Source organism: Gobius niger (assembly GCF_951799975.1).
Source record: "Gobius niger genome assembly, chromosome: 12".
In the NCBI taxonomy this organism is placed as follows: Eukaryota; Metazoa; Chordata; class Actinopteri; order Gobiiformes; family Gobiidae; genus Gobius; species Gobius niger.
Window position 1 is genome coordinate 5,302,924 of NC_136863.1, and position 72,089 is coordinate 5,375,012.

At 41.6% G+C, this 72,089-nt stretch overlaps 3 protein-coding genes and 1 long non-coding RNA gene across 5 annotated transcripts in view; 2 read left to right on the top strand and 2 right to left on the bottom strand.

Annotated features, from left to right (window-relative positions):
• Positions 1-174, top strand: part of LOC306971006 (cadherin-1-like) — a gene marked incomplete at its 3' end in the record, with an annotated part of 7,672 nt that extends 7,498 nt beyond the window's left edge. Inside the window, exon 9 of the mRNA XM_079567132.1 lies at positions 52-174. Within this exon, the coding sequence (XP_079423258.1) occupies positions 52-174 (123 nt within the window). The remainder of the gene's footprint in view (positions 1-51) is intronic.
• Positions 175-19,067: 18,893 nt separating this feature from the next.
• Positions 19,068-53,107, top strand: LOC306971990 (B-cadherin-like). Its single transcript, XM_079568433.1, has 19 exons — positions 19,068-19,443; positions 24,114-24,222; positions 35,276-35,364; positions 35,465-35,896; positions 37,512-37,565; positions 37,640-37,774; positions 38,652-38,807; positions 38,956-39,100; positions 41,177-41,349; positions 41,446-41,574; positions 42,016-42,201; positions 42,291-42,535; positions 42,793-42,935; positions 43,044-43,135; positions 43,410-43,542; positions 48,222-48,440; positions 49,476-49,606; positions 51,266-51,412; positions 52,654-53,107. The coding sequence occupies exons 1-19, from the start codon at positions 19,393-19,395 to the stop codon at positions 52,867-52,869; spliced, it is 2,985 nt and encodes a 994-aa protein (XP_079424559.1). The 5' UTR covers positions 19,068-19,392; the 3' UTR covers positions 52,870-53,107.
• On the bottom strand, positions 32,011-32,500 carry LOC306971041. The gene is made up of 3 exons (XR_013793430.1): positions 32,373-32,500; positions 32,174-32,249; positions 32,011-32,097 (listed from the first exon to the last, which is right to left on the bottom strand). It is a non-coding gene; the product is annotated as an uncharacterized lncRNA (long non-coding RNA).
• A 6,257-nt stretch (positions 53,108-59,364) lies between the features above and the next one.
• Positions 59,365-72,089, bottom strand: part of rasgrp3 (RAS guanyl releasing protein 3 (calcium and DAG-regulated)) — a 24,271-nt gene continuing 11,546 nt past the window's right edge. For both annotated transcript variants that reach the window (XM_079567097.1, XM_079567098.1), the window contains exons 7-17: positions 69,747-69,920; positions 68,723-68,839; positions 68,078-68,356; positions 66,814-66,894; positions 66,636-66,740; positions 66,432-66,547; positions 65,568-65,715; positions 65,385-65,421; positions 65,157-65,312; positions 60,640-60,917; positions 59,365-59,595 (exon numbers count right to left, since the gene is read on the bottom strand). In XM_079567097.1, the coding sequence (XP_079423223.1) occupies positions 59,587-59,595; positions 60,640-60,917; positions 65,157-65,312; positions 65,385-65,421; positions 65,568-65,715; positions 66,432-66,547; positions 66,636-66,740; positions 66,814-66,894; positions 68,078-68,356; positions 68,723-68,839; positions 69,747-69,920 (1,500 nt within the window). In that variant the 3' untranslated portion in view covers positions 59,365-59,586. The remainder of the gene's footprint in view (positions 59,596-60,639; positions 60,918-65,156; positions 65,313-65,384; positions 65,422-65,567; positions 65,716-66,431; positions 66,548-66,635; positions 66,741-66,813; positions 66,895-68,077; positions 68,357-68,722; positions 68,840-69,746; positions 69,921-72,089) is intronic.

Consider the following 72,089-nt stretch of genomic DNA (forward strand, 5'->3'; position numbering starts at 1 on the left):
CACTACAAGCAGATCATTTTCATATTGAACACTTCTCCCTGTCGCCTTTAGGGCCTGGACTTCGAGAAGATCCCCGTCCACACTCTGCTGGTGGCTGTAGAAAACGAGGTCCCCTTCGCCGTGGACCTCCCCACCGCCACCGCCACGGTCAAGGTCACTGTGCGTGACATTTAACTGTTGTCATCAATGTTGGGGAACTTGTAGGCACCATACAAGCCGGTATAATTATTCTTTAATTCTGTATTTTAGTGTGGAGGTTCTTTATCACTGTGGTAAAGGGAAAAGGTTAAATGCATAGGGATCACTGCGGGCGGGGAGTGAGAGCTTCTGTGGTCAGTGCAGAAACATGGTGACGCCTACAGGTGAAGTGAACCAGAAGAAGAGAGCTGAGAAAGAGCTGAGTCTGGCAAAAAACAATAAAATTTGCTCCATCAAATAAAGGGGAATTGAAGAATGCACTAGGTGATATGTAATGAATTATGTTTTTGACAAATAAAGGATTATGCATTGGATTTCTTTGACTGGACTGCTGTGTTTCTTCTGATTTCTTCTGATTCTATCCATTGGATAAGTTTTTTACACAACACCGTCAAACTGCACTGAGAAAAATAAAACATTGGCTTAATCTGAAAAATGTATAGTATAATTTACATCTGCATTTTACTAGTTGTTCATAATGATAACAAAAATAAAAGTTTTTTTTTAATTTACTCTCATTCTAAAAAAGAAAATCCAAACAAACCCTAACCATTTGTAGGTCATGTGTGTCCCAGTTCCTCTGAGTCGTGGTGGGTCATGATGGACCATGACAGATGTGGACAGGACTGTGGTAGATCTACTTTTACTTTGGAGAAAATAGTTACTATAGTAACTGTTGAAGAAATGAACCTCATGAGCTTCTTCTGTGACATCTGTCCACATCAGTCCTGCTGCACCATGACTCAGAGGAACTGGGACAAACATGACCTACAGCAGATACAAATCAACTGTTTGTTTTTGTTTTTTTTAGAATGAGAGTAAACAAATGTTTTTTGATTAGACACAGGATTTTCAAATATTTTTCTTTTTGTAACTTTTTGGTAATTTTCCATATGTTTTTACTACAGATTTGAGTTTCATTATATGATATGACTCTTACAATCAGCAGAAGTCTGAAGTTCTGTCTAAAGCAGAAGCTCCACGACTTCACTTCTCAGTCTGTGACTGAAGAGCAATGAGGCCTCAGCCTTTTTACTGGAAACAAAGAGCTCACTGTATTTAGCCTCATGTTACTGTCACTCATGGTGTCTGACCTAAAGTCTCACTCTGAAGAAAGTCAACTCACATTTACAATGAGAAGGTTGGAAGAGCGCCCCCTTGTGTCACCTTGCATCCAAATGCCCGGACCAAAACAGCGGGTCAAAATGACCCGCGAAGGCGACACGAGGGCTAAAAGTACATTTTTAAATGGGCTCATATCTGCTAATGAAGAGTTTTAAATTGACTCAATGAACCTTTGAACATTCAATTTCAAATTCAATTTTTTTTTGTTGAACCAATTTAAAATGTTCACAGTTACAGATGAAACATTTATAGTTGGACTAATGAATACATATCATTATGAACAACTAGTAAAATGCAGATGTAAATGTTTTCTATACATTTTTCAGATTAAGCTAATGTTTTATTTTTCTCAGTGTGATCTCTGAGGGCCTCACCGTGGAGTTGGTACGACACGACCGGTTAATGCTAAAGTTGAGCTTGATAATCAGGCTGATTCCTACGACTCAAAAACTTAGAAAAAAGGCAACAAGATCATGACTTGAATTACCCTTATACTGCTGTTTTGTGTGTGATTTCCCTCGTCCAGTCTTTGGCTCGCCACTCAGTTTGTTCTTGTGCTTTGGTTCAGCCATGTACGCCATCATAAGTGCACAATGATAATGGCTGACTTCTGTTTGGAGCCAGTGGACCAGTATCTTACTTTGAAACAGCCTAACAGCTCAGCTCATTGGTCAAATCCAGTGAACGACTGTAATAATGACCCCCTGATGCTATGATGCACTATGAACCAACCTGACTTCCTCCATGTATGACTTCCCGTCAGGTTGCTGATGGATAATGCCCCTGCTTTTGTTGGAATTACACCTGTCACTACTCATTCCTTTTCAAATTAAAGCAGTATGTAATGTCTGTCTGTAGAGAAAAAAACAGTTATCCTTTGATTTATTGGATACAATGTGCAAGGCCGCATTTATGCAGAGGCTTACAGGGGCTAAGCCCAGGGGCCCAGCAGGTTGAAGGGCCCTTGATGAGGAACCACTCTTCTCAGTCCTCTCCACGCTGCCAGATAATTCCGTCTAAGTAGAAGCCTGACCTACTTTTTGTCCTGTAGTATTTTTTGAGATACTTACATGTTTCCTCCTTTGTCCAAGGTTGCTGACACGCTATGGGCCAGATCTTGTGGTTCATAGCGCAGGCTGTAGAGAAGACGAGTGCGCAGACGGGTGGCGCTCCTTGCAATCTTCAGTGTCATACCTGGCGCAAAAAGTGGGCAGGACAGGAGGGGGGGACAGACTCGCATTGCCATGTTGTGGTGCCGCCCCCTCCCCATGCTTTCCCCAGACCTGCGGGAGGCGGTGGTTTGCGAGAGGGGGGGGGGGTCTCCTGTAAACGCGTAACATGCATGATGCAATGTTTAATAAAGATAAAAGAAATAAAAGTGTCCCTCCGCTGCTGCAGCCACTCGCTGCAGATCCAAGGTGAGCGGGCGGGGAAAGAGAGGCAGCAGCCTTGGACACCGTTCGAATGCGCAAAGTTACGAAATGTACTGGATTTAATTGATCAGAAACTGTCATATCGGCTGCGGAGGAGTTACAGAGTTATGCAGCAGTTGCAAGAAAACTGTAGCGTATTGGAACATTTGCGCTCCAGCTGCAGGATTCTTGGAGCGGCTGAAAAAAAAAGTTGCTCTGCACCCTGTAAAATGTCTTTCTTTTGGACTGAGCTGTGGCTGCACAAGGAGCATCATCAGGAGGTAAAGACTGACACACGATGGAAATGTCTCCTTAAAACTCAGATTAGACCTGGTGTTGTGGCATTTGAAGGCATGTGTGGTTTATTTATGGAAAACTGCTGTTGTTTTGGTGTTAGGGGTGTGCGCGTTGATCTACAGTATCAACGTAAACCCGTGCTTAACCTACGCTCAAACAGACTTTTCAAGGCAATTTCGCTTTTGTTTTCAATTTGACGTCGATTATAAGGAAGAAGACGAGGTAAGGGATGTAAAGAGGAACATAATGTGAAGGTTGCTATAGAAGAGTAGCGCGAGTGCTGCTTGTAATGAACCACTTGGCCTCTTTTTCTTAAAAAATGCCCCATGCGCCACATGCAAGATCTCGCGTGTATTATGTTGCGTTTAGAGTTGCGCACGGACTGCGCCAGTTACAAGATCTGGCCCTATGTGTTTCTGAGTGTCTCTGGCCAGAAAACCATGTTTGCAACTTGACTGCCACCGGACCGGAGCAAGCAATACACACTAATGGAATCATGAAGAAGAAGCTAACATGCTAACGGGCAAAGCTAGCTACGGGCTAACGTCACTTTAAACAGTATTTAAAGCCAAGTTTGAGTGAAAAAAATTATTTCCATTGTATAATTGGATGTACAACATCCCTCTCTCCCTTCGACTTTCCTGTCAGCGTAGTACATACTCTCCAAGACAATTAATAAGTTAAAAACTCGTAACTTGCTACGACACCTGCAGTTGCGCTTATGGCCTCAAGGGGCAAGAGTTACTTAGTACTGCTTTAAATAAGACTACAGTCCTGTCAGGCTTATTGTTATCCATCCATTTTGGTTCCTCAATAGCATTTTCCCTAATTAAAACATATTTTACTGGAGTTCTTACACTCCTGTTATGTTTTGGCCCCCAGAGAAATTTACATGGAGACCCCTGGCTTATCACAATATGGCTATTGCGTCACCCAAAGTCGCATTAACGATAATTTAGCTCCTTATTGTGCACATCTGAGTTTATATCTACAAAACACCCATCCTCACTATGAAATAAGAGCACATGGGCTTAAGTGTTTGTAACATGACTCCCCTTCACTCCCGCTCTGTTTTAATGCTCGCTTCACATATTGAGATGGAGTGCAGCTTTGCGCTAAGTGCTTCTTTTAGCCTTAACCGCTCCATCCGGCCGCCGCCGCTTCGCTGTGATGAGTAACGCGGAGGAAGAGGAGATATCATCACTCCCTTCACCCCCACGCCGGGGTCCGGAGGAGGAGGAGGAGGACAGCTCCAGACAAAGACGGGGTTTGTCCACAATCTGAAGTCTGTCAGCGATGAGTGAAAGATGGAGGACGACACAAATGGGTTTCCGGGGAAAGAGAGAGAAAATAAAGAACAGTCTGATAATGGGCTGGAAATGGGACAAAAAGTGTTTAAATGAACCTCTTAACCCCCACCTGAACCTAAAAAGTCATGAGAAGGCCACAAAAAAGCAACAAAAGAGTGTCAAAAACGTGCCGGAAAAGCAACCGTAACATATTAAAAGAGCGACAAAGATACAACAAAAAAGTGACGAAAAAATGTGTCCAAAACACAACAAAAAAACAAAAAAAAAGAGACAAAAAAGTGACAAATAAGTGTAATAAATCGCAAAAAAGAGCGACAAAAGAGGATGCAAAATGTGCTGGAAAAAAACCACGATAAGTAAACGGGAAGAAAAGCAATGAAAAGGCAACAAAAAAACGACAAAAATCGGACAAAAAAAACTGAAAACATGTCAAAAACACTTCAGAAATGTGACATAAATGCGGCAATAGCGCGACAAAAAAGTTACGGTCAGTTTGGTAGGTCTTAGCTTTCAAATGAGGCGGCTTTAAGCTCCAGTCGAGAAGCTTTAAGATTTGGGTAAAGCCGAACTGGAGAAATTGCGCTCAGTTAAAGGTTAGGAGGTTTAAACAGAGCATTACTTTGAAAGCATTTCACTCAAGTCGTGATGTGACGTTCGTGACCGAGCGGCCGGATCTATTTCTTTCAGCTTTTTGCACTGAGCATGGTTCATCAGACAGTTGCAGCCTGTTGGAGCGGCTGCACTTCAGGCAGACAGTTCATCCATCCTCAGAGTTGTGAGTTTGAGTCTCAGCTTGAGTTATTTACCACATTTATTTTGTCGCTAAATTTAGATCCCTTAGATCCTAGAAAAGTTAAAGCGCAGGTTGAACTATTTGTATTCAACTTGGATCACTATCACATCAGTAAGACGAAGGAGATGGTGATCGACTTCACGAGGAAGCCACTACCGCACACACTGCTGAACATCCAGGGGGAGGACATTGAGGAGGTGGACAGTTTCAAGTACCTGGGTGTTCACCTCAACAATAAACTGGACTGGTCCCACAACACCAACGCCCTAGAAGGGTACAAGAAGAGCCAACGTGGCCTTCACCTTCTGAGGAGACTGAGGTCCTTCGGAGTGAGCAGGCCTCTGCTCAGGACTTTTTATGACTCTGTGGTCGCCTCTGCTCTCCACTACGCTGCCGTGTGCTGGGCCCCGGGCAGCACAGAGCGGGACAAGAACAGACTGAACAAGCTGGTCAGGAGGGCCAGCTCCGTCCTGGGCTACCCCCTGGACTCTGTGGAGGAGGTGAGGGACAGGAAGGTGTTAGCCAAGCTCACCTCCATCATGGACAACACCTCCCACCCACTGCGCGGGACTGTAGAAGAGCTGAGCAGCTCTCTCAGTGGCAGACTGAGACACCCTCAGTGCAGGACGGAGCGCTACCGCAAAGCCTTCATCCCCACTGCTGTCAGACTGTACAATAAGACTGTGAAGTAACGCCGACTGTAACAAGTGAATTTCTCCTTTGTGAGATTAATAAAGGTTTATCTTATCTTATCTATTATTACGAATTAAGAAGAAAAAGTAGTGCACAGTGGACGAGGTTTGAATGACAATGACAAAAAAACAATTTTGATTCCGAAAAGCTTTGTAGATGTTTCAGACATGATCAGAAAAATGCTTTAATAGTGTGCAGCTATGATGAACTGTTACCTCACATTTCATTGCCTTATATAATTGGTTTTACTCACAAACACGTTTTTTTAAAGCGTGAAAATCTGTCCCAATGTAATTTTAGATGATTTGAATAAAAAAGTGGACTTGGAGGAAATGCTATTAGTCTGAAGAGAAAATCCTGTTATTTCAAAAGAAAAGGCCATAATACTATAGGAGTCGACCACCCTCCTCATGCTTAGAGGCAGGACACAGGATAACCACTCTGCCCCAGTTTGCTTTGGACAAATGAAAATAGGAACAGCGTCTTATACGTTGCTTTATTTTGGAGAACCCCTTTGTCTAAACCGTTTCTCAATCATTCTAAAAATACCGTTGTTTTACCACATTTGTGTTATTTGACTTCCCATTTTCTGTCTGATGTTTAATGGATCAGACGTCACGGGGTCTGAGTTTCACAATAGTGTTCGGTCGTGATGGTGTTTTCTCGCAGCAATTGAGCAATTTACTGATATTTTGAAATCTTCCCTTTTCTATTATTTGAATTACTACTGTATTGACTTACTGGCAGTGTGCCCAGTCTGTGGTTAACATTCCAAAATGGCCCGAGTCTCTATATAAAATTCACCGTCTACATACAAGGCTCGAAATCAGGGGTCACATGAGCTTAAGCATTAAAGCAGAACTATGTAACTTTTGCCCTTACTGCAGCTGTCATGGCATGATGCGTTTTTTTTTTCTCAGTAATTGTCCGTGAGAGTAAATTCCCAAAAACTCAATTAAACAATGGAAATATTTTTATATAGATAGATGTTATTCTGCTCAAACTTCGCTGTAAATACTGCTAATGTGGCGCTAGCCTGCTGTTAGCTTTGCCCGTTAGCCTGTTAGCTTCTTCTGATCGTCATAAACCAGACAAAAACGTTTTGCAAAATGTTTGCCAACAACAAGCCAAAAGCTGTAGGCAGAATACAGTCAAGACTTACCTGCACCATGTCATAAACCTCACTGTAAATACTGCTAATGTGGCGCTAGCCTGCTGTTAGCTTTGCCCGTTAGCCTGTTAGCTTCTTCTGATCGTCATAAACCAGACAAAAACGTTTTGCAAAATGTTTGCCAACAACAAGCCAAAAGCTGTAGGCAGAATACAGTCAAGACTTACCTGCACCATGTCATAAACCTCACTGTAAATACTGCTAATGTGGCGCTAGCCTGCTGTTAGCTTTGCCCGTTAGCCTGTTAGCTTCTTCTGATCGTCATAAACCAGACAAAAACGTTTTGCAAAATGTTTGCCAACAACAAGCCAAAAGCTGTAGGCAGAATACTGTCAAGACTTACCTGTACCATGTCATAAACCTCACCTTAAATACTGCTAAAGTGGCGCTAGCCTGCTGTTAGCTTTGCCCGTTAGCCTGTTAGCTTCTTCTGATCGTTATAAACCAGACAAAAACGTTTTGCAAAATGTTCGCCAACAACAAGCCAAAAGCTGTAGGCAGAATACAGTCAAGACTTACCTGCACCATGTCATAAACCTCACTGTAAATACTGCTAAAGTGGCGCTAGCCTGCTGTTAGCTTTGCCCGTTAGCCTGTTAGCTTCTTCTGATCGTTATAAACCAGACAAAAACGTTTTGCAAAATGTTCGCCAACAACAAGCCAAAAGCTTTAGACAGAATACAGTCAAGACTTACCTGTACCATGTCATAAACCTCACAGTAAATACTGCTAATGTGGCGCTAGCCTGCTGTTAGCTTTGCCCGTTAGCCTGTTAGCTTCTTCTGATCGTTATAAATCAGACAAAAACGTTTTGCAAAATGTTCGCCAACAACAAGACTGTAGGCAGAATACGGTCAAGACTTACCTGTACCATGTCATAAACATCACTGTAAATACTGCTAAAGTGGCGCTAGCCTGCTGTTAGCATTGCCCGTTAGCCTGTTAGCTTCTTCTGATCGTTATAAACCAGACAAAAACGTTTTGCAAAATGTTCGCCAACAACAAGCCAAAAGCTGTAGGCAGAATACAGTCAAGACTTACCTGTACCATGTCATAAACCTCACTGTAAATAATGCTAAAGTGGCGCTAGCCTGCTGTTAGCTTTGCCCGTTAGCCTGTTAGCTTCTTCTGATCGTCATAAACCAGACAAAAACGTTTTGCAAAATGTTCGCCAACAACAAGACTGTAGGCAGAATACGGTCAAGACTTACCTGTGCCATGTCATAAACCTCACCTTAAATACTGCTAAAGTGGCGCTAGCCTGCTGTTAGCATTGCCCGTTAGCCTGTTAGCTTCTTCTGATCGTTATAAACCAGACAAAAACGTTTTGCAAAATGTTCGCCAACAACAAGCCAAAAGCTGTAGGCAGAATACAGTCAAGACTTACCTGTACCATGTCATAAACCTCACTGTAAATAATGCTAAAGTGGCGCTAGCCTGCTGTTAGCTTTGCCCGTTAGCCTGTTAGCTTCTTCTGATCGTCATAAACCAGACAAAAACGTTTTGCAAAATGTTCGCCAACAACAAGCCAAAAGCTGTAGGCAGAATACAGTCAAGACTTACCGGCACCATGTCATAAACCCCAGAAAGGTGAGCCAAAAGGGATTTTGTGGACAACTGAGAGCAGCGCGGGAGATGGAAAACATCTCCCTCGCATTAGTGTGCCGGGTCGGTGCAGGGAAAGTTGCAAGTGTAGATTTCTGGCCAGAGACACCAGGGGGAGATGAAAGACCCCCCCCCCAATCATACCTTTAACACTTGCATTATCCTAAGAGCGACTATAGGATTTATTAAGGTAAAAAAAAACGTATTTAGTTCTTATTCTGCTCAATCATCACCCTTTGCCAAATGCACGTGTAACAGGTTTGAAAGGCTTTAAATCTCCCCCGCGCCTGGCACTCACTCTCGACTGCTGCTGGCTGGTGACAGGTGCGTTTTTAACTTCTCCCCTCGGTTTTAGTATTTTAATGTTCATATATCTTTCTGGTTTTAGAGCTTTTTAACGTACTCCGGTGGCGGCTATTTTCCCCCATTTTTAGAGCAGTTTTAAGGTGGGACAAGCGTTTAATATTTTGTTTACATTCATTATACTTCGGTTTTAACGTTTGTTTCCGTTATAATTGCAGATTTACGCCTGCTACTGTTTTCTTTAGAGTTCGTTTTAGGTTTTTAAACCCTTTTAGCTCTGCACCAGTTTTGCAGTCCCTGGGTCTTTTCAGTCTTTAGATTTCAGTTCCCTTGGATGTGCTTGAGTGGGGGATCCGGCCCGTTTTCTCTGTTTTGCAATTGGGATTTTTGTTATTTAATGTGTGTGTGTTTGTGGGTAGCACGTTCCGTTTTGTTTGGGGTGAGGCTACCCCCTCTCAAGCCATTCATGTTTGGTTATTTATGTATTTTGGTTCTGGCCCAGGGGCTGCAAGGTTTTATTTGTGATTTGCACTTTTAACACTGGCCATTTTTAATATAAATTTTAATCATAGTAATAAATACTTTTTAACATCGAACTCCTCGTCCTTTTAAATAAACTTTTAATTAAATATTTTAAAAGCACTGTCTCTGCCTCTGTTTTTACAAATCCTTATTGCGTGTCCTTTGGTTTTATCCTGGTTTTATCTTTGAGTTAATTATTTTAAAGTACCTCAGGTCACATTATGTTCCTTCCCTTATTTGCAGTGTGGTGTTTCTTTTTGACTAGTGGGCAGCTGGGACTTCAGTTTAAGGGGAGACACTACAGGCAAAACTCAATTTTTTCAGTTTTCAGGTTTTGGGCCAAATTGGTCTCTGAACATACAAGCTTTCACCCGGAAACAGAAAATATACCTAATCTTCACAAGAACATGTTTAAATATTGCGCTGATTCAATGTTCCCCCATAGACTTACATGGGAGAACACAATTTCAAGGGCCTTTTTCTCAAAACACATTTTCCTGTCATTGTGGCGACACTATGTCCACGTTTGTCGGACCTAAAGACTTCACATTATCCAGCCTTGGACTGAACAATATTTGTATTATTTTTTCAGAGGGATTTTTTAATATCTAATCCCTAAGCCCCATTTATTGAGTTTTGAATGTCAAAAATAAGGCGAAAATTATTTTTTTTTACAAATTTTTCCACTAAAAAACAGCTTATTTTAAAACTAAACAAGAAATCCAAAATCCGCTCTGAAAAAGTCTTGGCAACTCATTTATCAATAAAATGTAACCATACATTTGAATGTAGCTCTATCCATTATTCAGATTTCGTCGCCGAAAAGATGGGAAATTTGGGGCATTTTTAGGCATAAAACACCTTGTTCTTATATGAAAAGATAAAATGACTTGCAATATATTTTTTTCTCACCTTTATGTCAGTGATCTACAGCAAAAGTTTCAAATTGATATCTGTAAATATACATTTTTCCCCCATTCACCTGCAGTGTCTCGCCTTAAAAAAAAACAAAAAAACATTGTGTCACCTTCACCCATGCTAACACATTATATAAATGTAGCTATTTGCATTCATTTTGTATTTTGCTGATTGTAAATTGCAACGCTCTCATCCCAGGGGCCCAGGCTAGTCTGAAGGCAAGTCGGTTGCCAGGAGCCATGTTGCGGAGGAGGCCGACCAATCCAGCCTGGACCCCTGGGAAACAGCCCCGCCGCTGCCTCGCCGCTACCTGCCCCAAGCCCCAGAGACTTGAAATATTTCTGTAATAAATCAATCTGTTCTAATTTTCGTAATCTCCATGCGCCATTTCACCGAAATAAATAAATATACAATCATTTATAGTAATTGCAATTGCATTAACACATCGAGTGCCATCGTTTTTTTTTGTTTTTTTTTCATTGTTGTGAAACTAGACTCTCTAATACACCTTATGTGTGATTTTGGTAGCTCTGTGATGAACAGAAGTGAAATAGTTGACGATCAACTACAATGTATTCTAATGGTGAGAAACTCTATTTGCACCCAGTTTGCTCTGGAGCCGGCGCTGGCCTCTTCCCATAACGTTAGTGCCACAGGAGAGAGGAGTTAAATCAGGAGAGTGTTTGCTAAATAAAAAAAAAAAAACAACAACAGTGAATTTGATCCAAACTAGCCTCTGTTTAGCTTTGGATTTCTCAGGAACCGAGGCACGTAGAATGAAACTGTTTCACAGAGAGAGCGTAGAGAGTCTCACCTTTCAAACCAGCCACAGCCTGTGTCCATAGCTATAACATAGAACATGCTGTTGTGCTACAAATATCATAAAACGTGGTCTGGATTGTTGGCACTCAATGTGTTAATTAGGTGCATGGTTTGTATTTTGGACTAGACAACAGTTTAGTCCAAAATGTTACGCAGTGTGCCTTTAAGTCAGCTCCGGTCCGCTGCTCGTGACAGGTTTAACCCCGGAGACGTTTGGGGAAGTCTAGTCAGTGTCCCCTGATCGTAAACCACACCAAAGCTCAGCAGAAACAGCAGAGATCTGTCCACGGCGGTGTTAAATGTCTGCGGTGCGTTCACAGGAGCGTCACTCCGCACTGCGCTGACACAGACGGAACAACAGCTTCATTTCACAGCTTTAGTTATCAGGCTGTTTTAGTCTAAACACTATTACTGCGTTTACACCCAACGACTCGGGGTCAGACCTGTCACAGCGTGTGTCAGCAGTGTTTTTAGAGTCGTGACAGCAGCAGAAGAAGAAGGAAGTTGGCCTAATAAGAGTATTTTGTTTATCACTGCATTTATTTGAGTGCTGTACAAAAAGCTTAAAGGGATGTTTCAGGGTTTTTGACATAGGGCCTCATGTCCTAGTTATCCAGAGTATTGTTGATTTCTGGAGATATATATATTTTTTATTCATGCAGTGTGGTGCTAGGCTAGTGCATGTCTATGGTAACTAGTAGCCTGCATTAGTAATAGCCTGGGGCGACGGTGGCGCAGTGGTAGAGCAGGTCGTCTCATGATCGGAAGGTCAGGGGTTCAATTCCCACCTCCTGAAAGTGTACACTGTCGCTGTGTCCTTGGGCACCCACATGGCCCCCAGTGTGTGGATCCTTTTTTTTTTTTTTTTTTTTATTTATTTTTTTTTTTTAATTTATTTATTGCAAAAAGTGCATATCTTACAAATGTGCAGAGAGGACACAATACATTTAAAGAAAAGAAAGAAAAAAAGAAAAAGAAAAGAGAGACAAAACAACACACATGAGGTATGACATAAGCCAGTAGACTATTTTAAGCTACAATTCGTACTATTAGTGCCGCTGTCACTACAAACACCACAACTACTACCACCACCGCCACCATCCGTGAGTGGATCCTTGCTGTAAAGCGCTTTGAGTGCCTAATGTAGGTGGAAAAGCGCTATATAAGTTGAGACCATTTAACAGTCTGACCGAAGCACAGTGCACTGACGCAAATCACTTATAACACCAGACTAACCATAAAAATGTCTATGTTGAATAAATAATGTTTTAAATACAACCATTTTGCATTTAAAAGAACTTATATTTCAGCAGCATCAGCTTCCTGGTTGTAGCTACGCAGCGGCGGAGTGATCTGCTCGGTGACCGGATCTACAGTAGTTTGTTTACCTGCGGCCGGCATCACTACACGTGGAATTGACATAGGAGCTTTCTACAAATCAGATATGGCAACGTTTGGAGTAAGGCTGGGCGATACATCGATATATTTTTTAATGAGATATAGAATTAGACCATATCGTGTATATCGGAATATTTTAAATTCAGATAAGCTTATTCTTAAACTGAGCACTTGATTTTGTTATCTCTTTATATATAAATGCTGCCCTATTTTATTTTCTAGGCTATTTTTATATAAGATGTTTTTTCATTTAAATGTGCACCTTACAGAGGTTTGTTACACAGTGTTTATGTTTACATTTTATAGTGAGTTTTCGATAAAACTATATCGGGATATGACTTTTGGTCCATATCGCCCAGCATCCGGCTGTTTATTAGTGCTCGTCCAGTTTTCGGTAGTTCTTGGCTTTCAAATGAGGAATGGGATGTTCACATGTATTATGTAACGTTCCACCTCACTGCATGGTGCAATCACATGACCTGCAGAACAAAAAACAAACTAAACAGGGTGGTGTCGATGGGCTCCAAGATTGTGGGAAGACCTCAGAGACCTTTGACTGAGCTGTAATAGGAAAGGACACTGACAAAGGCTCGAGCTATTGCCTCTGACTCTGCTCACCCTCTGAACCCTCAGTTTGAGCTTCTGAACTCTAGGAGGCGATACAGAGTCGCACTGGCTAAAAAGGCTGTGTTTAAGAAATCTTTTGTCCCCTGTGCTGTGGGAATTCTGAATGAAGCAGCAACCTGAAATGAACTGTTCTTATATATGTGTTTTTGTTTTATTTTTTTATTGTCCACAGTCTTGTATTTCTGTGTGTCGGTGAGCCAAGGATGAATTTCTACCTCGGTATACAGTAAAATTCTATTCTATAACTTATACATGCCTTTCAGTCATGTGACTTTTGTTGTTATGACAGCCATTTTGAATACCGAAGTAGAATTATGCAATACGACGACATGTGACAATTTCTCTACTCAGGATGAAAATGAAAGACAACTGACTGACAGTGCCATTTTTATGTACTCGTACAGTAAAAACACAACCCCAGAGAGTGCAGGTTTATGTGAAGAAACCAGTGAGTCAGTGTTTAAGATATTAGCATGCTACCAGCTAGCATTTAGCTTGAACAGCTCAGCTCCGACCTCTCCAAGAGAAAGCCCTGAACCACTCTCCAAACATGTGACAGAGCAGCTGAGCTGTTACTGTGGTATTTCCTCAGCGTTCATAGATGTGAGCCATACAACTGTTTATCAATGGGTGACAGTTGCTAACCGGTAGCATGCTAACGTCTTGAGCAGCTTAAACACTGACTCAGACTGAGACTCTGTTGACATGACAAACTGTAAAAATCACAGAGAAAGGTTTTCTGTTCCCTCTTTGATGTGTTCATTTAGTCTTCAGAGTGAAGCAGATCTTTAGTAAATCCCGCTGTAGCTCGACAGACAGAGCTGACAAGTCTGTCCCACATTTGCTGGTTTTATCCCATAAACGTGAGTCTCTGGAGCCGTGTTTCAACAGTTTTCTTCTGGAGCAAAGATTACGAGTTCATAAAAATGTCACTGTCAATCAGTTGTCTTTCATTTTCATCCTTAGTAGAGACATTGTTACATGTTGTAGTACTGCATAATTCTACTTTGGTATTCAAAATGGCCGCCGGAACTATGCATGATGTCATTGGATACTTATAAGTCCTATAAGACAAGGCAACCCAAGTGCATTTTCTCCAGTTTGGCATTACCCGAATCTAAAAATGTGTTAACTGGGGAGCTTACAGGCCAGTGTAATGCCTCATTTGAAAGCTAAGACCAACAACGATAATCAAAACTTTTTGGGCGCATTTATGTCACTTTTTTTGTTGCTTTTTAATAGATTTTTCATCACTTTGCCATCACTGTGTTTTGCCATGTTTTTGTTGCTTTTTTAAATATATTTTTTTTATTGTGTTATTGTTGCTTTTCCGGCACGTTTTTGTCAAATTTTGTTACTTTTTCAGCACTTTTTGGTCGGGTTGTCGACGCTTTTTTGTCTCATTTTAGTTTACAACCTATAGGCCAGTGCATTACCCTGCAGTTTCTGAAAATATGAGTAAGATCTGTGTGAGTGAAACACAATTTACAGGTGGTGGACGGCATTGATGCTCATACTAATGTCCGCTTCAACACTAAGCAAGACTAAACTAAATCAAACCCATCTCGGAATAGACAAAGCTCAAGTAACTTTGAATAGCTTCGGTTATAAACTCCTGCGTTCCACGTAGACACCCCTGCCCTCATATTAATCATGTAAAACCTGGTGAGGCAGGTCAGTGACATGAGGCTTAAAGCGGCTCTAATGCCTTTGTGCTGGTCATTCTCAGAGAAATCATGAATATTTAATGTTAAAAGAGCAGAGAGCTTCCTTTAGACATCTGTCCGTCTCTGTCCGACTGGAAAATGCATCAGCCACATCTATATCAGAAACATCATGGCAACAACGCAACGGGACAGACAAGCTATCGAGTGAAACAAACATAAAAGATATCATAGTGGCAATAATGACAATGATTTATCAAGATCTTTGTGTTTAGCAAAAAAGATTCCATTCCATTCCTTGAATATTAAATATGCCTGTATAATATTAAAATACAAGCTATAAGAACAAGCCCCTGCATGGTCAATTTGCCAAACATGCTTAAGAGTGTTATGTGGATAAAGAACTCACATACTCTTGGCTGTGGAGGGCAGGACTCAGAAGCGAAACTGAGAGCCTAATTATAGCTGCACAGGACCAAGCTTTAAATACCCGATACACCAGAAGAAAGTGATGGGCAGGTCAGCAGCACATGTTTTCAGATAGACCATGGTAAATGGTAAATGGTCTCAACTTATATAGTTTATGGTATATATAGTTTATATAGTTTCTGGCTGCACAATTTGGGCTCCATAAGAGTATCTGGACAGACACAACCAGGTTGGAACCTCCATTGGGCACTATGCTAAAGAATGGGCGCAGGGACAAGTGAGAAGTGGTACGAACACAAAACTGAAAAAGTGGTTGACATGACCATCCCTACTGACCGTACTATTGCGGCAAATCGGCCAGACGTTGTGCTCTATGACAAGAACAACAAAATGTGCTATTTGATTGATGTGGCTATCCCAGATGACAAAAACATCTTAAAGAAAGAAGCGGAGAAAATCACAAAGTATCGAGATCTGGAGATTGAAATCAAGAGCATGTGGAACACCTAAACTTGAATTATGCCAATAGTATTCGGAGCTTCAGGAACTGCCAAGAAAGGGCTCCAAGATCACCTGGATAAACTCCCTTTCAGAATCAATGCCAAAGAAATAATTAAAGACGGTGCTGTTGGGGACTGCCCACATACTTCGAAGAGTCCTTGCTGGAGACCTATGAATTTTATATTCTCTTGTTACGAATGCAGCTGTTGGCGGTGCATGCTTGTTATGATTACTTTGGCGTTACTCAGTCAAACTGTTGTTAAGAGGATGTCATTAATGTAAATAATTCCTTCCTATGGGAAATGTAAGCAACGGAGTACATGCGTTCCAGTCATGGAATCTTATTTTCTTCTAATGTAAATGCCTTTTGAGTTCACTTGTCTACTTAAGCAATAGATTTTTATTTTTTTGCATGTGCAAACTTCTTCTTTGTTGTGGATACAGTCCTCACGTATTACTGTGAAATGTAAATGTTTATTATGTTGAATGTGGGGTTAAAACATACAGAATAAATTACTTTTATTTTGACACAAAAACATGATCATGAACCAATTGATCTTAGCGTCCCGCCCCATGTATATTTTGCAATACAGTAGTAGCTGATGTCTCTGATAGTTGTTGACGGTTGTGTTAACCCTGCAATTTACTGCCATTGCCTCTGGTGTATTTGCCCCCACAACTGCCCCACCCAACTGTGGATGAAAAGTCCAATTAAAATGACACAGGAGACTTTGAGAGGGGTCAGTCAGTCAGGTGTAGGGAAACTAGTTCACTTCATTTGACCCGTCTTTCAAGACGGGTCAAATGAAGTGGTGGTGCGACCTGGCAGGAGCCGTGTGTGACCTATTATTTTCCGGATTTTGAGCTTAGTTTAGTCAGACTCCAAGCTGTAAGAGTCCTGCATATGTTTTAGGTCAATGGGATAAACTGGAGCACTTGCTTGTTACTGAAGCTATACAGACACAGAATAAGCCGAATGCCTGTCTCCACTGCGCTGATTTCGGCCCAAACAAACCACACCGCCAGTGAAAGGAGCGGACCATGGTGGACCAGAGTGGACCAGAGTGGACCATAGCGGAGAGGGGAACGACAAGACCTGGGATCAGCCCGACACAGACACCACCACTTTTCAAATCATTTAAATTAGTCTTGGAATCACAGGGTAAAGTTTCAAAATGGTGTTGATGTTAAATGTAGTGGGTAAATTTCCGTCTGTCAAATAAGCGATCGATTAGCTCTGTTGTTCACCATCAGATCACTCAAATAAAGTAAATTCAGATGGCACGGCCTATGTGTATGCGGATCTCTGGTCACAATAAGAAAAAAGATTTTGCTTACAATCCACCTCCTTATTGACAAAAAGAAAAAAAGGATTCTATGTTTTTATTTCTCATTCCAGTTTAAAGAGGGGGTATTATGCTTTTTTCAGTCACATAGCACCAGTCTATAGCACACTACAATGATGACCAAGCCTTGTGTTGGTCTGTAAATGCAGTAAATTAGAATAACTGCCTTGTATAAAATTGCTCTCTCAAAATGGCTGTAGTGAATGTCTTGAAATAGGCCTCTGTCTCTTTAAGAACCTCTGACCCTTTCCGACACGCCCCCTCCACACGCTGTCTGTGGCATCAGTGGGGAGGGGGTTCTGCTGAGGAGCAGTGGTTGGTTACTCGGCTGGTGATGAAAGCTCGGAGGCGTCTCCAGGAGGTGGGGGCGTTCCTAGGAGGACTCAGGCAAACCTATCCCTAAAATGGCCGCCATCAGAGTTTTTACAGATTACTCAAAAATACGTGAATGTGCCAAGGCAACACTTCAGCCATGTTTTTAATGAGGGAATGACATAATAACATGATGTAAAGCTTGAAAAAGTCGGTTTTGCATAATACCCCCCCTTTAAATATCCTGAATGTCAGCGACTTGAGGCCACAGTTTCAGACCCTGCACTTTGTCCAACAGACGCCTTCAAGGGTCAGAAATGTAGTTATTCCAACTATGTGAACAAGGACTGGTCGTGACTTTTGAAGCATCTCTACATATGAACGGTCGTTCAGTTCTTTCAGTTTCTGTCTATCTCTCTAAAAATAGACTTTATGCTAATGTTGTAACAAGCTCCACAGCAACGACAAAAACTTTTTAAATCATTAACTTTCCAGCGGTTAAAATGATTGAAATCAGAGCTTTCTTCGTTACTTCACACTAACTGTCAATATTGTTTGGTAGCCAAAAGAAATTCCATTACCCATAATGCAACAGGCGACCCGAGATGGGCATTCGGCTTAGACATGAAAATAAAGTAAATAACATACGTGAATAAAAGTAAAAGTTTTCCAGATTTCTTGGTAGTAGCTTATACATTATATAGACCAGCTTCTAAAAATAATGGCACATCACCGTTGTCCTCTTTACTTAACTCATGATTCACATTTCTGTGGTTCTATTCACAGACACGAGTCATTACGGTTACTGAATATACTTGGTAACTTTTACGGTAACTTTTATACACATACAGATAATGCCGTGGATACTGTGCGCAGTCACAGTGCTTGTGAAATGTTGCAAGTGTCTCAATTCATCATGCAAACCCTCCCCCATGCAAGCTTCCAGTGTATGTAGATAAAATGTATTATCTTTTATCAGGTCAAGAGCCAGAAAATCCACTATCAAATGTCCCAAAAGAAAATCTACAAATACTCGAATGGTGATTTTTTTTTTTTTAAGAAGGCGTTTATCCTAGAGCCTGTGTTTATTTAACCACACCACAAAGTCCTGCAACGCTTCCATCTCGATTGATCAGGTTTACAAATTAACCTCTTGACCCCCACCTGAGCCATGCACTCTTTTCCCCAAAAAAACATTCCTTTTTTTTTTTTTATTTGATCCAAACTGGAGAAAATGTGCTCGGTTTAGGCGGGGGTTAGAAAGTTAAATCGCCTGGAAAGTGTTTGTAATTGAAGTTTCCAAAAGTTGCCCAGTCAATTCATAAGTGTTAGCTGTACTATTGCTCATTGTATTATTCACTCCTCACGAAACTAAACTAAATAGGCCTATGCACAGTAGCCATGCGGAGTCAGCACTGGCGCATCAGACTGGGAGGAGTCCTATTATGACTTGGCGCTTGGGGGGGAGGGACTCGCATGTAAAACTATAGCCTATGTGTGCTCAGTGTGTTGAGAGAGGAACAGAAAGTCTACTCATAACAACAGCTCGAGCAGCAGCAGCAGCAGTGGCAGAAGTTTATTTTCATTCTTTTTCATTCTCGCTTTCCTCCCTCCCCCCCCCTCCCTTCAAAGTGTGAGAAAGTCGCCCCTCCTCCTTTCCCCTCTTCCTCTTCAACACCTGACCTTTTTTGGACGTGTGCGCACCTGTCCCGTCTCACCTGCCTGCGCGCTGACGTCACACGCCGAGAGCAGCAGCGAGCCTACCTGTTGGGGCTCGCGCGGGCGGCGAGGGTCAGATTACCACGAGCTCCTGCGAAGGAAGGACCTAAAAAATCACCGCGAAGGAAGACACAACATCGAAGGGAATATTGTTTTTTTTCTTTTTACCCCTCTGAGTGGATACTTTTGAATTTTGATCGAGGATTAGGACTAAAGTTTGTAACCAAATGGGGACCGCCAGTTTCGCGGTGTTGGGCGCTTTGTTCGTGGTGTTCCAGGTAAGATTTGTTCTGGTCATGCCACAACTTGACTTCAGAATGGGTGTGCAAACTTCCTGTTGTCTGTCCATTGTCCCGAGTTAAACTGTGCCACATAGCCTACCTAGGGCACCGTACCAAACCCAGCTATGAAACTTCTCCTCCGATTTGGGTTTGTTTATTTGGCAGCTTAGTTTTTGAACAATTATAGCGATGCATCTGCACCCATGTTATTGCCAAGGAAATACCGTACACATACTTAATACAAGCAAATAAAAGTAAGCGCGAGAGGATCATACACACTGTTGACTTTTGCAGTTTTAGCTAGTTTTTTTAAAGCCTGATGTAGCCACACGTTTATATTTTCCCTCGACTTGTCACTTCACTCATCTTTCTACAAGTATTAATATCTCCTATCATGCCACAGCGGGAGTTTCAGTGCTTTACAGTGCCCCCTTTTGTGTGCTAGTTTGTCCACTTCGCAAAATAATCCAGACAATTTTCCTCTAAAGCTAAGTGGCTAATTATACGTTATGCTAATTCTAGTCAAAGCTAATCACTGCTACGATCGACGGGTGCATTTGTCACGTTGTTCGTTTATTAATCAACAAATTAAAGCCGAATTCACCGTATTTCCGTGTATTACCTGTGTGAAAGCAGTTCGATACATCGATATGTTATAAATGTATAAATTTGCATTTCATGTAGCCGATTTCTGTACTTGGCTTGGAATTTTTTAACTTTGTCAATCTCTTTACATCTATAGAACCACTACAGCCACATTTAAGGACCCCGTTTGTCTTTATATCTTTGAATGCAGGCGTAAACCGTCATTTCAAGGCATTATTTGATGTTTTTTTTTTTGTATTTTGAGATCGCCATTTTCAGTCGGTAGAGCTCGGGCGTGGTACGTGCCTGTGATGTCATGACGTCGCGCGGTGGCAGGTACATTCCAGAGTGACGCAGGGCGCGCGGTGGGTTTCGGTTAAACGACCCCAAAATGGCGACGATTAAAAGATGGTTTCTGTGGGTTAGGGTTTCGTTTTTAAAAAGGGCAAAGGTCCCACATCCGCCGCAGGGATGGCCCGGATCAACTTTCATTTATTAAGGTGAGACGACAGGTGTGTGAAAAGGAGATTTACCTTGTGTTTATTATCTTTAAATAGACGGTGATTCCTAACCTCGGGGTGTTCCTAAAGTTTCACAGTGGCCAGTGGGCCTCCAGAGGTTCTGTACTGTAATATACAGAAGTGGATTGAATTATAATGAAGGAATAACGCTCATGTTATTGTGGTTTGTATTGATCATTTTTCAAAACCATGGAGATGAATACACTAGTTTGTTCGTTTTTATTTTTGGACAGTTATGTGGCAAATCAACGGAAAACTCCCTTTTGTTTCCCATAGTAATAACATTTTGAATTTATTAACCATTTGACAATCATTAATGGCTCCAAGGAAAGCCTATAGTTGATACTTGACCCAGTTTTAACCAATGTGAAAATTTGCAAATTGTTTTTTCTCTCAGTTTAGGCCTGTCCATTGTCTAATAACATGTTTGCAGCATTTGTCATTGGGATAATCATCACACTCACTGGTATTTTGACCGTTACAGTAAAGCGCATTATCAGAGAAGAGTTTGTTCACTCCCTAATCCCAGTGACACACTGAGCTCGCCCCTTGTCCACATGAACTGAGGCTGTTTAATCATCAGCCCGATAATACACTGACTCACTCTGCACTCAGGCTGCGTAAAAACCACAGGCAGACGGGGCCAGAGGAGTCTCTTCATTGAAGCTACTACTCGCCAGCTCTATTGTCAAATCACAACAGCTACAAAATGTGCAGTCAACTAGATTGTGATTTGAAGACCGAAGGAACGCAAAAAACAGGATTTGGGTGTTTCTAGTCCCTCTCTGGGGTCACTGCTGGGTGAAACTTTCGTCCCCTCTCAGATAAACGTCCTGGCGCAGCAGCTGATACTGCACAGCGTTCATAGCGACCCGGACCGGAATGTCCAGTGATTTAGATACAAAAACACAACATCAAGGACAAGACAGTAATGGGAACAGAGAAAACATGCTGAAAAGTTGCATCTCTCTCTGGAGCTGCACAATAATGACATGTTCTTCACATAAAATGATCATTAAAACTGTTGTGTTCACATCTCACATTTGGGAGAAGACTAAAATAAAGCTAAACTAATATTGGAGGAATCAATATCCGTATTGCAGGGAGCCAAAATATATCACAACATGTCTTAAGTCTTCATCTGATTTAGATGGAGACATTTTTGAAAACTTCATCCTAATCAAAATCCTAGTTTTAGTGTTTTAAAGTCATGTTTTGACACAATTAGCTGTAAAACAAACTCACAATTTGTATAAATGAATGTTGACATGGTTTAGTAAAATATAGCGTTATTTAGGGTTGCTCGATTATTGAAAAAATAATGATCACGATTATTTTTGTCATAATAGAAATCACGACTATTCAAACGATTATTTGTTGCCTTTAAAAAATCCATCAAAAAAGTGACAAAAATCCATCAAAAAAGACAAAAATCCATCAAAAAAAGTGACAAAAATCCATCAAAAAAAGTGACAAAAATCCATCAAAAATAGTGACAAAAATCCATTAAAAAAGACAAAAATCCAGCAAAAAAAGTGACAAAAATCCAGCAAAAATAGTGACAAAATCCAGCAAAAAAAAAAATGATAAAAATCCAGCAAAAAAAGACAAAAATCCATCAAAAAAGTGACAAAAATCCAGCAAAAAAGTGACAAAATCCATCAAAAAAAAAAGACAAAAATCCAGCAAAAAAGTGACAAAAATCCAGCAAAAATAGTGACAAAATCCAGCAAAAAAAAGGGACAAAAATCCAGCAAAAAAGTGACAAAATCCAATCAAAAAATGACAAAAACCCAGCAAAAATAGTGACAAAAATCCAGCAGAAAAAGACAAAAATCCATCGAAAAAGTGACAAAAATCCAAAAATAAAAAATTAGGGAAAAAAATGTGCAAAAAAAGCGATTATGCTAATTTTGTAATCGTTTGCTGTTGTAATCGAAATCGTAATCGAATTTCGATTAATTGCACAGCCCTAGCGTTATTGCTCACTCGCATCGTGTTTCGCAATAGAGCTGATTTTAATCACGAGACGGGGACATCCCCATGTTGACCCAGTGTTCTGCACAAATGGTATTTTTTCTTGAGGTCCGGGAATCCTACAACAGGAAAATTGTGAAGGAATTCATCGTATTGTATGAACTTTTGTAGCCCAGCCATAGCCACCTACCATTCAGCGAGAGTGGGAGGCGGGTGTTGTGGGTGACGTCAAGCATTTGCGCCGCATTTGCTGGTAGTAGTTTGTTAATGGCGGCGGATACGAAGGTTTTGGAAGCTCTTCAATCCGTCCTGGCTCGGCTCCCAAATATTCACAATTGGGAGCCGAGCTCAAAATATTCACAAATTAAAATTGAAGCCTTGGAATGCGCAAGAAATGTCCCCCGGAGATATGATAGAGTTATGATGGCTGCTTTACTCTACTTACATACGTCACGCCCAAACGCTAGCACAAATCAGATCCAATAGTTTCAAAGGAGTTCAGCCCTCCCACCTGATAACGGAGCTCAATTGTGAAGGTCCAGACCCTTGTACGAAACACAGTGATGACGTACGAGGGTATGGTAAAACCAGGCTAGGACTTTGGGAGTGTTTTAGAATTGTATTTCTATCTTGGACACACCTTTTCCACAAACATTAGCTCAAACAAAAACAAATGCTTTCGTCCTTCCATTGTCTCGTCCAAACTCCAAATCTGGGTGTTGTTTTTTGCCGAAGAAATGGCCGTAAACCTGGTGATTTAGAACGACCCGTGACAATTATTGAGATCGTGATTTTGTTTAATTGCCAAGCCCAGATTGGCTTCCGTCGTTCCTCTTGAATATTTGGTTGTTTTATTCGACCTTTATTTAACCAAGATAGTCCCACAGAGGTTAAGAGTCTATTTTCTAAGGGAGTAGGGGCCTTAAAGGGAAGCCTAATGTACATGTTTTTAGTGGTAGTGTTTTAGTGTTTTGCATGCAACGACGACACCTGTCTCCATGTGGGCTTATAATACTTGTAAAAGCTGCTAAACCTGTATTTTAAACCCCTACAAATGCGTTCCTTTGATGCTTGCTGTTCTTTATCTCTTTGGCATGTCATATTTCAGTCGTTTGCCATGTGTTAATCCAACTCAAATGTTTCAAATATGCACAGTGTACAGATTTCAACACACAAATGGGATCCTAATCGTCTTAACAGTCTTCTTTTAGATGTAAAAAATAAATAAAATCTCTGCAGATCCTTGAAAGTTTGATGTCCCGGATGGGCAGCACTTTTCTCCTCCTAAGGCTCTGCGTCTCCGCCCTCGTGTCCCGCTCAGAGGAATCTTATACATTAAGTTTGCGGGTCGAATTACTTAGTCGGGCAGTAATGGGCTTTTATCGAATCCTGCGCCGGACAATGGAGACGCGGAGATCTTTCTGAGTCAACAACCAATGGGAAAGGCGCATCTGTTTTTCCAACTGTAAATAAAGACACAATCCAAATAGCCATGTTTATAAATGTCTTTAATATTATACCAACCGTGTTTAGATGAACTGGAGATTCCCGCTAATTGTTTTCTTAATCTTTCCTCTCTTGCAGTTATCATGGTCAGCCACAGAGGAGCCTTGTTCTCGCGGGTTCATCTCCAACAACTACGTTTTCAAAGTCTTCAGGAAGAACCTCCACTCGGGCATGAGGCTCGGCACAGGTAACTTTTGTTACAAACGAATCTTTCTAAAGTGAGAAACCACAGTGAAAGTAATGTCTGACAAAACAAGTAAAGTGAGGAATTGGGTGTTATTGGGTCGCCTCTGGTTCTAGAAGGATGTTTTCTGTTCATTTTCCCATAGACTCGACCAAAATTGAACCATGACCGTCCCAGCAATTTAAGAAACTTTAAATCCTCTACATGGGGAAAGTGTCTTATATGGGGAAATGATTTTAAATGAATGTTGTAGAGCTTTTTACCATGTTAAAATGTTGCTCATTAAAAAGCCTGGAGCTGTGGATCAAGCGTAATACCCACTCATTAAAGGATCTGTATCGTGCTATTTTAGCCATTCCAGACTAAAGTATAGGCATTTTTATGATATATTGTACCTCTACCACTATGGAGTACTCATTTTTGTGATAAGTATAAGTATCTTCTGGAGGTGTTTTTCCAAACCCGGAAGACACAACGCTTTGATTCAGTTAACTCCGCCCCTCTCACCGAGTTGATGCAGCCGATGCAACTTTTGAAGTAGTAGAAATATAAAAATCACAGCAAAAAGTGAAGTTACTTCACAATGCAGTTATAAGGAGTTGACATTTGCAACACAGCTTTGTAAATGACAAACACACACGTTTTGACTCACCACTGCTCTGGCCGCGCCATCATCGCTGGTTATAAGAGTTAATTCACTTAAGTTCTGGTGAAGGTTCACCAAACATCCATCACAGAAAAACCCTATTTTGCCTGATAGTCGCTGAATCCCCGCTGAATCTGGCGAGTGGCCTCTTCTTTAATATGGTTAAATAAAGTCCTGTCCTCCCATACCTAAACGTGCATTTTCGCCACATTAACGTTAGTTGCAAAATAAGAACAGTCGTGTCCAGAGTAGGTTAGAAAGAGCTCCTTCTTCACAGCTTTCTGTGCAAACATGACGTCTGTTCAGACGCTCAGGGGGTTTGTTTGTTTTCACTGCAGGGACAGCGCTGACACGTCGGGCACTTCCTTTGTTTCTTTCTTAAAGGGATTATACAGAGTTTAAAAATGTTAAAACTAAGTATTTTCCTCCCCCTACATGTTCCAGCCATGTCCTAATGTGTAGAATGAGCTCAGACCTGTTCACCACAACTGCCTCTAAAATCCAGCACTGTCACTCAAAAAGATGTTAATTCGGGTCCGAAGTGCCGTCATGCACGAGCTAAATATAGAAGGTGCAGTTATGCAATAGACCAGAGGTGGCAGTAGTGAGCATAAAATGACTAACTTGCATCTAGCCCCTTTAAGACAGAAATAATGAAAAAGCTGCTTTACAAATTAAAATCAGGCTGTAGGGCACTACATTACAGACGTTGGGCTCTTCCTGTTTGACACTATGACGTAAAAAACGTCCGAGTGTCACAACTCAGTGGTTTTCCAGCCGAGGGCGGAGCAGCTGCTCAGAGAGCAGGATTCAGGAGGATTCTTAGAACTGCGTGAATGAAGCCACAAACCACTCTAGGTGTGTTTTTGATAAGGAAATAGCATTACAACCTGGCTAAAATCTCCAAAAAGTCAATGTTGCATGATAAGGCTGGATTTGGACCGAGGCGGCTCGCTGTGCATGTTGAATGAGGAAAATGGGTCAAGGGAATCTTGGTTCAAACTGTTTTAGATCATTATGGCATTTTCCCATAATGTGTAAGATAGCTGCTGCCATGTGTTTCTCATTATTGCCAAATGCATGCAAAAAGCACAGCAGCCCTGCTTCCAAAGTAAGTAAAGTTCTACTTTATTAATCGCTGTAGGGACATTGGTTCTCTGCATTTGACCCATCCTCAGCTGGGGCTGGGGACCCTTCTCCTGATGTGGAGCCACAACTGGCTGGAGGATTTTAGGTGTTGGGGAAACCGGAGTACCCAGAGAAAACGTATGCAGACACGGGGAGAACATGTTCCATACAGGCCTCATCTGGCCAGGGATCAAACCCGGGACCTTCTAGCCGTGAAGCACGAGCACTAACCCCTGCGCCAACGTGCAAAGTACAAAATGGTACTAGTCTGAACTTGTAATTTAATGCTCACATAATGGAAAAAAATGCAGATAAGTACAGAGGAAAATATTGTTTAGACACTTTAACTGCTAATAAATTAGTACTGAACAAACATGGTGCCCATTCCTAAGCTTTATACGATACATAGTTCTGTTTTTCCATAAACAAAAGTGAAATAAATGGTCGTAAGTTACCGATAGCTGTCATCGTGAAGCTTCAAAGTCCAAACATTGTAATTTATTAGAGAATTCAAATTCCTACTTTGTGAAGCTGTTCTCTCACAATGGCTTTTAACCGAATGTTGCCTCTAGAAAGAGCTCGGACAGTTTTGCGCTGTTTTATTTAGTTTAGTTATTGTATGAATGATTTGCTGTCTTTAACTGAAAGTGCATCTTTTGGACCACAGACCGTGCAAGTCTTAAGTGGCGCTCCGTGTTTCCTTTTTTTGTGGATTAGGTGTTTTAGTTGTCGTCTTTGTTGACTCTGGTTTCAGCCTGTCTGGTGTTTAACCAGGCCCCAAACCAGTCTGTCTGCTCCTCGGGGCTAATCCCTGATAAAAGGAGACGGAGCGCGTTGAAACAGGCTCCACACGCCCTCAGTCAACATTAGTATTCAGGGTTAGAGCTTCACTTCAGCTCAGGGATTCCCACTGATTTTGCACCGAATTCCCCCTTGGTAAATGTTTTTCTTTTACAGCAGAATGTGTGGTGTTGCATTTTGAACTAATTGTGACTCAATCTAAGGTCATTCTCACTCACGGGCCTGTTTTTAAGTGGACAGGTCTGCAGCCGCCTGTGATTATTTGTCATGATTGAAACAAACTATTATATGTTGCCTTTTCTTTTATAAAACAATGCTTTGAACAATTAAAAAGCACAATTTATTGTATGTTTTTGGAGACGTCACCCCTTCACCGTGAGGCAGTTGTGAATTCAAACTAAATATCCCTTAAATTCTTGTACTTATCTCAATTAGGGCTGAAAGGTGTATCGTTTATCGTATCGATATCGAGATATTAAAAACATTAAAATCGCAAAAGCAAGTTCGCCATTTTATACTCACTACTGCCACCTCAGGCCATATGTGTAACTGCACCTTCTATATTAAGCTCGTGCATGACGGCAATTCGGGCCGAAGTGACACATTTTTGAGTGACCGTACAGGATTTTAGAGGCAGTTGTGGTGAACAGGTCTGAGCTCATTCTACACATTAGGACATGGCTGGAACATGAAGGGGGAGGAAAATACTTAATTTTAACATTTTGAAAACTCCTTATAGTCCCTTTAACACTTCAATTAATGTCGACTGGCATTGAGTGTATAAACTTTAGACACATGATTGTTTTATTTTTATACATTTTAAGGTAAACATTTCAAATCATAATTCGTTATTGTTTTGCAAAACGTATTGGATCGGCCTGAGTATCGTGATACATATCGGATCGTCCCAGCCCTAATGTAAACGATTTTCATCACTAAAACTGCACTCTTTTGTTTTACGTTTTTATTTTTCTGAAAAATGCTTGGTTTTCACCTAACCCATAGTTACATCGTATCGTGATATCTGGCATGAATATCGAGATATGAAATACTGTCCATATCGATCAGCCCTAATCTCAATTACCTATAAGGCTTTCCTATAATGAAATATATTTTGAGATATATTTTGGGTCCTGACGACATCCCGAAAAGAATCACTGCTCTGGGATACACAATACTACCTACCAATTACCATCTGGTTTATGTGGAATTATGGACAGACTTATATTTACAACACACAACAATGTAATAATAGTATTTTAATAGTATCTGCTCAAACGCCTGGTCTCCCTAAGTCCAGGTAAAGTCCACCTAAAGAAGCATCGATACTATTGCCGTGTGCTTTTCTGCCCAGGTGACCTCATCCGTTTAAATATTTGCTAAACCGTTTCAATATTGACTTCATACAGTGAGACCGATTTATCTCATTGACCGCTTTTCCAGAGGCAGATCTAGTTGTTTCCGTGTCTTTCTTTCTCAGGAGATGGAGATGGTTTCGACACACACAGAGCAGTGAATATATGAAGTCTGACACAGGAATTGTAGAATAAAACCGAAGCTGCCTGTCGCCTGCGCTGTGATCGTAGCATGTTTTCAAACCTGACTGAAACGCCTCGCTCACTTCCTGGGCGTTGAGCGGGTGAAAGGTCGCAGCCTTGTGGATAAATGAATAACCAGTTGGACCAGTTGCTAAAGTTCTGAAACAGAAATCCGTGTGCTGCTGTGTATTTTTTTGTTGCGTAAAGTAATTTGTTTTGTCCTTCAGTTTAGCAGCAGACATCACCGGTGAACTAGCAGCTGTTGCGGTTTACATTTCTGTGAGCGTGTTGCTCTTTGATAGTTTATAAAACGGGCTTTAAAACTCTTCCCTGTGAAGAATTTAAATGAAATGGGCTTTTGGAAAAGATGTAAATGAGTTTGGGCCACAACTAAAGCCCCATTCACACAGAAAATGCACCACGCACTATCTCGAGACCCCATGCAGTAAATAAATTGCCCTCCTACTTCTGCTTTTTATGTGGTGCATTTGCACGGGACAACTGAAGACTGAGACTTTGCTGAACTTTACAAACATTTCCAGGATATGACGTCAACGCACTCCTCTCCTTTAGAGTAAATTTGTATGTTTTAATCTTTTAGCTGAACAATTGCCCGTATTTGTGTAACCGTTGTTGGTTGGAAATACAGTACACGAGTAGCCAACCGCAGCAACATTAAGTATCTAACTAAGTATTATTGTCTCTAATTGAACTACTAATTTGTTGTAGGGCTGTGCAATTAATCGAAATTCGATTTCGATTATTACACTAAACGATTACAAAATGACCATTTTTTTGTTTTTTGCAAAGCAGACTTGCATTATTTCATGGCGCTGGGATTATTTTCCCTTCGCATTTTGCCTGACATAAAAACAAACAGCGGTGTGTGATGAAGTCATCAGGCCGCGCTGCTCAGCTTGCTTGTGCAGGTGTGAGGGCTGCCCAGCAGGGGGCAGCTGTGAAACAGAAACCTCTCCTTAATCAAAGCATACTTAAAATCATTTGTACTTTTATGACTGCTCAGAAAACAAAAAATATTCAGCATAGATTTTTGATTAATAAATATATAATTAAAATAAAGACTTTTTTTTAAAGGCAACAAATAATCGTGATTTCAATTATGACTAAAATAATCATGATTATTTTTTTCAATAATTGGGCAGTCCTCGGTTGTAGTCATCACCTTGAGGAATGACATGAACCCCTCACACACTGTGTGATGCTAAAAGTTAGGGCTGGGTACCGAACCCCGGGATCATTACGGCCCCGGGGCCCACCCGGACCAACAAGCTCCAGCCTTAACGGTCTTAACGAGGCCGCTGTGTTGCTGATCACGCACGCTCAAATAATCACTACAAAAAGTCTCCGCTCTCATGGATGCGTTCGCTGCATCGGATCTGTAGCTCGAGTCTAGTTCATTATTTTAGTTTTCATTTGGACTCAGTCCCCATAGCTACACCCAAATCTAACCAAGAGCCTTGATTTACTCAATAATGCAATTGAAGCATTTTAACTCCCATATATTAAGTGTTGTAAATTGGAAATAAAATGTAGAGTAATGAAGAAAAATATAGGTCAAGGATAAAGCCTTAGTATACAGTAGTCTCTAACTTTTTTTTCTCTTTTAAAGTACCTTTAAAGTACCGGATCGATAAGGAGTTGTAGTATCAATAAATCCTTAACGATACCCATCCCTACTTAAAGGTGCACAACGCAAGTCTCTGAGTTTTCGCAGAACTATGCCCCCTTTGGCGAAAAGCGGAACTGCACTCAGAGTTGTGCACGCTCCTGGACCACACGCACGCTTGCACGAGCACGAGCCGATCAGAACCAAAGGAGCGTCATTCGTGATTGCACAAATCTTTTGTTGAGAGTCGTAATGTCTTCAGAGGTAAGAAAATTATACGTTATTTTGAATTATGTGAAAGGATTTTGCATTTCAGTTAAACAACATTAATTTTTCAGAGGAAAAACGGGGTTAGGAGAAAGGTAAAAATAATAATAATAATAATCCCATTTCTACCCGTTTTGTGTGTTCACTGATGATTGGATTATAATTGTAATGCGTTCATGAATAATATAAATTATTACTTTGTATAAGCTAAAAAATAATAATCAGTGAGTGACACACCAAATACCTTATTAGTTGGTCAACAAAGTAGACTGAAATATAACGCTACCATCACAGCCTAATCCTCCGAATATTTGTGGGGGTTTAGCTTGTTTTATTGATCTGCTTAGTAGCATATTCCAACAGCAATATATTCTTATTAGACAGTAATTTGAAATACATGTATCTGTGAAATGTGCAAATACTTTTCAACTACTGTACCAGGGCAGGTTATGTAGCTGCCAAAAGTCACTAGTTTATACATTTAGAAGAGAAAAAAAGGCTCCCTATACACATAACATGGAATTAATTCACACAGTACAAGATCATATTAGCTGGGAAATAGAAAGCGCATGGGCCGGTAGTTATGCAGTTCAGAAGCAAACTTGATGTAGACGAATAGTTATTTGTTTTGGAAAAAGTCAGCCTGCTGTACAATATGAGGGAAGTAAAATAAGCACCCCTTTTATCATTGTATTTCTTTCCTGCGATGTGTAGAATACAGCATGTATGTTATCACAATAACAAAATATTGTTTTCCCTTTAGAATTCCAGCTCGGGTCATTTTGATGTTCTTGTGGAGAGAAGTGGCAGCAGTGCAGGGCAGAGCAGACGGGGAGAACACGAGGAAGACCAAAGGGGGAGGCAGAAGAATCTTGCTCAATCATGTGCACGATTGATCAGTGAGGACAGAAAATGATCCTGACCCTTTTGGCATTTATGTTGACTGTAAAGAAGCACCATTCAGGCAATAAACAAGCTGTGAGCACATGAGAAAATATGTCCACGAATTAGGGAAGAAAAGGCTTTATTGTAAATATGTTGTTCCATGTTTGTAAAAAATAAATATATATGCACTGCTTATGTTTCACTTGGAGTTTGTTCAGGGAGCTGATGGCATCTAGAAAAACAAAACATGATTTTTAGCAATTAGAACAAATATGTTTTTATGGAACAGATGACAGACATGCATTGTAAAAGAATGAAAAATGAACATACCTGCCCTCTGTGGACACATGACTGCACCAGATCAGCTACAGGAGGGGGCACAAGGCCAGACAGGGGTCATATGTTCGGAAGCTTCGTTTTCTTGGGGGAGTCCTGCAGACTGAAGTCGTATTCGTAGAATTTTTGTCTGCAGGTCAGGGATGTAACTGTAGTCTTCGGCCCGGTCTGTGACTTCTTGCAGTACAGTCGTTTTTGTCTGCACAACAATTTATCTGACATAAGTTCTCAAAACATGCGTTATATAGGGAAGTCATAAAGCGATCACTTACGACACATGGCCTTTGTTGTTGACATGCACTGGTCGGTGGTCATGGTGGTCGTGGCCGTCGTCTGTCCCGGCTTCATATGAAGAGGCAGATCCCGGGCGTAGGACCTCTCTTTCCTTACTTTTATCACCCAAACACCCATGGACTCCACCATGTCAGTGGAGTGCACCTCACCACACACCCTACAATACAAAAATAAACCTCTATAATGTAATAGTAGAAGCAACATTGACATCTACTACTACAGTACTTTACTTTACATACATTTTCAATGATCAGACTCACCATAAACTCCTCTGTTGTTTGCATGTTGACAAGCAATAGAATTACAATATCTTTTATCCAGCCAAGTATTGTTTTATGTCGCGACATCACCCAGGCCTGTTGAACAAGTTCAAATTTTAAATTCATGTTTCATTACTACATGTCACTCTCACATGAAAACCATGTCACTTACAGCATAAAGTCTCTTAGTGAGATGCTTTGCAGCCAGACGTCGAGGGAATGGGAAACGCCCTCTCGTTGATTCTCTCCTTGTAATAAAACACAAACACTGCATTAGAAAATGCCCATCACTATCTCAAATACAGAAAATATTCTGATTTACAAATGAAAAAAAAAAGGCCAGAGACAAAGCACATAAACCACTGAATTACCTGGAGAGTCCATTTGTCCGTCAGCTAAAATAGAAACACAGATGCATGTCAGTTATTAGAGAATTTGCAAATATCTGCAGTTTATAACTTACCAAGGCCAACAACACTGTTTTTAGTCTGTAATGGGTTTATAATGGCAGCCCTCTTCTCTGTCCACAACTCCCTTACAGCTGGTAGGCAGTAGAAATGATGCATCCCATAGTAGAAGATGCACCATTCTCATGTTTATTATTTGAAGAGGTTATGGCTGTTCCACATCCACATCTTGTGTCCGTGTGGGCAAACTATGCAGATATATATGCAGAAGTATTACAAATGCACCTACATTATATTACAATACATCCTGTTCATGACTTTTTTAAAAACACTACAGACATTTAGTACTCACCAAGTCGACTATAACTGCAGTCCATGAGGCTTGCTCAAGCCCAATGATGGGAAGTTCATCCAATTGATTCTGCACTGAACCACCAGGGCTGTGTAACAAAAACATACACACTTTATTCACACCTTTACAAGGAAAAGACAGCAGGAACTGCATTACAAACATACCACAAAGACACAGGACGACATAATCAGAGACATGTGTGTCTGTGGCCAGTTCTCGCTCAAACTCTGTCCTGTGCACAAGAAAACATACAAGATCTTAGCCAACAAAATGCACATCAGTAAATTATTGACCCCAAACGAAGTAAAGATTGGAAGACATTATCATTATTACGGTATTATTATTTATTAGCAATTCACACCATCTAAACCAGGACCAACTCAGGACTAACTCAGGACTACACCAGGTCTGAACTAGGTCTAGACATAAACCAGGTCCAAAGTAGGAGTAAACAATGACTAACATTTATATGGGTGGCGTGCGCTCTTCACAAATAATTTATCAGAATCGTGTACACAGCAACAGCCACGTTAGCCTGTCAAGTAACATTTTTGTACCACGTTTCTGGGAACAATTGACTGATTTCCCCCAAAAGAAAACATATGAGACAAAGTTGAGTCGGTGTGTTGGTCAAGGACATGAGCACCGTTTAGCATTTAGCATCATTTTGAAGATGTGAGCGAAACGTAAAAGGCTCCCGGTAAACCAAACACTAAAACATGGTGTTCATCTTTTATGTTATGTTTCATGATGTACGATTGATCTGAAGAAAACTCCACGTTTGTGAACCTGCTCATTGACAATGGCAATAAAACCAATTCTGACCGTACATTTAGCTAAGCAAACGCGTAGCATTACACATGTTACGCATCGTCATTTGTTGACATAGATCTACCGTATCAGACCTCGTATTAGACATTAGAGACTGTGTCTTACCCTTGTAGTAAGAAGAAAGCAGCTGAGGTCCGGGTGAGCCCGAGAGCGGACCGGAGGTAGTTTGTCCGATGTTGACTCGTCTCTGCGGCGCCTGTTTGACTCCAAACTGCCCCTTTTCGGTCACACTAGACAAAGTTTTTATCTTCTTTATCGTACGTTGAGTTTGCGTTTGGGTTTGGGATCAACAAGTGTCCGGTCTCATACAATCCACCCTCTACTTTCGCAAAAGTCGCGGAGTTGTCTTCGCTGATGCGGATAATGGCGGCGAATCCACAAACTCCCCAGAGCCAGGTGCGCGTGAACGCGCATGACGTCACGCCCAGGCTCAAAACCTTAAGATTCCGTCCCGAATCCGTCTTATTTATTTTACTGCGCAGGATAATAGGGGCGAGTGCAGTGATCAGAGAGGAGCTCAATCAGCACATCAGGCAATTGTTTAAACATGTATGGGTGAGAAAACGGTTATTTTTAACATTTAGAGTTGCGCATAGCACCTTTAAAGTACTTTGCAGAGCGAGATATTGCTCCTTCTCTTCAGTCTTTTCTTTTTTGTTGACGTACATTACGGGCCAATAGGGTTTTGCTGGCAGGGACCCAAAAGGTGTTCCCAGACACTCAGACACAATGCAGCCTCCATTTTGTGCCAAGGAAACAAAAAACAGGAAACAAAAAACACCAAATTACATCCCGCCCATTTCTGTCCACATAACATTGGATTAGTATTATCACTGGAACTCTGAATTACTGACGAGGTCGATTCTCACAGGATTAACCACACAGACTAGCTCTGCAATTATTACAAATTGTATGTAATAAGGGAATTCTACCTAATTTTACCTACATGTTATTGCTGTGTATTAGCTGACCCAATGGAAGCATGTGTAGATTGAATAAGAGCGGTCCCAGGATTGACCCCTGGGGAAACCCCGCAGGTTATAGCAGTTCTGAGACATTATTCAATTCCAACACGTACCTCGAGATAGGACTTGAACCAGTTAACCTCTTACCACCCGCCTAAACAAATGCATTCTGTCCTCTTTTCCTATTATATAGGCCTGTGTAACACCTCATTTGAAAGCTAAGACCAATAAAACTGATCTTTTTCCTTGCGTTGTTGCTGTGTTGTATCACCTTTTTAATGTTTTTTTTTTCTTTCTTTCTTTTTTCATTTTTGTCAAATTTTTGTTGAATTTTTGTCACTTTTTGTTGAATTTTTTTGTTTAGTTTTTGTTGAATTTTTTTGTTTAGTTTTTGTTGAATTTTTGTCACATTTTTTGTCACTTTTTAGTTCAGTTTTTGTTACATTTTTGTTGAATTTTTGTCACTTTTTTATTGTGTTTTTTGTCACTTTTTGTTGAATTTTTGTCAAATTTTTGCAGATTTTTTGTCACTTTTTGGTACAGTTTTCGTCACATTTTTGTTGGATTTTACATCCTTGTTTTCTTATTTTTTGTGGCTGTTTTGGTGCTTTTTCTAACCTCTAAAGTAAAATCCCCTGGTCCACGACGTGTCAAAGGCAGCAGTGTGACTCCCTTCGCTAAACTAATGTTATTTTTCTCCTCTTGTTTTGTCATTTCAGTGGAGTTTAATGACTGCTCAGATCGAGTTAGGTTTGTGTTCAACTCCGAAGACCCTCGGTTTGCAGTCCAGACCGACGGAGTGGTCACGGTGAGTTTATTATTATTTTTTTTTACCTATTTAACTGAAAGGTACATTTTCCACAAGACCAGATGTTGAATTGTGTTTCCCGCCCCCCTGGCTCGTTCAGGTGAAGAGACGTGTGCATCTTCACGACCCACGCAAGAGCTTCGCTGTTCACGCTTGGGACTCTGACGGGAACAAGTTCACTGTCCTGGTCACGGTGCACCATCAGAAACATCACCATGAACACGGGCATCAGGGCCACCACCACGGAGACGGGCATCAGGAGCGTCACCACGGAGACGGGCATCAGGGCCACCAGCACGGAGACGGGCATCAGGGCCACCACCACGGAGACGGGCATCAGGAGCGTCACCACGGAGACGGGCATCAGGGCCACCACCACGGAGACGGGCATCAGGAGCATCACCACAGAGACGGGCATCAGGGCCACCAGCACGGAGACGGGCATCAGGGCCACCAGCACGGAGACGGGCATCAGGAGCATCACCAGGGAAACCACGAAGAGCATCATCAAAGTGGGCACCATCAAACAGAGGTAAAAAACACTTCAAAATATTCCCATTTTTACTTTGTGTAATGAAACCACATTTGTAATTTGTATTTTAAAGTTGTATTTATGCGGAAAAGACAATTTGATTTTTACGCTTGATTGACCTTTTTGTGACCCAGCGGCTGTATGGGTGGCATCTTTACTTTCAATCACGGTGGCCTCTAGGGCGCTCCAGGATCAAATGTTTTGTTGGTTTTGGGGTGAGGGGGTCCATCAGCAGTGAAAACCTACCAGAAACTCGACAAAGAATTGATGGTGGAGCGCCATAGAGGCCACCGTGATGGAAAGTATAGATGCCACCCATACACTCACTTTATTTTACACTACCTTGATACATTGTACCTAACTGAATTTAGTACAATGTAATGTGCTCTGTAACAATCTGCAATAACTTGTACCTATGTAGTACGTACACAATGGAATAACTTGTATTAGTACTTTGTAAGCACATAATGTAATAGGACACGAGACCCTTAGGTTTATGGCAAACAGTGTTAATTTTGACAGCATATTTTAATTTAGTTTTAGTCTTTTGGCGAAAATGTCATTAAATTTTAGTCGAGATTTAGTCCGAAAAATATCTTCAATTTTAGTCTAGTTTTAGTCGACTAAAATTGCAAGTAAGTTTAGTCAAATTTAAGACAAATTTAGTCGACTTTGCATTTATAATATTCATTATAATCATATTTAATCTTGTTCCTCTGCTTCATGGAGCTGCTCCACATGAACACAGCTCAGAGCTGATCCGTTGGCAGAGAATTAACATGATATGAGGCTCTTTCAGACAGTCAATAGAAGTTTGGATGATTTTAGTCTCAGGTTTTAATTCTTATTTAGTCTTATTTTAGTCGACTAAAATATCTGGACATTTTAGTCATAGTTTTAGTCTCATGAAAGACTTTTAATTTAGTTTTAGTCCGTTTTAGTCATCAAAAATATCACTTTAACTAAAATTAAGACTAAATATTTTAGTCGACAAAATTAACACTGCCTACAAACTACAAATACATATTATTTCATTGTGTATCCAGCCCATAGGTACAACTTATTACACATTCTTACAGAGCACATCACATTGTACTTGATCTAGTTCGGTATAATGTATCAAGGGTAGTGTAAAATAAAGTGATACAAAGTTCCATAATGCACCTTTAACTGTTGAAGCTCCTGGACATGTTTTAAAATGTCCATTTTGAACTTTTTACTCAAATCTTTGAGCCACTTTCGTTTTCTTTGACGAAAAACTACTGAACTAGTATTTTACTGACATTAAGTGAACTGTGCCAAAATGAATCCCATATGTCATTAAAAAGCTCTAAATTTGATTGTATTAAATTGCATTAAAATGTTAGTGTTTGTGCATATATGGCATTCAAACACATTCAATCTGACCTGGTGCAATAAATGCAGTTCTTGCGGTTTTTGATGTAGCACTGCCCCCTAGTGGCTGTCTAAGCTGTGTGTTTATACTAAACATTATTGATGTCACAATGAAGAAATTCATTAGTTACAGCAGTTTCTAAAAAATACAAAGCTCTTCTTCCCACACAGTTGGGGAAATCTGTTTTATATGTCACATCTTTTTCTTTTGTTTCCCCAGAGTCCAGCCGTTGCTCTGGCTCGAGAAGCCCCCAGCCGCCACAAGAGGGAAACTGTGAGGCTAAGAAACAACAAAATAACTTGTTTGATTTGCGCTTTATTTTTAATCTTTCTATGCCAATATTTCAGGGGGAGGAGGATGTCCCGGTGATATATTTCCCCAGAGCCACTGCGGGGCTGAAGAGGAGGAAGAGAGAGTGGGTGATCCCAGACATTAACTTCCCCGAACGTGACAACGGACCTTTCCCCAAGAAAGTGTCTCAGGTGAGAAACTGCGGAGGCGCGGCTCAAACCTGGGCCCCATTTTGTGTCACGTTTCTAAAACGCAAACGGGACACAGCTCAAGGTGTTTCTGGTCTTTGTCAATGACGAAAACTTTAGAGTCCCACATGGTTTTTCAGTTTTGTAGAAAAATGGATGAATTAGAGGTGCACCGATCCGGGTTTTTTGTTACTGATAAGATACCGATACTGGGTTTTGAGTGTCTGCCGATACCCAATAATTGCCAATACCACTTTCTTAAACGTGGCTTTCTGAGTGAAAAAAATAATTGACTCTTTTCTCCATTCTAAGATCAATAAAATCATGTTTTATTGTCATGATAATACGGATCACTTATCAATTATATATATTGATAAACTCTCGGATAAACATTCAACAAGGATCACTGGACTTTTCTACACTAAATATCCTTGGGTATATGACGGGCTTTAGTTACATCAATATAAACAACTCACATGAAGTTTTTACAAATATGTTGGATCAGTTATTAAACTAAAATACCAACACTTGGCTTCAGCAGTGGTTGATTTTAATTTATTAGGCTACTTTAGGTATTTCTATGTTAGCTTTAGCATGCTAATGCCAGCTTTAGCATACTGATACTGACCGCGGCGATTAAAAAAATGCGTTTGCAGAGGTTGAAACTAACTCAGCGGTTGAAAATTTCTGGTTCTTAGCTTTACAGTGATGAAAAAAACTGCAGATACCAGTATCGGATTGGTGCATCCCTAGATATAGATGTAGTGAATATAAGACGACAGTAATGTGAAGCTTAAATGATGAGGTTTGTGAAAGTAAGATTAAGTCTTTGAACTAAACAGTAAAATGTTTTGTTTTTTTGCTGCTTTTTCCCCGTTAGATCCGTTCCAGCGATGACAAAGACAGAAAGATCTACTACAGCATCATGGGCCCCGGGGCCGACCAGCCGCCTGTTGGTCTGTTCACTATGGACAGAGACACAGGCAACTTGTACGTGACCGGGCCACTGGACAGAGAGGCCAAAGCCAACTACACTGTGAGTGAGACAATGAGACAGATTTGGTCTCGGCTCAAACCTTTAAATCTGTTCAGTGCACAATGTGATCCACTCTGATCGTCCTAAACGGAAGTTTCAGGTTTTCAGTCTTGATTCCTGTATTAAACCAATTTCTCTCTGTCTGTAGTTCATGGCTCACGCTGTGGCGGACGGCTCCGGTTCAGCTGAGAACCCCATGGAGATAAAGGTGATCGTGATCGACATGAACGACGAAAAACCCATCTTCACTAAGGACACGTACACAGGAGAGGTCGCCGAGTCGTCACCCCTGAGTAAATACACAACCCTTTTGTTCTTGTGATGTTCTGCTGTTTTCAATGAACATTTCTCCACCAAGTTAGAGCGACACAATAAATTGCAGAAATGTACAAACGACTTGCAATACATCTTTCCCTCTATAGCAAAGGTTTCAAATTTATATCCAGTTTGTTTTTATCCCTGCTCGCATGCAGCGGCTTGCCTTGAGTGTATTTCCCTCTGCTTCCCTGCTACAGTGCCATGTCTGATAGTGTTATTGTGGTATAATGATAAAGTGACATCCCTGACTTCGAACTCAACTGAAATCTACAATTACAATACATTTTAGCCAGCGTTACTTAACTTAAGCACATTTTTTTAAGCAATACATCAAAACTAAGAGTGCTTACCGGGCAGTGCCAGAGCACGACCGGTCCACAAAGCTGTGCTGTTGGATTTAAGGAAGAGATAATGAGAGTTCTGATTTCGCTTGAGACCTGTATGCTTTAGTCTCAATGGTTGTCCTTTTACCCTTTGTTGGTAGTGTAATATTTTGAATATATCCCTCTGCTGCATATTGCAACCCCTTTTGCCTCGATCTGGGGGATCTCGCACATTTATTGCTCCAATTAGTCACTAACACGAGTCACTCTGCAGCGGCATCAGAAAGTTTGACGGACCTAGCAACAGCAACTAAGTGGACGTAGCCTGGTTTTACCCTCGTACTCACTCTAGTGTTTGGTCGTGACGTATGTAATGAGCCCAACTAGGGCTGTCCTCACGGTTATTGTGACCAAAATTATCACGGTTTTCGGTATTATCGCGGTATCTTTTTTAATGTGTGTTAATACGTTCAGAAAGCATTGATAGTCCTACACAAACTGAAATAGTTTAAAAGCTGCTTATATTAAAAAAATATCCAAAGTGCAACTTTTCACATCAAAGTAAAGGAACTAAAACGATGTGTTGTTGATCGTTTCGAGGGTATTACATGTACTATTTATAGCACCAGAAACGAAGTAGAAGAATATTTTTGAACACGATAAACCGTCTATATCAGGAAAATTGTTCTCAGTTTGTGTCTTTCCAGTGAGCTTTCGCTTTGCAGATTTGGGAAAATGCCTCAGATAGTGATCATTGTTGAATTCATAATAGTGCGGCGAGAGTGAATCTGCCACCTGGAGCCCCGTAATGTTTGTGCCATTGTGCGGAGGTATCCGGACACGGCTTATACTGGCGGTGGCGCTGCAGCCGCACTATGGGGCGACTCGTTACATTCTCCCTCAACCCAAAGTCCCACATCAGCATTTCAGCTAAAGCGCTAACGTTAACTTACTGCTATAGAGCTGTGGGAGACGGTCACGCAGGAGAGTCAGAGGTTCGAAGTATTGCTGCATTTGGAGACACTTTTTCCAGCACGCTCCGCAAACAGGAAAACTGTCTTCTATCTTCTGTCCTTCAGCTTTCTTAAAATACCCAAAATATGCCCAGACTTCAGGCTCGGTCTCTGAGGCTGATCCTGCGCTGTCGTCTCGGACATGATTCCAGCTTCGAGAAAGTTTTGTTTTGGTTGTAGCTACAGAGGCGCCTGCAGCAGCTTCAGCAGATGAGACGGCGGCTCATAAGGCTCACTTTGCCTAAACCGCAGGCACGGTAATCCACCGAGATAATGTATTTTTTCAAAAACAAGACGGTAATTACTACCGTTAACATTTTTACCGAGGTTTTCCGCTACACCGGTAACCGTGACGTAACCGTATCATAACTCTTGGGAGCATTCCTTGCGCATTTCAAGGCTTCAATTTTAATTTCTGGATATTTGGGAGCCGAGCCAGAACGGATTGAAGAGCTTCCATTACTTTTGTATCCGCTGCCATTGCCAAACTACAATCCGCAAATCGGCACAAATGCTTGACATCACCTACAAGCCCCGCCTCCCCCGCTCGCTGAATGGTCGGTAGAAATTTAACCAATGTAACGCGGCCACTGAGATCAGACCCAGACGTACATGTAGGGAAATTATAATTGACCATAGATTACGGATGGCTAAGGCCAGGTTAAAGTTGACGGGGCTTTTGCAAAAGGTCAATTGTATTTCTTTCTGTGTGTAGATTTTGAGATCCTGCCGGTGAAAGCCACAGATGCGGATCAGGAGGGGACATCGAACGCCGATGTCCGCTACAGAATCATGAACCAGGAGCCGAAATCTCCAGTAGACAATATGTTCGCCATCAACCCTGTGAACGGCATGATCCGCGTCAATGCCAAAGGGCTCGACAGAGAGGTACGGACTGAGAATCTGCCTTTACGCAGAATCGACTACAGCTTTCAACAACAGAGCAGGTTCATCTTTAACTGACTGTGGATCTTGCTTCTACAGAAAAACCCCAAGTACACTCTGGATATACAGGCAGCGGATATGGAGGGAGAGGGACTGACTGGGTTCACGAAAGTCATTCTCACAGTGACTGACAGCAACGACAACGCCCCGATCTACACCCAGACACAGGTAAAGGCCTTCATTTACTCCTGGTTCAAATCTAGTCTAAGGGTAGTATAGCACAACGATGGATTAGAGGGTTGAGTTTACCGTTAACCCTGGTTTTGCCTTACTTCAAAGCTGGATAACTTTCTATCAGGGTAGATTTCCATGGAAACACGCCTTTAGCAAATAACCTGCTCTAGACCAGGTTTAGTTCCCAGTTTACACTATGGCTCTTTGACCGATCATCAGAGGAGAGAATCCTCCACTTTGGGAAAAGTCGCAAAGCGGCCCTGACTTCTGGATGAGTTGGCTTCTTATGGTTTGCTCCAGTATAAAGAGAACACATTTCCCTTTGGGGACAATATGGGACCTAAACACCCCTCGCTAACCCTCTGATCCAGCCTCATAATGAGGGCACAAGGTCGACTGTGTGTCCAGTCTCTTCACGTCTTGCTCATGTCTCAGTTTTCAGTCGAAGTGGAGGAGAATAAGAAGGATGCTCTGGTGGTAAGGATGTCGGTCACGGATAAAGACGACGCCCACACTCCGGCCTGGAACGCCAAATTCACCATCATTGACGGCAACAAAGACGGGCTGTTCACCGTGGCAACCGGCGCCAGCAAACAAGAGGGCATCATCACCACAGCTGAGGTACTGATCACACTTCAATAAAGAGCCATTTTACGGCTACACTACAAGCAGATCATTTCATATTGAACACTTCTCCCTGTCGCCTTTAGGGCCTGGACTTTGAGAAGATCTCCACCCACACTCTGGTGGTGGCTGTGGAAAACGAGGTCCCCTTCGCCGTGCCCCTCACCACCTCCACCGCCACGGTCACGGTCACCGTGCTCGACGTCAATGAAGCGCCAATATTTGACCCCACTGTCAAACTGATCTCCAAACCAGAGGACCTCCCTGTGGACCAGGAGGTGTTACGGTACACCGCCTACGACCCCGACACCGCCCGCAAGCAGACGGTCAGGTGAGCTTCAGTCGACCTCGGCCGGTTATGGGCAGCACACAGGGTGGTGCTTTTTTTAAATTTGTTTTTGATGGAACTTGTGCAACGAGGCAGAAACAAGAAAGAAAGTTGTAAAATGATACATCGGGCAACCTCTAGTGAAAACGACTCAATATTTTCCTGTTTGGTTGTTTTTGTCTGTTTTTTTTCTTTTAATTACGAACTGCTTCATTTGAAAGAGTGACACACCAGGATTAATTTTCTTTCTGCTTCTGCAGGTACAAGATCGTGAGTGACCCGGCCGGTTGGCTGAACGTGGATAAAGACACCGGTTTGGTGACGGTGAAGTCTGAGATGGACCGAGAGCATCTGTTTGTGAAGAATGACATCTACACTGCTCTGATCGGAGCCTACGACGATGGTACCTTTAATATTATTTCCGATGTTGCACAAAATAAAAAAAAACACGCATGATTCAATAATATTATTTTAGTGCTTTTCTTTATTCAGTATTTTTCTCTCTCCTCAGACGAGGTTCCGGCCACAGGAACTGGGACTCTGGAGATCAAACTGGAGGACGTGAACGATAACGCTCCCACAATCGAAGAGCGAGACATCAGGGTCAGTCAAAACATATTTCCCTCAAACCGGTGTTTCCCAACTTGGTTTGCAGGGGCCCAAGGGGGAACACGAGCACTTAGCAGCAGTAATGATCAACCTCAGAATGCACAACTGAATATTATATCTACAACAGTGTTAGTAACAGAAGGTGTTCTGCTGTGAAAGGTTTGCATTTGAGATGGAATTTGCCCAGTGAGTTCCTCTTGCTGTTGAGTGTGTGCAGATTTAAACAAGTGTAATCTTATCATACTCACCCGTCGTCCTGTGCTTCCAGGTGTGTAACAAAAAGGCCGGCGCTCAACTGCTCACGGTATCGGACAAAGATGGGCCGGGATTCTCCGCTCCCTTCAGTGTCATGTTAGAGGGATCGTCCAAGAACAACTGGACGGCACGAATGAACGAAACCGGTGAGTCCAGCAGGCGGACCTCCCGATTCTAAATGCATGTACGCAAAATACATGGCTTAAAGTTCTTATCACTCATGCTCCCTCGTCTTTTTTGGAAAATCTGACCCCAACGGGAGACTGTCCAGATACTTTAAAGGAATAGGCCACTGTTTTTCCATCCTGAGAGATGTTCTTACCTTAGCTTAGAGGAGTTGATGCGTAACTGTCTGGTCTTTGCGTGTGCGCTCAGTAACGCAAATGTTGTTAGCATTTAGCCTCTCCCAGCATAGGCGTAGTGCCAAACTGGGGTGAACCTACCAAGCTGATCCACGTTTTCCCTATTTAAATACAGTTATGTGAAACGTTACCCGATCCAAGTTTAGTTACACAACAGGGCTCGAAATTAACTTTTTTTCTTGGTAGCGCATGTGCTCCTAATTCCTGATTCTTTTAGTTAGCACAACTAAAGGAGGAAGGGAATTAAAACACACCACATGCCACGTCCAGCTTTCTGTTGCCATTTTAGATGTATTATTGTAGCTGCTTGTATTGATTAAGCAATCTACAAAACTCTACAAGACGTATTATAAATTAACACTGTAAATGGGACATCAGATTTTGTGCCTCCCAACCGTTTTTATAATACATTCTTGCACATTGCTCCCAACCCCCGACTTTCTCTGCTCCGCCCCCGCTTCACTGCACTCACTCCGCACCTTCACTCTCCCCACTGCGGAGACGGCTTCAAAACACGCGCTACAAGCTGCACACTCCTTTGCAGGAGCTTTGAAGACGTGTTTGACATTGCGTTTGTGACTTTAAAGCAGTACTAAGTAACGTGTTTACCTTAATAAATCCTTTTGGTAGTCCCTGTGGGGGTAATACAAGTGTTTATGGGATGATTGGAGGGTCTTTCATCTCCCCCTGGTGTCTCTGGCCAGAAAACCATGTTTGCAACTTGACTGCCACCGGTGCGGAGAAAGCAATACACACTAATGTAATCACGAAGAAGAAGCTAACATGCTAACGGGCAAAGCTAACTGCGGGCTAACGTCACTTTAAACAGTATTTACAGCCAAGTTTGAGTGAAAAAAAATATTTTTATTGTATAATTGGATGCACAGTAACCCTCACTCCCTTCGCCTTTCCTGTCAGCGTAGTATTTACTCTCCAAGACCATTAATAAGTTAAAAATTCGTAACTTGCTACTACACCTGCAGTTGCGCTTATGGCCTCTAGGGGGAAGAGTTACTTAGTACTGCTTTAAGTTTTCAGCACTGCACGAGAGGACGAGCGGGTTGGAGTGAAGTTTCGAGCATCATTTGAGAGATTCCCCCAATCCCAATAAGTTCATGAATGATACACGCTCCTCGTTTAATCGTACAGACATTACAGTTGCGTAAATACATTGGCACGTTCAGTGAAAGCGGCTGATGATGAATGAGAGCGGCGCACACGCACTTATACGTAGGTATAGAAAACACGAACTGGGCTGGTGCAGGTCGGCCCAGGTCGACGTGTGGCTGAAAGGACTGACGGCGGCGCTGAGACAACAGAGAGGACAGATCTAGTTTCTGATATCCTCCCGAACTATTATTGAACAGAAAGTTTGCAAATACAATGATGCTAGTTTTTTTTATAAAGTAGCACGAGAAGGCTTTGTTTTAAGGTGGTAGAAAATATGCGAGTGATTCTATTTTTTAGATCACAAAGGCTTAAATTTGCGAGCATGTGAGACTAAAATGATTAATTAATGGCAGAGTGTTTGGAATTGCTTGTAACGGATGTCATTTCTATTGCTCAAAACAAAATAAAGAATGAGCCCCTCCCAACGGGCTCAAGAACCTCATTGGTTAATGCACTTTACAGCAGACGAACATCATCTACAAAATCAGCTGTTAGGGCGGCTGGTGCAGGTTTGTTGATGGGGAGCTACTGCCCTCTTCAACTGGCCCGCTCTTCACCCGGCTTTTTAACGCACCACTCGATGTAGGCGTTACATCATACACTGTACATAATAAAATGTATATAAATAATAATAATACATTAAAAATGCACATAGATTAAAATTGTGTTGAGCCTGGTAATGACAACTGGAGCAACAAGAACACGGACTATAATACGTGCATTAATGTGCACTTATGTCATGAAAACTAGTGGCTGATATTTGGCATTGGAAACTGAAAGAAATATATGAATGGTCGCTTTGTTACTTGCTTTGTGGCGATCTTGCAGGAAATAGTAATAGTGTAATAGTGTTTGGTTCTGTTATTATGTGAATAGTTCAAACAGTGGTTGTGAGTCAAAAAGCTGTTCTGAAAGGAAACGAGTTCTTCATTTTTTGTTTTGTTTTCTTTGCTATTGTTCCTTGTTGTTGTTTTGTTTACACTGATTATACTATGAGAAATGAAAAGTTCATCATTTTGAGTTGGGGGTAGGCGCTCATAAGCTTTTGCTTCAGCCTACTCCTTTTGAGCAAAATGTATGCTCAAATAAATAAATGAATAAATTAAAGATGATGCTTTTCTAAGCGGATAAAAAGGGGTACTGTATGTATGGTGTAATAATACACTGTGGAACGCGCAGTAAAGTGAGATATTACTGTGCGGACGTTGAAGGGCTCCTATGTTATCACGCTCTCCCATCATCAATACAAGATTTTGGTGAAAAATGAATGCAATGTGCTGTAATCAAAGTTAAAAGCAGCCCAACCAAATACTAAAGCATGCAACCTTTTTTTTTTGTGGTGATTTTTGTTTTATTTTTGTTTGTTTTGGTCTGGCAGTGTATTTGTAATTCTTGTATGCACTACCATTTAAAATTGTAAAAGAAACATTTCAGGTTCAATCTGTCCATCCAACAGGGTATCCGCCGGCTCTTAAAAAGTCTTAAAGTCTAAAATTCAAGAATCCTAATTTAAGGCCTTAAAAAGTCTGCCTTTTTCCACCTCCGTAACATTGCTCGCCTCCGCCCCACCCTCTCCACATCTGCTGCTGAAACTCTGATCCATGCATTTATTACATCCAGACTCGACTACTGCAATAGCCTCCTGTACGGTCTCCCCTCCTCTGATTTACAAAAACTGCAATATGTTCAAAACTCTGCTGCCCGCCTCCTCACCCACACCCGCTACAGAGACCACATCACCCCCGTCCTCCAACAGCTTCACTGGCTCCCCGTACAACAGCGCATCCACTACAAAGTTCTGCTCATCACCTACAAAGCCCTCAACAACCTGGCCCCCCCATACCTCACAGACCTCCTACAACGCCACCGCCCATCCCGTCGCCTCCGCTCTGCCGACTTAAACCTCCTCAAACCCATCACCAAATCAAAGCACCGAACCCTGGGGGACCGAGCCTTCGCCATCGCCGCCCCCACCCTCTGGAACTCACTCCCCATCCACATCAGAAACTCAGACTCACTGGCCACCTACAAAAAACTGCTCAAAACACACCTGTTTCAGCTCACTTACAACCAACAATAGCTCTGCCATCTTTGTTTGTCTGTCTCACTTGTAAAGCGTCTTTGTGTTTCCTGAAAAGCGCTATATAAGACCTATGTATTATTATTATTATTATTATTAAAATTCAGCCTATTTGGTCTTAAATCCAGGGTAAACTGGTCTTAAAAATTAACGTTCAACGACCCAATTATTTGCGCACAATTTAGTTTAAAAAAATAGACAAATAAAGGCACAGAAGCAGCGATGAGGAGCCGCCCGGGGCCGCTCATGGTCCAAGAGGGCGAAGCGACGCTGACGCACTGGCCGCTTCCACAAACAACGTAAACTCAGCCATAGTCGAGCGAGGCAGAAGGACTCTCCTTCAGAGCTATATCCGCCAAAAAAACGATTGAAGTCAGCAGAGTTTAGGAATCCAAAACATGACCAAGGTGTTGTTGTCGCTGATGGATCCGTAATGCTGCTGTCGGTGGAAAGATACGTCCAATATGAAACATCGTGGAGATAATCCTTCGCTTTAAATGTCTAACTCAAGGTAATGAACGGCATAATTCTCAATAAAGTTTGTCCAAATGTTGGGAAACACAAAGCGAACGCTGCTCTGCTCAGGGACAGAAGGAAAGAGAAAGTCCTGTTACTTTAGAAACACGTTTCTCAGTTTGTTCATCAAAACATCTGACAAACAAGTTTAGAAAACATAAAACCTAGACTAGATTCTGGCCTAATAATAATAATATTAAAATAATGATGCTAATTAATTAGTTGTAAAGTTGACAGTGTTTTGTTCTTTGCAAACGAGTGGAAAAGCTGCTTTTATTTTTAGAAGCAGTGAATGTTTACCAGCTCAAGTATTACAAAGCATTTTGAATACAAAAACTAAATATCTGTTTTCTTTCATTCAGTCGATAATTGTGAGTAATTATTCAATCTCAATATTCTTATTATGGGATAAGGTTGTTAAAACTTGAATGGTTGTTAAAATGCCTAATGTGAAAAATTAAGTTCTTATCACACTGTGAAATCAAAAACAACAGTTCGACTCTTGGATTTTTGTGACAGTGATTTTCTTTACAGTCCATTTATAAATTGCACGTTCAAAAACAGGTCGTATTTTTGAGATTTTGTGGTCTTAAAAAGGTCTTAAAAAGTCCTAAATTTGACTTGTCCAACTCTGCAGATATCCTGATCCAAAACAAATAAGAGCTGTGTTAATAATTGTTTAAATGTCTTTGTTCAGGCACTGGGATCATCCTGCAGCTGGTCACAGACCTCGAGCCGGGGTCCTACACTGTGGAGCTGAGAGTGGCCGACACACAGAGCCTGGACCAGCTCTCCACGGTCACAGCTGAGGTCTGCAGCTGCGAAGGCCCAGACGTCACCTGTGAGGGGCGCATTGCAGGGGGCTCCTCTCTGCCCATGATCCTGGGGGTGCTGGCTGGAATCATGCTGCTGCTCAGTGAGTCGATCAGAGACGAGTAGAGGGCGACCGATAGTTTGTGCTACTTTGTGCTAATCTCATCCACGCAACAAAAAAATGTTTCTACGGCTGTATCCGAATGTCCGCACTATTCCCTATATAGTGCACTATATAGTGGTCACGCCATTTTGTAGGGGTGTCCGAATGTCCAGAGAGAAAAAAGTAGTCCACTCGAAATGTCCCACAATGCATCTCGAAAAGTAGTGAGCATCGATGGTCACTAAACGGGTCAATATAGACCACAATGCATTGCGAGAGTCGGAGAAGAGCCTGACAGCGACAGGTCTTTGAACTAAACAACACGACTGAAGTAAATCAGCTGTTTCAGTCGTGTGTTCGGTTACCGTGAAAAGATGCTAACGTTAGCCGCTAACCTTTAGCTTGAGCTGTTAAATGACCGATAGCTTCCTCTCGAACAATCCAACCCATTCATGTAAAAGCGTATCTGACTCGTATTTATCCATCAATATTCCACTGTCTCTGAGTTTGGTCTTTATCACAGAAATACTTAATTCCCGGAGTTTAGCGAACTTTTAGCAGATGTAGTCACTCAATCTGCTGGCGCTTCGGACACCGGGCTCTGACCTACTTTCGGCACGGCTTTTGAGATAACGCTTGGGTGATTATTATTATTTATTTATTTTAAAATTTGTGATGATAGTAACGCCTGTAAAAGTGCCAAAACAGCCATTCTGTTTCATAAAATATTTGGAACAATAAATAAATTCATCAGGGGGTTAAGGACTAGGGTGGACATTCGGTACAGCCTACGCTTTTCTCTGTGTAGCAATGAATGCTGCTAACGCTAACCGCGGAAAACTAACATTAGCCACAGCTTCATGTTTGTCTGAAAAGCTAAATAATATCCATAGCACATATTTGGAGATTCAGCTTTATTCTTATTTACTGCCACTGTCTTTTGCACAATTTTAATCACTAAGGTAAAACCCAAGAACATTGGATAATGTAAGGACGGCGGGGCATCTGGAGTAACTTGTGTTTTGTGGTGTGCAGTGCTGGTGCTGCTGCTCCTGCTCTTCGCTCGACGCAGAGGAACCGAACAGAAGGAGCCTCTGCTTCAGGAAGACGACATTCGAGACAATATCTACTACTACGACGAGGAGGGGGGCGGAGAGGACGACCAGGTACTGCTACTTTTACTACTTCTACCTCTACAACTGCTGCTGCTACTACTGCTACTACTTCTACTACTTTTACTACTTCTACCTCTACTACAACTGCTGCTACTACTACTACTGCTACTACTACTTTTACTACTTCTACCTCTACTGCAACTGCTGCTACTACTACTACTTCTGCTGCTGCTACTACTACTACTACTACTACTTCTACCTCTACTACAACTGCTGCTGCTACTGCTACTTCTGCTACTGCTACTTTTACTACTTCTACCTCTACTGCAACTGCTGCTACTACTTCTGCTACTCCTGCTACTTCTGCTGCTGCTACTACTACTACTACTTCTACCTCTACTACAACTGCTGCTGCTACTGCTACTTCTGCTACTGCTACTTTTACTACTTCTACCTCTACTACAACTGCTGCTGCTACTACTACTTCTGCTACTTCTACTTTCACTTCTTCTCCTGCTTCTACTTCTACCTCTACTACAACTGCTGCTATTACTACTACATCTGCTACTTTTACTACTTCTACCTCTACTGCTACTACTTCTTCTGCTACTACTTCTACTGCCACTGCCACTACTACTACTACATCTACTGCTACTACTACTACTGCTACTACTACTACTTCTGCCCTATGCTACTACCTCTGCTGCTACTACTTATACTATTACTACTGCTGCTGCTGCTGCTACTACTTATACTGCTACTTTTTCTGCTACTACTTCTACTACTACTACTCATACTGCTGCTGCTGCTTATACTTATACTGCTGCTTATACTGCTACTACTACTGCTGTTACTACCACTTCTGCTCCTACTTATACTGCTGCTGCTACTACTTCTACTGTTACTAATACTTCTACTACTACTTCTACTTCTACTGCTACTACTTATACTTCTGCTACTACCTCTACTGCTACTACCTCTACTGCTACTACCTCTACTGCTACTACTTCTACTGCTACTACTTCTACTTCTGCTACTACCTCTACTGCTACTACTTCTACTGCTACTACTTATACTTCTGCTACTACCTCTACTGCTACTACTTCTACTTCTGCTACTACCTCTACTGCTACTACTTCTACTTCTGCTACTACCTCTACTGCTACTACTTCTACTGCTACTACTACCTCTACTGCTACTACTTATACTGCTGCTGCTGCTGCTGCTGCTTCTTCTACTTATACTGCTACTACTTCTATTGCTACTACTACTACTTTTACTTCTACTACTTCTACTGCTACTACTTCTACTGCTACAACTTCTACTTCTACTGCTACTACTATTACTTCTGCCCTATGCTACTACCTCTACTACTACTACTTCTGCTACTTCTACGGCTACTACTTCTACTACTGCTACTACTATGTCTGCCCTATGCTACTACCTCTTCTGCTACTACTTCTACTGCTACTACTACTACTTCTACTACTACTGCTGTTACTACCACTTCTGCTACTCCTGCTCCCATTTATACTGCTGCTGCTACTACTTCTTCTGTTACTACTACTACTTCTACTACTAGGGCTACTACTTATACTGCTGCTACCAGTGGTGCTAGTATAACTGCAGCAGACTCATTTTAACGATGAGGTTTTCGCGAGGCCAGTTAATATGATTTATATTGACTCCTGTTTGTTCCTTGGCTCTCAGGACTACTACGACCTGAGCGTGCTGCACAGAGGCCTGGATAACCGGCCCGATGTGATGAGGGACGACGTGATGCCTCAGTTCATGCCTGCTCCTCAGTACAGGCCCCGCCCGGCCAACCCCGACGAGATCGGCAACTTCATCGAAGACGTAAGACACCATTTAAACAACATGAAGTTCAATGGATGACTTTCATCTTATCACTTTAGTTCAGTAGATTGGCCATTACCATTTACTTGAACAAAGTAGATCTGGGAACATTTAGGCTGCATTTATATTGACTCACATAAAGTTTTTTTTTTATTATTATTTTCAAGTCAATTGACAATGTATCTTAATCAAAAAGGCAATACAAATGACTGCTGTGCATGAAAATCTAAGCAGCATCAAAAAATAATAATAAAAATAAACATTTGTTCATCAGGGCATTAGCTCATATATACAGATAATTTTTCACATAGTTTTAACACACTTACATTCTAGAATGTTAAGAGACTTATACAAGGACATCAGTTCATTTTTAAAAGGAACAAAATTGGATTAAATTCAGGAATCTACACCCGAATAATGTCTTTAACCTCTTAACTCCCACCTGAACATGTTTTCTCCAAATCTCCAAAACAAAAAAAGCTAAAATATGACCAGAAGAAGCGACAAAAATGACAACTCCAGCAAAAAAGATAAAAATCCATCAGAAAAGTGACAAAAATCCAGCAGAAAAGTGACACAAATCCAGCAGAAAAGTGACACAAATCCAGCAGAAAAGTGACACAAATCCAGCAGAAAAGTGACACAAATCCAGCAAAAAAAGTGACACAAATCCAGCAAAAAAGTGACAATAATCCAGCAAAAAAAAGTGACACAAATCCAGCAAAAAAGTGACACAAATCCAGCAGAAAAGTGACACAAATCCAGCAAAAAAGTGACAATAACCCAGCAAAAAAGTGACACAAATCCAGCAGAAAAGTGACACAAATCCAGCAGAAAAGTGACACAAATCCAGCAGAAAAGTGACACAAATCCATCAGAAAAGTGACACAAATCCATCAGAAAAGTGACACAAATCCAGCAGAAAAGTGACACAAATCCAGCAGAAAAGTGACACAAATCCAGCAAAAAAGTGACAATAATCCAGCAAAAAAAAAGTGACAGAAGAGCAGCAAAAAAGTATTAAAAAAGTGACAAAAACGCATAAGGGAAATAAAAAGTGACGTCAATGCATAGAGGAGAGACTGGATTCGGTTTTGGCGGGTGGTAAGAGGTTAAGTCTGTTTTCAAGTCTACTTTAGGAATAAAAAACAACACACATTTACAGTATCAGACTGTAATAACCAGAATAAGTAGTTGAACGCGCTGCAGTTTCTCATTTCTCTCTCTCTCTCTCTCCTCAGAACATGAAGGCGGCGGATAACGACCCCACGGCGCCGCCATACGACTCCCTGCTGGTGTTCGATTACGAGGGCGGTGGCTCCGACGCCGGGTCTCTGTCCTCCATCAACTCGTCCGACTCCGGGGACCAGGACTACGACTGCCTCAGCGAGTGGGGCCCGCGCTTCAAGAAGCTCTCCGACATGTACGGAGGCGGAGAGGACGACGACATGATTTAGAGGAAAGAAAAATAACCTGAGAGATTTATAAAGTGACGGGCCAAAGAGACTGGTTTCAGACGAGTTCACTCCACATCTGACAAAAGCTCCGTTTGGGTTTTTTTTCCATCGGCTCGTCTTTGGCTTTCTGTCCAGCTGAGGTGGAAAAACCTTTAACTGTAGAAAGGACAAATTTGCATAAAAACTCACTGAAATAGGTCTAGATCAGAGATAAGAGTTTCTAGTTTTTCTTCCAAATTCAATTATGGCGAGACACGGCAGGGAAACCATCGATTTTTTCACGTCAATGTTAAGATTTTTAGCTAGTTTTCCCCATCGTAGTTTTAATATCAGAGTAAAAAAAAAACTCACTCACCCTTTTTGTGATGCTTATTTTATGATTCTCCAGAAATCGACAGGAAATAACAGAAACGTTGCGCCGCACACTAAAGATTCCAAACCTCTCGGACAATTCTTCAGAGGGATTTTTAATGTCTAATCCCAAGCCTGAGTTATTTCATTTTTGAATACGCTTTTTAGCGGTTTAAAGCTTAACAAGATATCCCAAAAAGTCCATGTCAACACAATAAAACCATAAATCTAAACTATACTTGCTGAGCTGGAATTAGATTTTTTTTGTTTTGTTGCAATTTTGATGCATTTCTCATATTTGTTCGTAATTTACAGCAGAATTGATGTTGCTGGAGTTATTATTATTGTTTCCTATTCACCTACAGTGTCTCGCTTTAAGTGAACCAGATTTACCAAATGAGTCTGAGACTAGTTTAAGACGGGATTACTGCACGTGTAACAAAAACATTCTAGTAATTTTATTATATGAACATGTGGTAATCGTACATATCTCATCTATGGCTTTAGTTCCTTCAAACAATTAGGGCCTCAAATCGTAAAAAAAAAAGGAACAGATTTATCCAAAAAGTCACTGAAATAGGTAGACATAAATTTGAAGCATTTGCTCGACATTGCTGCAAATAAACTAATCTTCGATCTTTTAAAGGAAAAGGCCACCGTTTTGAAATACTGAGATATGTTCTTACCTTAGACGAGTTCATTTGTACCTAGCGTTAGCGTTAGCGTTAGCATTTAGCCTCTCCTCCTCTCCTATAGCTCCAAGCCAATTTCCACAAAATTAAACAATGTAGATTTTCTAAGCGGATAAAAAGGGGAACTATATTGTAAGGAGTAATAATACCAATGTGTAATTATACTTTTTCATGTAGCACTTCACGTAACCATATTTAAATAGGGAAAAACGTGGAAGAGCTGTCTATCTTCACCTCGTTTGGAGCTGTAGAGAAGTGGCTAAATGCTAACGCTAATGCTAGGTACAAATGAACTCGTCTATGCTAAGGTAAGAACATATCTCAGTATGTAAAAAACGGTGGCCTGTTCCTTTTAAGTGCAAACATGATGAGGTAAATTGAACATTTCCTTACAAAACTATAAACATTTTACAGGTACAAAAAGTTTACAAAACCTCAAGATGAAACTCCATTTCATTAAGAGGTTTTCACACTTGCCTCTCGCATTTGGGACGTGAAATTCAAAAGTACCGCACAATATTGGATCCAATTCTTCTAAATCCTGGACACCAAATGGAAATAAAGCATAATAAAGCGATTGTCAAATGTTTACTTAATTTCCTGAAACTACACGAACGTTTAAATGGTAAAGTATTGCACGCTTGTTTAAAACCACGTAAACCTCTTTCTGGATGTTGCCAGAGAGGGGAAGAAAAAAAAAAAAAAAAAACACGCTCCGAACTTTACAGCACCGCAACGCCAAAGAAATGGCGGCCATTTTGTTTTTGACGCTTCAGCCGCGAACAAGTTCTGATTTAAGACTTCAAGCCTCGTTTCGATGTGACATTTTTATATTGAGAATGGTCAGATTTGCTGCTTCGGCTCCAGAGAAAATGCATTGAGACGAAAGTAATAATAATAATAAACTCGTTTGGTTTTCAGATTTGTAAATAGTGCCTTGTTTTGACAATCATTTCTTAAAGTCTGTCTGTAAATTCAAGTGGAAGCTGCAGATTTGGACCCTTTTTGAGTTTAAAATGACTAGTTTTACTGTTAAGTTGCCGGTTCCACGCCGGGCGCTCACTGTTGCACTGTTTAAGCCTTACACACCTTTCATGGTACTTCAAGTTGTACTTCGAAATGTACTTCTGTGTACTTCTGGGCTGGTACATGTTATGAATGACGCGGTGAGAGATCAGAAAAATCTTAATTTCTTTTTGTTTTTAAATATTGTTGTTTGTCGATGCCTTTTTTTCTTACACTGTCGACACTTGTCCGGGTACAACGCCAATGCTGGTTATGATTTTTTTTTTTTATATAAAGTTCTTAATATACAACTGTGAACGAGTGTGGGTTTGTTTCATTATGTGAATAAAATTATAGGCAATATTTCAATCCAAAGTCATTTGAGCTGGTGTTTATTGGAATTCATCAGGTCAGATTAACAATACATTTAGGGACAAATTTTCATAAGCACTTTCCCCATATGTACTGTCATTATGCTTTCAAGTTGATGGTATTTGAAAGGGCTAGGACGTTACATTTGTCACGATCCAATACGATTCACAATATCCGATACCTATTGCAATGCAGTAATTATGAAAAGTAATATATTTATCTTAAAATGTATAGGCAGCGATTTATCCACTGGCCCCTCAGTTTGAGTACTCTAACCGAAGATCTTTAATAAAACTCGAGATGGACGTTGCCATAGTAGTACTTTGGAACGAGTGGCTATTATGTCGGCCATCTTGTGACTGGCCGTTTTTATTTTTTCATGATCTTACGTCATATCTGTTAAGAAAATAATACGTTTGCAGTTTATCAAATGTTATTTCAGTTTCATAGTAGGCATAGACTTATATACTTACAGTATTTCAAATAATAACATTTGTTTCCTACTTTAAAACAGTATTTCTGTACTTAACACGACATGACCAATGTTTATTGAACATGGGACAGTGATACAGTGAATGCTAAACACCAAACCCTGGGAATGAAGGGAGAAAACAAAGCTAATATGGCTTTTTTACAGCTAATTATGACTTACTTAGATGGATAACATCTGACCCATCTTCTTCCACTTGTCCGTTGCCGGGTCGTGGGGCCAGCTGTCCGAGCTGCCCAAATCACATTGCACCAGCCCGTATGGCGCCCCCTGCAGGTGGTGGGTCCACATGAGGACGGCCTCACGATTCAAACCGGGCCTGTTGGTCTCTCATAAGGGGCTTCTGAACTGCTCTTTGTCTGACCCGTCACCTGGACCTGTTTGCCATGAGAGACTCTACCAGGGGCACACAGTACCCGACAACAGAGCTCCAGGATCAAACTCAAACCCCTCCACCACCCCCAACATCTGATGCAATATTTTAAAGTAAAAACATTAAAAACTGTCATATGCTTTAAACTAATACCTGCGCTGCCTTCATGTGCTCGGGTAAAGAAGTTCCTCTCTGGTTGTGAAGTGGAAGTTACAAGTGCCCTGTGTTCTACATCTGACCTGCAGCTACTTTGTATCTGCTTTGATAAAAACACACAAAGACTGGCTTTTTCTGTGTGTGTACAAAGATACAATATTAAAACTGAAGCTAAATGCAGAGTGTCGGCTTCATAACAATCAGCTAAAAGACAAAACGCATTATTGCTGCTCTCTTTGTTGAAAGGTCAAAGGTTATCTCATCTCAGGCATCAAAATTATCTCCAAGTGGAACATACGAGGCTAGGTGGTGGGACTGGGATAAAATATCAGATCGGATTTGGATCGCAGTACTTTGTGCTGCAATACCAAATATCAATACTTTATTAAGTATGGCAATACTTTCAATACTTGTGTTTGGAGGCATTTTTTTTAAATCATAAACTCCTTTGTTTTCGAGGAACAGGACTTACACTACATTACATTTTTCAATCTCAACACTTCAGTAAATGTCAAATGGCCTTTGGTTTCTAAACTTTGGACACATTACTGTTTTCTTTTTACGCATTTTAAGATAAACATAGTACTTATTGAAGCGAGATACGTATCGGATCGGCCCCTGAGTATCGTGATACGTATCGGATCATGACAAAAGGGGATCGTCCCAGCCCTGCAGGGGGTGTTCATGTGCAGTTTTCCACTCGACAAGTGGTGTTTACCACAATCACGAGAGGAGAAAGAATCATCCGTGTAGCACAAATGTATGACAAAGTAAAATTGTTTGACAAACGAACAATTGAATATAGAGTTTATTAAAAATAATGCAAATAAATAACATTTCGATTTTTACACAGATTCCCTTCAGTCACAAAGTCCCTTTAAAAAATAATAATATTCACATCAAAGATGAGACGCAGAAACATGGTTCAGTCCTGGCTTCGACCTGTTTTCACTGCACAATCGTTTACAAGAACTTTGTTAGTCCAGTTTGGTCCAAAGATCTCACATTCTGCAAAATAAAACCAGTCTCAGTCTGGTTCTTATTTAGTCCAACTTAAATCCTGTTTAACTTCGTGATGGGCAGCTCGCACAGTGTGATTATGAGGCAGTGGTGGTATATGGGAATTAACAGCGCCATCTAGTGGTCTGAAAATGTGTTTATTAAAAAAAAAAAGTAACATAAAATAAGCCTGAGTTTGTTTATCCTCGTTCGAAAACGTCCAGCAGTAAAGGATAAGTGATGAAGTGATCTCAAAATCAAAGACACTATACCTGATTTTTTAAAATTATTATTATAACAAACAAATCTCGATTCTTCACTGGGATGAATTTTTCGGCACGTTTCATAACTTGCAGGGTCATTGCCACAGAAATGCAAGAAAACTGGTCTGAGAATGAATGAAATTGATACAAAGGCTTTGTAATTAAATGGTCAGTGTTTTCCCCGTGTCAGCTCCTGACACTCCTAATCACCGGTTAATTAGCATCAGAGGTCTATATTAAAGTAGCTATGATAGTTAGCATTGAGACTCCTTCCTAACTGACAGCCCAATTCGGAGGCTTCTTATCATGGTGGACGCAGACGCACATCTGGTTTGGCGTTAAGCCTCTTACCAGTCTTCTCGTTTTGGAAGGGGCCACAGAGCTGATTGTGACAAATAATAAAATGGGTCTGAACCATCAAGTATTAGTAAACTTTTACATTAATTACTCCATTCGAGAGAATCGATGTTGACAGTTCAGTCTCCTCCTACAGAGCATGTTCCGAAAAAGGCAGGAAACTCTGTTCCCGTGAGGCAGGCTGAGCGGATACAAGCCTCCACAGCTCCCCAGGGCACAACACTTTAAAATGCATATAACAACACACCAGCCTGGTTAAACATATGTGCCCCGTCGCGAGATCCAGGGACACAAGTCGGCAGCCCAAGTTTCGAGAAAAACGTAAAAAAGTTTTCACAGAATCGTTCAGTTGAAGTCACGAAGAAGCCTTTACATGTTTAGGCTCAAACCGGCTTATTTAGGGAGATTTGGGAGCGTGCAGTAGGGGCGTGACTTTACATACTAGGTAAACATGTTTGGAAGAGGATTTATTAATCACAGATTATGTGGCACTGCTTCCTCATGAAGAGCCTTGAGAGCAAAGCAGCGACAGCGGGACAGAGACGCTGCTTTGCTCCCCAGACAAGACCACACTTTGGCCACTGCAGCTTCAGCAAAAAGCACCAAATACCAAGTTTAGTATCTTTTTATCATGGTGGATTTTGCGTTTGAGTTGATCTCTGATGTCTCGCTCTGTTTCCACGTTAGAATACGCTCGTCTCCTGTTTCCTTTTGTTGTTTGGGGAGGAGGCACCACTGCTTTGAACTCAAGGCCTGAGGATTGAAACCCCACACACATGACACGACAGGGGGAGCTTTACAGCGGGATGGCTTTTCTAAATGAGATGTAAATGAGCCCTATTGTCACTCCCAGAGAGGTGAGAACAGCCCAAAAGTCCAGAGGCCGATTCCTCTCTTTGACATTTCCAGTTCCTAAATTCAACTTGCCACATCTTCTCCAAATATGATCAGATTTCCATGTGTTACACATTGTTGGAAACTTTGGTGACTACACTTTCACAAGCTACAGCATGTCCCGCTCAAAATGCCCCAAAACCGAGTTGTGTCCCCCGTTCTCGTGATGGGTCACATATGTCACGCTTCTCAGAGTTGTCACAGGAATAAACTGTATTTTTAGACATAACAAAAGTGTTTAGAGCCAGGCTTTTAAGTTGTTTTTGACACGTGTAAACTTCCCATTGGTTTCCATGTTATACTAAACCTTCTGGAGTCGCCCCTTGCCACTAGGGGGTGGTATTGCAGCAATGTCATCCCGCCACCATGAGGAACAAAGAGAAGTGCTTTCCTTTCCCATTGGTCTAAACCTGACGTGCCATTGAACTGCGCCCCCTGCTGCTCGTTGCGTGTGACACAATATGCCGTGGAATACAGTCAAATAATCAGTCAGGTGACGTTTGTTGGAGTGACCGCCCGGCAGAGGCGCTGTTGTCGGTGCTTGATAAACACGTCGATGCCGCTGCCTTTTTTTCTTTTTTAGCCCATCACTAGTTAATAACTTATTTCCATCTTTTCACAGCTTTGTTTAGTTCAGTCCTGGCTTGACCCTCGTTTGCCTCAGTCCTGGTTTTCAGACGTGTGGACGCACTGCAGGATGCGCCTCAGAGTTGGTAAAGCCCTGGTTCCAGTTTTCGGTTCTGAAAGACTCCAGTCGACAGGAAGTCAGCTCTCCTGAAAAGCACACACTTATTGTAGAGTATGTTTTTTGTCCAATTCATTTTCTTGGCGTTTGGTCACATTTGAGCCCCGCCCACTCTGAGTCTCTGTGATCTGATTGGCTTCAGAGTTACACTGTAGGTCAGACACCATGAGTCACAGCAACATGACGCTAAGTAGTGAACTCTTTATTTTCTGTAGAAAGGCTGAGGCCTCATTGCTCTTCAGTCACAGAATGAGAAGTGAAGAAGGAAGTCATGGAGATTCTGCGTTAGATGTAACAATAAAAGATTGAAATTCAAGTATTCCTTAATAAAAAGTGTGAAAATTCATGTATATAATTAAAATATTAGTTAATTATTCATGACTCTCATTCTACAAAAACAAACTCTTGTCGTTTGTATCTGCTGTAGAGTCATGTTTGTCCCAGTTCCTCTGAGTCATGGTGCAGCAGGACTGATGTGGACAGATGTTACCTAAGCTCATGAGGTTCATTTCTTCAACAGTTACTATAGTAACTATTTTCTCCAAAGTAAAAGTAGATCTACCACAGTCCTGTCCACATCTGTCATGGTCCACCAGGACCCACCACGACTCAGAGGAACTGGGACACACATGACCTACAGCAGATAATGTATATGGATATTTCCTCAACCTTTATAAGCATCAATCATGTGTTTGTTTTTGTAATAATTTCTCCTATATTTGTTGCTTTTACCATATTTGAGTTTCAGAATATGATATAACTTTTATATCCAGCAGAAGTTTGAAGTTCTGTCTAAAGCAGAATCTCCGTGACTTCCTTCTTCACTTCTCAGTCTGTGACTGAAGAGCAATGAGGCCTCAGCCTTTTTACTGAAAACAAAGAGCTCACTGTATTTAGCCTCATGTTACTGTCACTCATGGTGTCTGACCTAAAGTCTCACTCTGAAGAAAGTCAACTCACATTTACACTGAGAAGGTTGGAGGAGCGCCCCCTTGTGTCACCTTGCATCCAAATGACCGGACCAAAACAGCGGGTCCTAATCGGGCTCAGGTATTCTAACAATGGAGACGCACCTTCTCCTCCGTCCGGCCCGCAGAAGTCTGTCGCTCCCCTCGCCCGCGGCTCTTCCTCCGGGACTTGGATTTGGACTTGGGGAAGGTGTGGTTCTCGGTCTGGATCCAGGCTTTGGCCCAGAGCGGCTCGGTCTGAGTGGACTGGGACTGCGTGGACCGCTGGAGCTTCACGGAGATCCTGTGGGCTGACCCGGTGAGGAGCGTGAGCGACGGGGAGAGGCGAGAGGAGAGGGAGAGAGTGGAGGGGAGGGAGGGGAAGTCGAAAATGTCCTCCTCATCTGAAGCAGAGAGAAACAAGGGTAAACCTAGATCATGTAAAACACTGCCAGAGGGAAAACAAAGGGGACAAGAACTGTCATAATTTTCAGACTATTGAGAACACCTGAATATAAGCTGCACCAACTAAATCAAAAAGTAAAAAAAATATATACACAGTGGGAGGAAAAAGTATGTGAACCCTTTGGAATTTCTTACATTTCTGCCTGTATTGGTCTGCTTAACCCTCGTGTGGCCTTCGCGGGTCTTTTTGACCCGCTGTCATGTTCCGGGCATTTGGATGCAAGGTGACACAAGGGGGCGCCCTTCTAACCTTCTCAGTGGAAATGTGAGTTGACTTTCTTCAGAGTGAGACTTTAGGTCAGACACCATGAGTGACAGTAACATGACGCTAAATACAGTGAGCTCTTTGTTTGCAGTAAAAAGTCTGAAGCCTCATTGCTCTTCAGTCACAGACTGAGAAGTGAAGAAGGAAGTCATGGAGCTTCTGCTTTAGATGGAACTTCAGACTTCTGCTGCATGTAAGAGTCATATCACATCATATCAAATGTTGTAATCTGTAAAGCACTTCGTGATACCTTTTGGTATGAAAAGCGCTTTATAAAGTTTCATGATTGATTGATCATAATCTGAAACTCAAATCTGTAGTAGAAACATAATATAGGGAAAATAATTATTACAATTACAAAAAGAAAAATATTTGAAAATCATGTATCTAATCAAAAAAAAAAAAAAAAAAAATTATTTACCCTCATTCTACAAAAAACAAAAAAACAAACCCAGGTCATTTGTATCTGCTGTAGGTCATGTTTGTCCCAGTTCCTCTGAGTCGTGGTGCAGCAGGACTGATGTGGACAGATGTTACAGAATGTAATAGGTCGGTATGGTGGTGTGGTTACCTTTACGGTGCGCAGTGGGCGTCACCGACATAGGTTTCAAAAGCGGACACGCGCACGGCGCGTCCGTCTTTTCGGCTTTGCGACGGCGTCGTGTCGTGCTGCTGCTTGACTGGGTCGGGGCTTCACAGTCCCTAACCCCTGTGCATGTCAGGCCTGTTCGCTCAGGTCAGTGCGTTCCCTTTCTTCCCTTACCATGTTCCGTGGAAGGTTCTAACACAGCGCGTCTCTTGCACAGGCCTGCGTCGGTCTGCCGTAAGCGACCGGGCTGTCTCCTCTCTCCCCGTTGCTGGAGTGTGTGCATCAGCCGCGCGGTGCGCGTTTGGGTTTCCTCCAGGTAAGCGCACTTCTGTCTAGCTCTTATGGGTTTGTACCATGTTGTATACCATGCTGATTCTATACTGGCTTTAGATTTGGAGTTGTGTTGGATAGCGCGCAATCCCTCCTCGCCTCTTCCCCTCCTCCTGCCCGTGTGCGCAGAGTGTACAGTAGGGCTCGGCGCGGGTTTGGGGTCTTCCCCGGGTAAATGCCCTCTTTGTCTGACTTCTTTCGGGTCTTGGACCATGCTGACACCCAATTTACCTTAGATCCTGAGCTGCGTGGGAACAAGCGCGCTCCCCCGCGCCTCTTCCTCTCCTCGCGCTCCTCGTGCGCTCACGCAATCTCGGTCAGCCGGTAAGATGTCCTTAAACACTAGTTCATAGATTATGGGCATATTCCTTAACGACCATGTCCTGTTCATTTTAGGCACCAGACGTGTGACATACGGCTGTCTTCAGGCCGCCCCCTGTGAGGGAGTGCCGTTGTTTTGTCCTCAAGTATTTTATTTATCAAATGTTTACAATCTATGAGGGTGCGATCCGAGGCAGTCCCAATGCCCTGTATGAAACTTGCTCAAACACACGATTGACCCTTTACAGGCTGCGGTGAGTTTTGCCGCCTTGCATGTTGTTTTTGCCTGGTTCTTTATGTATTTTGGTTTGTTGTGCTTATTATTAATTAGTGTTTCGACTTTGTTTTTGCATGATTTTGATTTGGTTGCATGGTGTTAATTCCGTTTGTGTATAATTTGTTTTCCTGTTATTGCATGTGCATGTGTTGCCAATTGGTCGCTTGTGTGTTTGTTTTGTGCTATGGGATTTGTTTGTCCTGCATGTACTACCTCATAGAATTTTTATCAGTGTACATAGGCCTATTTTAATGAGTCGCTAAATAAAAATGGATTTATAGTTTATTAAACCTCCTCTCTTTATTGTCCAACCTAGCGCGGTGTATTAAGAGTAATTCTGGTCCCAGGGCCATACTCCCTGGGTGGCGTTGTTGGTGTCATATGTGTCCTACCTATTGCCCTTGCCACAAGAAGAAGCTCATGAGGTTCATTTCTTCAACAGTTACTATGGTAACTATTTTCTCCAAAGTAAAAGTAGATCTACCACAGTCCTGTCCACATCTGTCATGGTCCACCAGGACCCACCACGACTCAGAGGAACTGGGACAAACATGACTTTACAGCAGATACAACTGGTTAGGGTTTGTTTGGGTTTTATTTTTTAGAATGAGAGCAAATAAAATAAAATAAAACTTTGATTAGATACAGGATTATCGAATATTACAATTACATTGTAATAATAATTTTCCATATATTATGTTTTTACTACAGATTTGAGTTTCAGAAAATGATATGACTCTTAGATGCAGCAGAAGTCTGAAGTTCTCTCTAAAGCAGAAGCTCCATGACTTCCTTCTTCACTTCTCAGTCTGTGACTGAAGAGCAATGAGGCCTCAGCCTTTTTACTGGAAACAAACAGCTCACTGTATTTAGCCTCATGTTACTGTCACTCATGGTGTCTGACCTAAAGTCTCACTCTGAAGAAAGTCAACTCACGTTTACACTGAGAAGGTTGGAAGAGCGCCCTCTTGTGTCACCTTGCATCCAAATGCCCGGACCATACCAGCGGGTCTAAAAGACCCGCGAAGGCCACACGAGGGTTAAACTAATACCACCCAAACAATTACATGTTGTCATATTTTTGTTGACCAAAACATGTAAACATTCACAGGACAAGGAGGAAAAGTAAGTGAACCCTTGGATTTAAGAGCACCTCCCACTGTGTCACAGAGGTAATAAAGGGTCAAATACAGGACTTGTCTCTCTGTTCACCGTCAGATATTTCAAGAGAACGATAACTACTTTTATAAAAGGGTGTTGAGAACTGGAAATGTTATAATTACATTAGATTATTCTTCAAAGTGGACATGTAGAGCATATGGAGCATAAAATTAGACTTAAAAACATTATTTTGGTGCCTCAGCTTTGACATTTTGTGTTTGAAAATATGTCTCTGTAAGAATTGAATAGTAAAACGAAATGCTGGAGAAAGAGCTGGTGCGCTTCCAGTAGTGCTCAGAGTGGCTCAGAATCGATAATGTTTATTATGGGATTTAAAATGTGGAGGAGAGTTTTAGATTTGAACAATGACACAATTGTAATCGAGAAGTACAGAACGAGGCGCTGACGCCGTAGAAGAAGAAACAGCTACATTTAAGAGCCAAAGTCCAAAAGCGGTACAACAGAAACAACATGGCCGCATCAGCTCCACCTGTGACTTCATTTTTTGAGCAGAATTCCCACTTAAGCAGCGATAAAAATAAAGAAAGGACATCATTACCTCCTGAGCTGCAGAGACAGACCAGATCCACATCAGGCACCGCTTTACTTCAGATAAACTTTTCTAAACCCACTGCGCTGTTGGATAAAGTGAAGGCTCCACACAAGGCTCTGTCACATAGTGAGAGCGCTCACTCTGTCACTAAAAATTACCATAACTGTTCCAAAAGTGGCTAAGGCAGAGTGAGCGCTCACTTTATCCACAAACAATCTTTGATCCCAAATGCAAAAGCAGCCATTTGGTTCAGGCTCTGCGGGGGTTTGTTAAAGGGAAAGCCGATGTGTTTCTTGCTGTCACTGCTTTTCTCTTTGTCTAAGAGCTCTAGTTTCTTTTTCAGTCCAGGTTTAGTCCTGGTTTTTAACCTTTTTACTGTAAGTCCTGGTTTAGTCCTGGTTTTTAACCTTTTTACTGTAAGTCCTGGTTTAGTCCTGGCTCAGACTTCGCTTTAAGAAAACATGCTGCTCATGAGTTCAGGCTTTTTTAGACTCACCACGGATCATTTATTGACATTTGGAGAGAAAAAGTGCTGAAAATTAGCACCGAAAACCAAAAAGGTTTTCGATACCGCCCCCTACTGGAGCTTTTCGGTCGGTACCAAGTAGGTACCCATGTTAAAGACAGCTCTACTCGGGTCAAGGATCCTAAAAAGTAGTATTTATAGCGGCAGTGGAATTACCTGTAGTAGGGAGGGCGGGGCTGGAGGGGGCGGGGCTTGATGGCACCGAGCTGTGATTGGTTGATGACACATGGATCATGGATCGGGAGCGGAGCAGTTTCCTACAGGACAACACCAGGAGGTCCCTGCACTGTCTGTGGACGTTCACCCCGCAGTCTGAAACACAAAACCTCCTCAATGAGAACCAGGAGGCGGGACGACTACACCACCACCGGTCCTTGAACCCACCTTTGCACTTGTATCCCTGTTTGATGATTCCCCACAGCTGCAGGAGACAAGCAGAACTTTAGACTGTGGGAGAAGTTTCAGTCGTAAAAGCGTTTGTTATAGTTCATGGAGACATTAGCAATAAAAAGCAGTGACGTATTTAATGCTGGCAGCGGCGGCGGCGGCGGCGGCGGCGGCACTCACAAAGCCGGCACAGTGCTCGCAGAATGTGGGGCGGAGGTAGGTCATCTCAGTGAAGTTGTGGAGGAAGCCTGGACCCATCTTCTTCTGCAGCAGAGGGTTCGCTCGGAGGAAATACGCCACCATCTCCTCTTTACTGATCAGGCCGTCTCTGCAGAAACACCACAGTGAACCTCTGACATGAAATCAACACGTAAATCATTCCAGAATGTCATAATATTGACCACCAGGAAAGGTCATATGTGGCTATGTCTGTAATTGCTGGGCCTATCCACACAACTCATATTGATCAAAAAAATAAATACATTTCAGCTGATTCATGAACTTAGACATACTTTTTTATACAAACCTACAAAAACTAATTGCCCAGCCTTACTAAATGTACATGCCATCTTGAAATTTGCCATTCCACTATCAGATAATGCATATAATCCGTGGTTTTGCTGTTGATTCCTTGTTGAAATGTTATTATTTTTGTGCCATTGAGAAATGTACTTTTTTATTACAGTGAATTTGGGGGTGGCGCTCATAAATGTATTGCTTCAACCCACTCCTTTTGAGCAGAATATATACTGCTCAAATAAACAAAGGCCCTCCCTTTGACCTCTGACAAGCTGATGTGTTGATTGTAGTGCCTCAGCGTGCCTCTAGATGGAGCAATGATCTACAGCAGGGGTGACTCAACTGAACTACGTGCATTCTGGGGCATTTACAGCAGACTTCCGAGAGAATGCAGAGACTAGATATTTGGTGATAGGTCACGGTGTGATTTATTTTCAACTCCTAGTGTCAGTTAAGATGCTAACAGTGGCACCAGTGCTGGTATTTGGCTTCCCCTGATCTACAGAAACAGGTTTAGTGGCTCACTGGTCTTTATCTAGGACGCAGAAGGAGTCGAGGAAAGGGAAGTTCGCAGCGACGCTCTCAAAATCCTCTTGAGAAATAAATCCATCTCTGTCGTGGTCATAGTTCCTGAAAACAGACTGGGGACAAAAATAATAAAAACAAAATTACTTAATTACTTAAAAGAGTTTTCAAGTCATTGTGTACAAATCAAAGGATGGAACTCACATCGACCACTTTGCGGATGTGCTTGTTGACCACAGAGGGGTCTGGTTTGGAGGCGAGTCCCGAAGCCCAGTCCAGAGGAGCGAGAGGCTTGGAGGGGGAGGAGGGCTGAGAGAGCAGGAGAAGGGATTATTATCGCTATCACGGTGTAGATTTGTGTTTAAAGCTATGTTTCAAGTACCAGCGACTTGTTGGTGCGAGGCTCCCTCAGCAGAGACAGCTCATAGATCTCATCTTCCGTGTAGTACAGGTCTAAAGAGAGCTGAAAATACAAGGTTAGTCTTAGTCCAGATCTGAGCCGAGATCCACCACATGGCCAAATAAAAAGTCATCACATATAGTGGAGGAAAATATAGTATGTATGTGAACGCTTTGGAATTTCTCACTTTCTGCCTAAATTGGTCATAAAATGTGGTCTGATCTTGATACAAATCATAAGAATGAGTGAACAGTGTTTGCTTAAACTAATACCACCCAAACAAATTCACATCAAGGCACTGACATGAATCGAATGAACGACCTGCTAATTCCCGGCTAAGCTAGCTTCGTGCTAAAGTCTCAATAAGTCAGAGTGGTCATTTCAGGCACAGTAGAGAAAAGTAGATACAAGATCATGGATTACATGCTACTTTATCCAATTTTGCATTTTTAAATAGCACCAAATTACAATAATTAATAATAATGGTTGGATTATTTATGTGTGGAGGCTATTGTTTTCCTTCTCTATGAGATTTGTCCATCCACCGCAACGTTTTCATTGGTTTAAACCAGAGGTGGGAAAATTTATATCATTCTTTCTGCTTGTATTGTATTGCGTATATCAGCGGCCCAATTACCACCCCCTGCCTGAGCACAAGTGGCTCTATTTATTTTATTATTTATATATTTCATCCAAAAGTGACATGGAAATAAATACGTCAAAACTGCTGATCCAATGCAGTTTCAATGAAAAGGAGGGTCTTATATTATCTGCCCCTTTGTTAATATTTCTGTGTTGTTGCTGTGGATACAATAATTACAATTACCATGAAGCGAGTTAATTTAGTGTATTTTGCAATGGGAGAAAAGGTTACTAATGTGGCCCCTTTAAAGCGAGCCTTTGCTGTTGCTGGCCCTAAACTCTGGAACTCTCTGCCTCTGCCAATCAGAATGGCCTCTACTGTTGACAATTTCAAGTCGTTGTTGAAAACGCATCTCTTTGCACTGGTTTTTAATCCAAGTTGAGCTGGACATTTGATTATGCTGCATTTTTTTGTGTCTGTAATTTTGCACTGAATATGGAAAGCACTTTGGGGCAGTACCCTGTTTTTAAATGTGCTATATAAATAAACCTTGACCTTGACCTTAAAAATGTCCCACCACTGGTTTAAACAGCTTTACATACTGCACTCAAAACACAGGATTCACCGTCTTCGGTAAAAATGAATCAAACTTCACATCACTACCGTGAGCAGGTGAATGAGGTCCATGTTGGGCTCCAGTTGCGGCGTTGTACTCTGGAGCGTCACCAGTTCGTTCAGAGTCACGTACAGCTGCTGCATCTTCCCCAGGTGAATTGTGTGACCGTCAGCCGCCCAATCAGGGAGCAGCACGTGCACCGCGATCAGGTCCTTCAGGTGCACACCCAGAATAGGAATCTTCGGACCCCGGCACTCGCTAAAGGACTTCCTGTACGCGCTGTAGTTATTACTGGAGGAGACCAACTCTGTCAGGTCGGCCCACGTCTGAGGGAGGGGGGAGGGAGAGAGAGAGGGAGAGAGAGAGAGGGTTGATGTAGTTCATAGCCCTGTTTCTGACACTGGGGCAGAGGAACATGTCAGGGCGGCCCACTCTCCCCTTTATTATTCGTTCTCACTTCATCAAATACTTTTATAGAATACAGAATCATTTATGTTGATGTTTTTATCACTGAGCCTGAGACGTGCATCACTCATTATTCTCCATTATTGATAGATACAAATATGTAAATTATTATTGAAAGATTTAAGGTTTTTATTTTGAAGAGGGCTCCAAAAACACTCCCACGAGACTTTGGACAAATCTCAGTCTGATTTCTGTTGTGCTGTAGACATTTAGTGACGGTGAGTTACCTTGAGAACCTCTGGGGGCAGATAGGAGTGTGTCTCTCTCAGCCTGCAGATGGCGCTGTGACTGAGGCCTCCCACTACAGCCATCAGAGTGTTAAAGTTCTGAAGGTACAGTAGTTTCTGCAACAATCAAACAGAAGAAAAAAACATTTTTAATAAGTTTGGCAAAGTTGCCAATTCCTCTTGACTTGCATAAATGCCTTTATGCCCATGTAAATTTCGTCATAATTTTTTGCTGACTAAAATGAGACTAAAGCTACTAAAAAGCTGTTTGTGAGACTGAAACTATGTCTATAATGTTCAGATATTTTCACTGATGAAAACATGATTACATAAAAGTGAAAAGAAGGGAATAAATAATCAAAATGTCCACTGGCAGTTTGTGCTTTGTTCAAACATGAAGCAGAGGATGTGGATTAAATATGATATACTAAATATTAGAAATATACAGTTTATTAAATTAATTTCACATTTCATCAACTAAATTGACATGCATTTTTAGTCGAGTAACACTAGACTACAATTGGAGAGATTTATTTGACTACATCTTGATTAAAATGAAATGGAAAGACTAAACCTAAATAGAAATATGTTGTTAAAATGAAAACTACTTTTTGCTCTTAGACAATTCACACAAAATGTGATGTGAAAGTTTGTAGACACTTACTGTAGGTGAGAGCTTTTATATGTTTCTTTCCTCTTTCTTTGCACTTTTTGCAACATGTGTCACTGTGTGATGTTTGTGCGTACTTTGTGTAGATATACTGCTTATTTCATAATTTCTATAAAAGTGAGTTGACAGTTTCTTCTCATCCAAGTACATTTTATTGTTGACCGGGCGTTAATCTGCTGCATATGAATGAATAAGAAATAATAAATCTCATCTAAAGTAGTGTACATATTATTTAGACCCTACTTTGGAAACCAAGGGAATCACTTGTATAACAAAAGTGTATAGATTCCTTTACTAGGCCACATTGTAGTACCTTCTCTGTGAACACACCACAAACACTGCAGAGGTTCTGACCTGTGCGATGTGAATGAACTTGGTGATGACATCTGCGCGCCTCGTGGGGGTGAGTTTGCTGAGGACCATGAGCTGCACCCACTGAGACACTCCGTTAAACAGAGCGATGGACCTCTCCAGGGTGGGGTTCTCCACCAGGTGACCGTGCACCACGTAGCTCTGGTAATCTGGGAACTAAACACAAACAGCCTTTGAAAACATCACAAATGAAAGTCAGAGATGACAGAAACATTCAGAGAAAAAACTCTAGAAACAGACAAGGGACCTTAAAAACACACAAATCAAATGAAATGTAGAACAAAAGAAGACATGTTTTTGTTCCTTCGTAGAGAGTCAACCTAGAATACAGAGGGTTGCGAGATACGAGCGATCGCTGTTATTGTTTACTTCCGCAGTTTTTGCCGGATGTTTTGGTGAATGGTCGGCAACAGCTGATGCATACAGGCCTCTAACTCGGTTTTATATAATGATAGATCTGTTACAGCGCAAGAGAAGCAATGCACTGTTTATGGACATAGTTTTTGCTGATTATAGGATTTTAATAAAATGTTTATCAAATATAAAAATGTAAAATGCCTACCACGGCCAACGGATGTGACAACATCGCGATCGCTCGTATCGGTTCTCCCTCTTTTCACATCGGCCTAATCTGGGCCTGACACGTCTCCACAGTTATCTTTCAGTTGTGCACATGATAAATATATTATTGATGCACTTTTTATACTTAAGGCACTATTGCCTTTCATTCAGTCTTTTTTGCCTCACCTGCCACGTCGCAGAGGTGTTCAACTTAACAGCACTGAATGCAACACGCAACACCTCATGGAATAAAAAACATTTGTTGGGCCTGCAATAGTACAACCGTGAGAGTCGATTATGTAAGGCAGGGGTGTCAAAGTCAAATGGATGGGGGGCCAAATGAAAAATTTAGGAACAAGCCGAGGGCCGGACTGATCGAATGTTCATTGAAAAAAATGTAATGACCGCATATAGTCTAGTGATCCCCATTAAACAGACTGAAAACCTAAAAATATACTACTATTCAGATGAGTCGTGATGTCACACAGAAAAGTCCAGTTCTCAGTGTCCACCTTCCGTTTTGCCATTTTTAAGGGTAGACTATCTGAAAGTTGACTTTTGAAGTGATGCTAATGCCCGCTGATGAATAATGAAAGGAAGTGGCCTCCCGCTCGGAGCGCCACCGTTGCATTGTGGGAAATGTAGTGCGTTGGTGCGTGTAAAGTACCTGGATGCTGCTGGCGTGCAGTGGCCTGCGGGCCAGTTCTAATAATAAAATTATATAATCCCAGGGGCCAGAAAAAACCCTCTCGCGGGCCGGATTTGGCCCGCGGGCCTTGACTTTGACATATGTGATGTAAGGGATAATGTATAGAACGCTGGTCATTATCGGGAAAATAAGCACCGACAGGGATAACTGGGACGGGAAGCGGAGGGGTCTTGTTTCGCCCTTGTTTCGCCCTGACCAGCGTTCTATACATTATCCCGCTTATTATACGGCCATTTGCCAACTGAACACACACAACATACACTTCGTACACTTTTATGAAGGTCGAAAGCTTTATTTAATGACTTCCGCGACAAATAGTTCCCAAAAGTTTGTGCGTTGCTCGGCAACGTTTTGCTAGGCTAGAAGCAGCAAGGCTAGCAGCTAGCCTAGCTACTTAGCTGAGGGCGCAGTTGGAGGAATGGTGGTGAATCTCTGGGTAAATTGAAAGTCAGACTCACGCTAACTTCACGAGCAATTCCCCGACTTCTCTCGCAGTGACGGGACAGATAGTGTCGCTACTACGTACGCGCGGAGTGATATGAAAGCACGAACTCCGTTGCCATTGGCAGCGGTCATTATTTTTCTCAGAGGTCCTTTATCAGAAAATAATGACCGGTAGAACGTTGGGAAATCCCATTCAAATCAATGGAGCTTCTACTTACGTTGTGAAGAGCCGTATAATAATAGATGATTTTTACCGCGGCAACTCTCCCGATTACACGGTACAGCTTTTGTCAGTAGGTCATAAGCTTTTACCAGAAACATCATTATATTTATTTACAGAAATTGTAGTTATAGGAACACTACCTGTTTTAGAGCCGTTTGGATGCAAGGTGACACAAGGGGGCGCCTTCCAACCTTCTCAGTGTAAATGTGAGTTGACTTTCTTCAGAGTGAGACTTTAGGTCAGACACCATGAGTGACAGTAACATGACGCTAAATACAGTGAGCTCTTTGTTTCCAGTAAAAAGGCTGAGGCCTCATTGCTCTTCAGTCACAGACTGAGAAGTGAAGAAATATTTTTCCTGACCAGTGCGAGACACCACGCTCTGAAA

Excerpts from the sequence above, each read along its gene's own strand:
- LOC306971990 (XM_079568433.1), top strand. The coding sequence starts at position 19,393 with ATGGGGACCGCCAGTTTCGCGGTGTTGGGCGCTTTGTTCGTGGTGTTC. Across the intron at positions 39,101-41,176 it reads CGCCGAGTCGTCACCCCTGA|ATTTTGAGATCCTGCCGGTG; the intron begins GTAAATACACAA and ends TTCTGTGTGTAG. Across the intron at positions 42,202-42,290 it reads GCATCATCACCACAGCTGAG|GGCCTGGACTTTGAGAAGAT; the intron begins GTACTGATCACA and ends TGTCGCCTTTAG.